Genomic DNA, 72,089 nt, shown 5'->3' with positions numbered 1-72,089 from the left:
GATTTGAGGACAGAAGGGAGACATTTTCTCATTTCTCAGGTGGTGCACAGAAGGTGAACAGTCTTCTGGAATTGAGTTTTATTGCTCTAACATGGTGCTTCCAGGAGAATAAACATGGTAGCTTGTGGTTTTGTTACAGAAAAGGTCTGATGCCAACAAAAAATGGATTTCAGTGACTCCCAAAGGCAGCTTTTCCTGATGCAGGGATGCTATATAAACCTGCTGCCCTCCTCAAATTCTACCCCTAGATGCCATCACAGGTAAAAGGAAGAGTAAAGGCCAGTTCTCTATTAACATATTTTAAAGTTGAAATTATTAGTAAACCTCAGAAGTTACTGAGTTTACTTGAAAATGTCTAGATTCAGTTTTTTGCAATTGCATGAAACAGGAGTTTGAAGTGAGACTAGTTTTAGTTTTAAGGATATTTTCAAAATAACATTTTTGTGTACATCAGTTTGTTATGAGAAAACATATCTGCTAAAAACTAAAATTTCAGTGACTAATTACTGAGATAAAAATACATAAAATGTAAAATGTTAATAATAAAATTCTAAATAATATACACAAAAAAACAAGAAGTGGCTATTAATTTCTTTGTAATTCCCAGTGAATCAGGATGCTTTTTCATCTTGATGATGATTTGAGAATTATAAGTCTAAATATAAATTTAATACCTTAACATCCTTGTAAAAGTAAAAATAGTATGTACATTATATAAATTATAAGAATGAGAATATCTAAGAAAATATTGTACACAGAATAAAATATATGTAATAAAGGAATAGCAAGAAAGTACAACAAAAAACAGCAAGTACAGCTTGTTTTACTTGTTTATACAGCAAAGAGTTTCTTAGAATGGGTTCCAAATCAAAATCCATCTATATGATGCTTGCAGAGCTACATTTAAGATGATACAGAAAGCTAAAATGCAAAGAATGCATAAAGCAAATCCAAAATGAAAAATGAAGAAAAAACTTAAAAAAATCAGATGTCAGTATATTCTTAGGAGACAAAGTAGAAATTAAAATAGAAAAAGTTAACTTGAAAAAAGACAGCCATTCATATTTATAAACAGTACAGTCCACAAATCAGCTATATCTCTCATGAAACTATGAACCACTATGCAACACATAATAGAATATAAAAATATATAAAGGGAAAGAGAAATAGTAGAGAAAGAGGTAGAAACTCTATTCTGCTAAGGAATGTTAGTCTTTTATGGCTGGCAGAGGTAAAATTAAAACAAAAATAACATTAAATGTCCTATATGCCATGCACTGTTTTGAGTGCTTCGCATACATTTATTTAATCCTTATAACAGCTCTCTCAGGTCATATTATCCCAGTTTTTCATATAAGAAAACTAAGACAGAGATAGTTTAAATAACACCCTTAAAGTCACACTGTTAATAGTCATGGAGCTTGAATTTGACCTAGGCAACTGAACTCCAGAATTTACACTCCTGTCTACTACATTATAAAAATTATAAGTAACATAGCTCAAATATGATCTTCAGACATTTAAATGTACCTTTTTAAAGTATCAATAGATATATTTAAAGATCATTTCATAAACAAATTTCAATAAGTTAAATAAATTAAAAACAAGATAGTGGTTACCAGTGGGGAGAGGGAAGGGGGAAGGGGTAATATAGGTATAGAGGAGTAAGAGGTACAAACTATTAGGTATAAAATTAGCTACAAGGATACATTGTACATCACAAGGAACATAGCCGATATTTTATAAATGGAGCATAACTTTTAAAATTGTGAATCACTCTATTGTACACCTGTAACTTATATTAAAAAGAGAAAAGAGTTCCTAGCTGAGAGAGGGAGGTACAGGTAAACATGCATGTGGAAAGAGCATGGAACAGAGGTACTCTGGCTCAGCCAGGAGTGATAAGCAAGGAATAAGATGAAAGAAGAGGTCAGGGAAGAATTCCTGGTGAAGTCAATGTCAGATCAGAGTTCCTTCTTCAGAACTACACACGTGGCTGGATCAAGTAAGAGGTTTATGAAAATTAAGTGAGAGGGAGCTCCTTCTGGTCCTCTAAAAAATTGACAGTATTAGACAGGAGATTGTATTAGTGACTATTGTAATAGTCCCAGTGACTATTAATCTTAGCTGTAATTGAAATCCACATAGCATTAACCTCTGGGTCTGCTGTTTTAGAGTTTTCCAGGTTCTTCTCTGCTGGAGGAAGTTGTTCATTTGTCCCATGACAATGAATTCCTTTGTGCCTGTCTTTCTAGTTGGCATCCAGTTCTTCTGAGCTAGTTATAAAGTGGTTCTCCTGCCAAAACCCCAAAAAATCACAGAATAAAAGCCAAGTAAGAATTGTGAAATCTCTTAGGATGCCACTTAATTCTCAAACAATATTTCCTCATAGAAATATCAGTTTTAAGATGACTCAACTGTTCGTAATTAATTGAAACTCTGGTGATTCCATTATTCGGTTAAACAATCAGTCAACCCAGTATTTATTGACTGCATGATGCCAAGCTCTATTTTAGGCATTGAGGATTCCATTGTAAGCTAGGAATCAAGGTCCCTTCACCCACAGCATCTCTAGCCTGGTAAAGAATATGAATAAATATGCAAACAAATTAATTTGTGGTGATGAGTGCTTTCATGAGACAAGTTCAAAGTTCAAGATCTCAAACCAGGTGTATCAGGGAAGACTTCTCAGAAGAAATGATATGTAAGCTTGGACATGAAGGAGTAGGATAATCAGGTAAATTCACAGACTCAAAGAGATGGAGGAGGGGAATGATGAAGATGTTCTTGTTGACTGAGCATGAGACTGTGGGAGGGGCAAGGGGAAATGTGACTTGCTTCAGAAGAGCTGAATGTTCAGTACCACTGAACTATAAAGTAGGAGAGAAGAATGTGAACAATGAGGCTGGAGGCGGGTAGCAGAGGACCAGGCAGAAAAGGTCTAATTAACCATGTTACAGACTTTATATCATTGAGCAGTGAGGACCAATTGAAGTATTAAAACTGTGATTATGTTATGGAAGTAACTTAATCAGATTGGTGTTTTTTTAAGCTCACTCAGGATACTTACTATGTGGGAGAATAGATTAGAGTGGAGCAAGAGATAGGCAGGGAAACCAGTTAGAGATTTTTGAGCTCTGTGAAGCTTCCTAGATTTGGGAATTGTCCTTTCCTTTGATATCCAAATCTAAATAAAATAGAATAAAATAAAACAAACCCCATCCCACATAACCCAGAATAATGTTACATTTTCCTCTTAATAGTCCATACTTCTAGCTCAGAATTCCTGCTTCTGAGTCAGTTCTTAATCCCTTTCCCCATCATCTCATGTAGCTGATTGTCTCTCTACAGTGCTTTGTCCCAACCATGTGGGGAAAAAAACAAACCAAAAAAACCCAACAGAAATTGCCATTTTCTGACAAAGGTGAAGAAACATGAATAAGTTAAATAATTCAACATAATGTGATAAATATTCCCATTGTGGCATGCACAGGACATGTAAGTTGGCAACTCCACTGCACAGTTTGCAGTTCAGGGGAAAGGAAATCTAAGCTGTGTCCAGCCCATGGAGCAGGATTCAGACAAATGAGAAGGTGCAGGGCAGAGGGAAGGTGAGTGTGCAGGGAAGGAAATGGCCCGGGAAAAGCCGCACAGGCACAGGAAGACAGGTTTTGGGAAACTGCATACAATTTAGTATTGTTGGGACATTGGTGCAAGATGTGAAGTTGGAAGAGTTAAGTTGGAAAAAATGATGAAAGTCAATCTTTTCTTTAATGGTTTAATTCTGAAGGACCTCTCAAAATTTAAGTATTATTTCCACCAAAATAATATATCAAGTTTAAAAAGTAAAATTCATACTATAAGAATTATAAAAAGAGCAGGCAGCTGTCTAATTCCATCTGGAAGCTTCCACTTTATGGTGTTTTTTTGACATCTATTCTAAATAGCATGAGTATATCAATGCTTTTTTCTTTCTTTTTAAAACTTATGTATTTAATTTTTTGGTCATGTTTTAAAAATACTTCCCCAAGTTTGAGTTGCATATTCCCCCACCTTGTCTTGCAGAAATAAAGACGTAAAAAATTTAAATCATTTGCCTAAAGTCATAACAAATCTCTTAAGTAAAGCCAGGTAATTTTCCACACAAAGAAAATAGGAGGTAATATGATAAGAACTAAGAGAACTATACCATCATTGAGTTTCTTGTTTTTTTGTGTGTGTTTGTTTGTTTTTCTGTAGGACAGTAGTGCCATTTGTGTTTCATGATGAATTCTATATAAACTTGCTAGTATGATATGTTGCACCTAATAAAGAATTCCTTCTTGAAAGAACAAAATACCAAACTATTTTGCACTGGAATTTATTTGAAATTACTTTTGCTTTTGTGGATTTATACAGTGTTCGGTCTCTGAGATTAGTTTTTTTTTTTTTTTTTTTTTTTTTTTTTGCGTTATGTGGGCCTCTCACCGTCGTGGCCTCTCTCGTTGCGGAGCACAAGCTCCGGATGTGCCGGCTCAGCGGCCATGGCTCACGGGCCCAGCCGCTCCACGGCATGCGGGACCCTCCCGGACCGGGGCACGAACCCGCGTCCCCTGCATCGGCAGGTGGACTCTCAACCACTGCGCCACCAGGGAAGCCCTGAGATTAGTTTTCAAATTGGATTTCAGGAGAGTTTGAAGCATGTGCTTATATGGTTCCCAATATTTGTTATAATTTTATTTATGATTTAAAAAAATTTTAGATATTAATATCCTATAAGAAAATAAATCATGTCTTTCATCCTCCCTCCCTCATGTATACAAATCTACTTCCTTCTATTGTTCCAATATACTTATACTACAATTTTTGGTTAAATAGTCATTAAAGTAACGGTGGATATTTTTTACAGCCAAGACGTACTATGTACTATGATCATTTTCCCTTTATTTTACGTTTCAATTTTTTAAAAAGTAGTCAATAATATATTTTCATTTGCTTAGCTTTCTGTCCACCCTATCAACAATTTACCCCTAAGTTATCTGATAGAATTGAAAATAACTCCTGGATATGTTAAAACACATCAGATATTCTACCCGTTTAATTTTCTTCTAGCAGACAGGACTCTCAGAACACTTTGTCCTCCTGCTTTAGCTTCACCTCTTTGCTCTGTAACTTGTTTCTTACACTATCATCTTGAAAATCCCTTTCTTTGACCAACATCTATTATTTTTTGAATTGTTGTTTCCTCTTTACTGATTTATTCCCTTAGTTTGGTGGACTACACTCACTATTGGCTTTCTGGGGAAAATTCCTGAGTTATCCATTGGTTAGCTTCTGTTCGACTTTATCTCTCTGGGGTTTAGGTTTCAGGTTTCTCTGAATTACTAAGTCATCTTAAGGGTTTAGGTTGTTGCTTTTTTTGAGCTATTAAATCATGTACTATTAGTCCAGTTATTTTCTTGGTTTCTTGTCTGCTGTTGTTACTTTTTCCATTCACTTTGTCCTGCTGGCTTAATTCCTGTTTTATCCTTTTATTATCTATCTAAAGGGTTTGGTAGGTAGTCTCTGAAATGGCCTCTGATAGTCACTGCCTCCTGGCATTCATGCACTTGTGTAACCTCCTCCCCTTAAATATGGGCCGGACCTAGTGACTCACTTATAAAGAATAGTATATGACAAATGTAATGTAATTTTACCTCTAAGATTAGGTTACAAAGAGACCTTGATTTTGGTCTTACTTTGTCTCTCTTGCTCTCACTCTCATTCTTGCTCTCTCACTAGCTCTGAGGGAAGCAAGTTTCCGACTGTGAGCTGCCCTATACGGAGCCCACATGGCAATGAGCAAAGGGAGGTCTCTAGTCAATAATCATCAAGGAATGTAGGCCCTCAGTGCAATAGGCTGGGAGGAAGTGAATTCTGCCACATGAATGAGCTTAGAAGCAGATGCTCCCCCATTCAAGTCTTCAAGTAAGAAGACTTGACACTTTGACACCTTGGTTTTTGGCTTGTGAGAAACCGTGAGGCAGAGGTACTCAGATAAGCTGCATCCAAGCTATCCTAACTCAAGGTGATAGTATTAGGAGTTGGGCCCTTGGGAGGTGATTAGATCATGAAGACAGAGCCCTCATGAATGGTATTAGTACTCTTATAAAAGAGACCCCAGAGAGATCCCTTGTCCCTTCCACCATGTGACGATACAGTGAAAAGGTGTCTGTGAATCAGGAAACAGGCCTTCACCAGACATTAAATCTGCTGGTGTCTTAAGCTTGGACTTATTGACCTCCAGAACTGTGATAAATAAATTTCTGTAGTTTTTAAGCTAACCAGTTTATGGTAGTTTGTTATAGCAGCCTGAGCAGACTAAGACACTGAGCCACAGAAACTGTGAGATAATAAATGTTTGTTGTTTTAAACTGTTAAATTGATATTATTTATTTTATAACCATAGGTAACAAATATAGAGAGATTTTTAAGAAGGAATAGAGAGTATCCCATGTGTTTGATTTGTCATGTCTGAACAAAAACCTGAAGACTTTTCATTAGAAGTCATGATATAATTTTTTAAAAGAAAGTAAAAAGGTAATTATTTTAAAGAGTTACTATATGGGAACCTTGTGGGGAACATACTGGAGGGAGCCAGACTACAAGAAAGGAGCTATTGCAATGATCAGATGAAAAATGATGAGGACCTGAATTAAGTCAGTATCAAAGGATATGGAGGAAAGAAGGCAAATTTGAGAGCTATTAGTCATTGATACAACGTGATTGCTGAGTAGATACTGTGATTCAATAATAAGCAGATTTCTCCTGGATTCCAGTCTTGAGGGAATGAAGTGGATTATGGTTCTGTTAATTAGGGTGGAGACTAGAGAAGAAAGAGTGAAAGTGGAGAGGATAAGAATAAGTTTAGTTTTGGACATTCTGAATTTGAGATGCCCTGGTACATCTGCATGAAAATAATGATATATGATATATATGATATATAAGGATAATAAGAAGCATGCATTAACTGTTTAATTATCAATAGGCCATCTTTGATGCAGCCTAGATGAATTATTTTGTATTATTCTCGTGACAACATTATCTAATAGTTGCTATCATTATTTCCATTAAACAATGAATAATTTGAGGAGGTCAAATTATTGAGGAGGTCTCGAGGTCAAATAACTTTCCCGAAGGGCATAGAGTGATTTTGATATAATAATTTAAACATAAACAGTCTGTTTCCAAAGCTCAAGCTTCCTGTCTCCCCTCCACACTGTTCTTATAGGACCAGCTCTCAAAAGGAAATAATTGGGCATTGTCTTCAGAAATTCTGAATTCCTTCTGGTTGCCCTAAACATTTTTGTAACCAGACAATTCTGGTTCTAATTACATGACTGGGCCTACAGCCTGGAGTATAATTATAGGCATTTAAAATTTTCTGGTGAATTATTGCATTTTGTGGATCAATTACATGTAAGATATGTTGTTGATAGATATGGAAAACGACAGGCCTGGTTTTTAGTGTTAAATTTAATAATCATTATAGAACAAGCCTCCTGGGTGATGTATCTCACATTCATTTAAGTAGGTTATGATAGTGACTGTTTAAATCCAGGATCTTCTGTAATCAGGGACTGTACAGGATAAAGGTCATTTTATCTTAATTATGCCATTGAGAAATTAGGACCCAAATAGTGTTATGTAAATATCATTAAATTTGGTTTATTTTGACTTTGCTTTACTTAAAAAGAAAAAAATATCTGCAGATCACTGCTTGGATGGAACAGAAAAGTTCATTATATTTTCTGAAATAATCATCAGTTTGGCAGAACATGTAAATTGCAAAGCTATATATAAAAGAAAAAAAAAGAGAGACGTACTCTGGGTATTCTCTTAGGACTGCTAGAAGATGATTTTTATTACTGAAATGAGTAAGTGAACTTTTGTGATGATTGCAGACACCTAAGGAGAGTGTAGGAAGATATTTAGACAACAAAGCTATAGAGATATGGAATGGTCAAGGCCAAGGGCATTAAGGGAATTAATTCAAAGAATATCAATTCACTCAGTGACCTCTTCTCTATACTGTTTGCATTCTGTCTTCTATTATTTTTATATCCATATCTTGAACTCATCTCCATGCTATCACCTTATGAAGCCTCTTTTAATCCAGCTTACTATTATAAAAATATACAACAAAAAATAATACAATAAACCCCTGACACTCTTCATCTAGATTTGGCAGTTGTTAATGTTTGCCATATTGGTGTGTGTGCATGTGTGTATGTATGTGTGTATTCTAATTCACCCTTGAGTATTTTAGTGTGTGTGTTTAGGAATAAGGGATTCTTTAGGGACTCTTCAATGCCTATTAGAAGAGAGTTTGATGTAATGATTAGGAGCAAAAGCATTAGAGAACTAAGTCTGGATCCTGACCCTACTACTTACTATCTATGTAAAACTGCTTTACCTCTTATAACCTCAGTTTTGTCATACATAAAATGGGGATGAAATACTTTTTAACCTGACACAATTACTATAAGATCAAATGAGAGAGTATAAGCAAAATGTTTCAGCCTAATCCCTCATAAAAAGTGAGTGCTCAGGAAAAAGTGAAATTTTTATTAGGTACTTGTCATCTCTTTCCATCCTTGCCTCACTGCTCCCTCTTTCTACTGTTCAGGCATTGCATACGCACAGTCAACATTAAATCAAATTAAGACTGAAAATGGAAATCTGAAGAAAAGTTTGGAGAAGGTCTAATTCTGTTGGTTAACATATTTTTACTTAATGCAATTTTAAACTGCTCTGAAAAGGAAAAAAAGAATTTAACAGAAAGGCTTTCTTGCCTATGTTGTCCTTTGCTGAGAATTAATGAATCTGAGTTTCCTTTGGCTCAGGTTAATTTTGCATTATTTAGGAAGACTTTCAAAGATAGGCAGGGCTTGAGAACTTTTAAGCAGACCTCATTCAAGTGAGTTTATAGCCAGTGATCAGTGTCTGTCATTAGAAAGAAACCTTTTGTTATTTGGCTGTTTTCACAGAGAATGAAATAAAATTAATTGGGAGGCAGCTGGTGCCCTTTGGCAGCTCTTAGAGAAACAAGGGAAGGGTTGTGGAAGGATTACTAGTAGTAATTATATTATAGTAGTACTATATTTAGGAGAAAAAGCACCTATCTTGGGATTGAGTCAGTGATACTGGCTTTGCGGTAGCCCAGAGTGGAGAGGTTGCTGCTTCTTTGTGAAGAAGCCAACTGAGCTGGAAAGAGCAGAGAAAAGGGGAAGAAAGAGAGGGAACATTTATAGAACACTTCTTTTAGTCAGATACTGGCCTAATGTTGTGTGTGTATGTTTCTAATTTTAAGTGAATCCCCACAGTGACCCTAAGTAGTGTTGATTGCCATCTTTCATATGTACAAACGAGGACTCTGAAGATTTAAGACATTGAGGCTTTTGCTCAATGTCACACAGCTAGCAAATAATGCAGTTGTAGTTCAGACTTCTAAATTTGATACTCCTTCCATTATAACAGTGGATCTCAAAGTGTGGTCCTCAGCCCAGCATCATTGATACCACTTCTAAGAAATACAGACTTTTCAGACCCTAACCTATATCTACTGAATCATAATCTCTGGGCATGGGGCCTGGCAATCTGTGTATTACAAATTCTCCAGGTGATTTTGAGGCACACTAAAGAGTGAGACCCCCTGCACTATATTATCTCTCTATCCCATTATATTATATTATTTCAGGTTTTGAGAAGGAAATAGGTATTAAGGGTATGCGGTTCCAACTTGGCACTTATTGTTATGATGACACTTCTCTGAAGGCATTGTAATCACAGGCTAGATCAGGCAGAAAACTAGGGGACTTCCCTGGATAATATCTATGAAACCTATAGAGAACTGGGATGGGGAGAATTCATCGAATTAGGACTCCAGCAGAGGAGCACATTGGTGGAGGGGAAAGATGGATCAGGCCAGTGGGGAGATCATAAGATTGTACGTTGTGAAGACCACTCAGCAGAGGATATTTTAGCTGACCCTCTGGGAATTATTGACTCTAACGCTTATTAGAAAAAGATTCTTCAGAGACTATTTTGGAAAATATTTGACTTATGAGGCACTGTGGTAGCTGTGATTTGCTGTGATTTGTTTCTTTACTTTGTCAACTTTTAATAGAATTTACTTTGAATCCACTGTGGCCAGCATCTTGCAAGTTGGGCTACAGATGGCAGCCTACTACACTGTAAATACTATTTGACAAATGCATATTGAAGGTCTATATTAGACTAGGTGGTAGGTAAACAGTATAAATGTCCTAGTTGGGGCTCTAAGCCAAAAGAAGAAAGTCACATACACATAAAAATATTAAGATTTTTTGTGGCCCTAGAATTTTAGACAAAAGCAGGAGGGTACAATTTTGTTTTCTGATTATACTTACTCCAAACTGTGAGCTAAAGGGTTAGGCATGAAGTTGTCATTTATCACACATCAATTAAAAATAAAGATGGTAAGCAGATGTGACATTATAACTAGAGGAAACAGAAGCAAAAAAAGACAATTTTACTTAAATGAACAGATGCGTGTAAGAAAACAAAACCAGTAAAACAAACAAACATTTGAAATCAGAATTTTTAAATTTTTAAAAAATGAATTAAAAAGGAACTATGTTCCTAAATTGAGATATCTAGTGTGGTGAAGTGTCTTCCATCAGCTTCCTTGGCAAATATCATTTTTTAGGCATCTGTGATCAGCATAAAGACTACTAGCTTCCAGCTCTGAGTTTCTCCTACATTTAGACCTCATGCAAGCCTGGGTGTGGGAGGAATATTGCCACCCATCCAAGGTTTCTGGACATTTACTATTCAAGATGGTGAGTGAATGTAGCAGAGCCTGGAATGTGGTCACTGTGGCCATGCCTTCCAGAGTCTTCGGACTGCCAGAATAAATTTGGCACTACCAAGGTGGGTTCTTCCAGTACTAGGATTAAGCCTTGTTTGGACCAATTTTCTGAATATCTGGTTGATTGAGAATTTCCTTCTTATCACTAGTGTACTAGGAAAATACAGAAATACATTTAAAATAACTAAACAAGATTAAAAAGAAAAGATGTAGAGAAGCTTTCTTATAGGTTTCACATAAGTAGAATTGTATAGCTACACTTTAACCTCTTTTTACCACCTTTGGTCAATCTGTGTATTAACAAGTTTTCCAGGTAATTTCAATACACATTTAAGTGTGAGAACCATGTGGACAGACTTACCTTATTCAAATATCTACTCTTTCTTCTATAATAGCATCTCTGCAATATTGAATTTTCAAACCTAGATTATAGTCCTCTAGCAAAGCATTATATTTGTAGAGAAATGTATAGTACACTATACATGAATACTATAAGGCTTTGCAATAGAGCAGAGAAAGTATGAGGTTTGTAGACAGAAGATCCAATTTTGAATCCTGGCTGGGTCATCGACTATTTCTGCTACATTGGAAAAGTCATTTATTATTTCTTACACTCAGTTTTCATGGTTGTAAAGTGGGATAGTAATTGCTTCTAACTCATAGAGTGGTTGTGTTACTAATGAAAAAATTAATTATTCAGCTGACATTTCTTGATCACCTACTGTGTCTGGAATGGTGCTAGGAGATAGAGTAAACAAGAAATAGTCTTTTCCCTTAAGAAACGATAGATGATACCAAATGTATTAGTACTTCCGGGGGGTAAGGTGAGAACATAACCCATTCTGTGTATATATGGTGGGAAAGAATCAGGAAGACTTCTCCAGGGGATGTTCTGTTCAGAGAAAGATGCAAGTAAAGTAGGAAGAAAAATTCTATAATGGAAGTGGGTGGTGGGTGCGGCATTCTGGGTAGAGGGAATAACATGGAAAAATTTGGAGATAACAGAGCATTGATCATTAATGGGACTGTAAGTAGTTGATGTGCTAATTGAGGCAAAGGTAAGAGTCTCGAGAGATGAACATGAACATGTAAACAGCAGCCAAATTAGTAAGGGCTTTACACACCATAATGTGTGGAATGTGAAGTCACCAGTGCGGAATTTTAAAAAGACATTGGCACAATGAGATGGATATTTTGTAAAGACTAATTGGCTATATTACATAAGATGGGGAAGGAGTCCATCTAGGTGGTCATTGTGATAATTCGGGCAAGAGGTTATGATGACCTAAACTTGGGATAAGGCAAGAAGTAGAGATTTGCGATGATAAAGTTATAGCCTAAATGGCATTTGGAAATGAATAGGATATGACTGAGAAAATGTATTAATATCAGTTTCCTAGACCTTGCAAGCCTATAGTTACAAAATTATTTTTAATGCCCAGATTAGCATGTGTTGAGCTCTCACTGGTTCTAATTGTTAGCAATCCATCCTCCTTAAAATGACTTTCACCCCAGAGGTGATTTCCAGGGTGCTGCCTCTTATGTGCTCAAGGACAAGCCCCTGAAGTCCTTCTGCTTTGTCCCTCTGTCATGCCGCCCTATGACTGCCTGTTTTGCAGGTCAACCTATAGTCTGTCTTTAGACACACAAATTTTCTAATGGATTGGTTGTTGCTTTCCCCATCCTAGCCCTGTGATCTATGGTTCAGACCTCTGTTACAGTAATAGATGCATAGCTCAGCATCTGATTTGGGGAGGCTAATTCTACAAAGTGCAGCTGAGACCAGTCCATAACTTTAAGGATATTTTCCCAAAGGTCTAAGGAACCAGATTCTAGGGAAATACAACACAGAAATTGATTTACAACAATATGTGGGTTCCAAGTCATTTTAGAATTCCTTATCCTGCCTCATTGCCCACCACTCTTCATGTGGTCAGGAGTACTGAACTCCTGCACTGAAATTTACCAAGATCTCCACACCTTGAATTCAGACCAAATCTACTTTCAACTCTAAAAAGAAAAATAAACTTTTTCCTCACACCTAATTAAGGCTTGCACCCTTGACTTGTGACTTATTTCTGGAGCCTGAATGATAACAAGTATGTCTATTTTTCTTCAGGAGAACCCTCATCTCCATTCACAGTTTTCTGTTCTGTTCCCAAGGCCTCAACAAAAAAAAACATAACGTAATAGTAAGACATCAGTATACTTCTCAGAGCCTAGATTATTTGGTTTTAAACATGAACAGTCTTATCCTGTGGGCTAATAAGACGTAGTTTAGTTTCCTTTTGTCTCATTTCACCAGTGATTTAATAACCTAGGGGTTAAAACTCATTCATAGTAACCTTATTACTTATATATAAGTGCTTTTTATTAACTGTTATACACTAAACAAATATAAATGTTATTATTTTTATGCAAAAGCAAAGTCTAAATTATTTAATACAATTCAGTGAATTGTATTAAAGAAACTGGTTGTTCCTTATCCAGAGTATGATGAGATAAAGCCTTATACTTTATTGAGTTTGACTTTATAAGATAGCAGGAATAACAATATCTGAAACAAAATCTGTTTACAATAGCTTGCCTCACTAAGTCATCAAAATCCTAAGCAGACATGATTTTCACTGGAATTTATCTGATAATTTTTCAGTAAGGTGAAATGAAAAGGAAATTATAATACCTTTGTCAGACTGATTCTTATTCTTTTTATTCTTCTTTTAGAGAATGAGCATCACTTTATTCCTGAAGCTAAAAGGAATTTTTACTTTGTGTGTTAATTTTTATCAAAATTAGCACCAAGAACAGCTATATATCCCTGGTCCTAGAATCTGGACAATATAAGTCATATGGCAAACATTTCAAGCTTCAAGAAACTGATAATTTAAGCTAAATAAGACTGATATAGGCAGATAAAACCATTTATTAAAGACAATCAGGAAAAAGAATAATATATCATTTAGTAAGTAAGGATAGACAACAATTGAAAATGAATCTTAGGCTCTGGAGTGGGAAAGGAAAAAAATTCCTTTATGTTGGGTGCAAATGGTAAAATATTATCCATAAAGTCCACAGAGTGTTGGAGATGGGGGAACAGTTTCTTACACCATAAAACAGTCCCACACCCACATCTCCACCAGGCTCATTTTCTCCGTAAAACTTAAGACATTAATACTCTACCTTCAAACCTACTTGGCCATACCTTCTTAGTAAGCAAAACTGCTTTTTTTTCTAGATTCCTTTCTCCTCTCTTGCCCTATTAACTCTCAGCCCCCTTAAATGATTTTCTGTCCCATTGAGAATCTTTTACTGGCTCTACTTTCTGCTTCAATATTCAGTCACTAGGGTCCCTCTACTTCCATTGCTGATTGGAGATGACAGGTGGAAGGGAGGCTGGAAATGGTTCTCTGATCATGAACTGGACTCAGAGTGGAACAGATAAAAGATGATCCAAGTTCTCAGTATCCAGAAAATTCCTGCTTTCATGTTGCCTCTATGATAGGAAAATGATGGCTTTCTCTGTCTGTGGCCAAGAAGACAGCAGGGAGGTGGACCAAAATCTGCTCTACCACCTGCTGCCCTGGTAGAATCCCTTCAGTCCTGAACACTCCCTCTCTTCATAGTAGATAAAAAAGAATTCACTTGAAACACTGCTTATCGCACAGCAAGGAGTTAATAGTTTCCCTGCCCACTTAGCTAGCTGGTTTACGTCCTATGGGAACTTGTCATTTATCGCTTTGCTTTGTAAACTGGCTACTTTATAAATTCACCTTTGTATATACTCATTCTTCTGCAGTGGTCCGGAATTCTTAATTTTTCTTCCCTGAGATACAATGGTGTTAAATGATTTCATTTAAAGCCTCCTACTTGCTTCTTTGAATGTATTCTACCAAAGAGGACTTGCCCTGGCACATGTTGAGACAGAAAACATTCCATTGCCATCCATGCTTGAGAGGATATAGGGCCTCTCACAGGTTTCTAGGTCCCTCATTCTCTTCCTTCTCAATATACACCCTTCACTATCTGTTATATATGCCACAGTTATTGGCAGATTGTGAGGTGGCATACATTCGCCTCTGAACTATTTTATGAAAATGTAGAAAGATATTTCTGTACACAGCCTTAGCATTCCCGGTTATGGCTTTAGAATTTACAAGGTATACTAGAAAGAATTCTAACTCTTCTAATACAAAATGTGGATCTATTTGCATTTGTCTGCTGAAATTCTTTTGTGAGACTCAAGGTCCTTTTGCAGCTTCTGACCCTGTATCTGCATATCATAGAATTTTTATCTGTTACACATATAACCAAAAGCAGATGTATTTGCTGGAGCATCTCCTATACATTTTTAGGTTAAAAGAGTATCTTTCTCTGCATTAGTCGATATTCTTAATGTTGTAAATGACAGAATCCCAACCAAAATTGGCTTAAGCAAAATTAAATTTATTGGGTCCCATAACTAGGAAGTCCAGTGGCTTCACAATGCAATGTCATTAGAACTCATTGTATCTTCCATCATTTCTTGCCTTGCTTTTACATTTTTGATTCCAAGTGGTAACAAGATGATTGCAGGATCTCCAGTTCCGATGTAATTTCAGGCCTCACAGGAAAGGGTAGGAATATCCTTTCCAGAGATTAGAGTAAAATCATCTTCCATCTCACAAGCTCAGTTTAGGTTATGTGTCTATTCCTTAACAATTGATGTGGCCAGGCAAATGCTGTACTCCAAATTTCCAGGTCTAAATCACACAGTATTGGGAGATGGATTCCAATCTAATAGAAGCAAATGGACTGAGAAGAAAATTAGAATGTGGTTATCAGAAAGTGCTGGGCAGCAAAAACAACAGATGTTCACTGTAGTCTCCCTCATCTTGGTATGTGGCAAGATCCAGGAAAGAAATGGGTTGAAAAACGTAATGACCCAAACAGAAAAAGATGGCATCATAGGGAATATTTAGTTTCGCAAGTATTTGAAAAAAAGATAACTTGGCATAGAATGATCTTCTGGACACTGAGACTTTGAGACAGACAAAGATGTAATAGGAAGTTTTTGGGTGTTCAATACATGATATAATATATTTTTAAAGCTCAGTAATTGTCCCAAGCAAAAAAGATTTCCAACATCAAGAAGGAAATATTTGAAAATGATGTAGCAATTACAATTCTTCCAGTAATTATCTACATTTAAATGCTCCAAATATTCTCCTTTGTATTACATAGATAACATTTTAAAATGCCATTGCCTATTAAATACAGTCTATGTATTCATTTAAAAATACCTTTGACATATACTCTAAAATACTGCTATAAAGAACAGATAAGTGTTCTGAAAAGAACAGATTGTTTATATTTAATTTTATTTTAAACAATATTAAAATAGTTCCAGAGGGAACAAGTAAAATATCAATAATAAGAAAATATATTTTATCCATTAATAAAACCTGTATTATATGAAACAATTTTGGCAAATAAAGATCTTCCAAAGCTCAGTGATTCACAGACAAAGAAGATGAACATTTTCCCTCCACATACATATTTTTTTAATAAATTATTTTCTAGCAGACAGGCAATTTTTCATGCAAAGTCTGTATTTCTAATTGTGAATTTGTAAACTGAGAAGAAAATTATGCCACATGAATATTGGTGAAATTCTAAATTAGGGTTACCTTTCTTGTTGGGAGAAACTCAAACCTTCATAATCAAGACGGCAAAGTTTGAATTTTGGGAAGTGTTATGATCAGGTTTGTTAGGGGTTGAATTGTAGCCTCTCAAATTCATAGTAAAGTCCTAAGCCCCAGTACCTTAGAATGTAACTGTCTTTGTTTTTTTTTTTAATTTTTATTGGAGTATAGTTGATTTACAATGTTGTGTTAGTTTCAGGTGTACAGCAAAGTGAATCAGTTATACATATACATATATCCACTCTTTTTTAGATTCTTTTCCCATATAGGCTATTATAGAGTATTGAGTAGAGTTCCCTGTGCTATGCAGCAAGTCCTTATTACTTATCTATTTTATAAATAGTAGTGCATATATGTTTATCCCACTCTCCTAATGTATCCCTCCCCATGCCTTACCCTCTGGTAACCATAAGTTTGCTTACTACATCTGTACCTCTATTTCTGTTTTGCAGATAAGTTCATTTGTACCCTTTTTTTAGATTCCATGTATAAGCGATATCATATGATATTTGTCTTTCTCTGTCTGACTTACTTCACTCAGTATGACAATCTCTAGGTCCATCCATGTTGCTGCAAATGGCATTATTTCATTCTTTTTATGGCTGAATTATATTCCATTGTGTATATGTACCACATCTTCTTTATCCATTCCTCTGTTGATGGACATTTAAGTTGCTTCCATGTCCTGACTATTGTAAATAGTGCTGCAATGAACACTGGGGTGTATGTATCTTTTTGAATTATGGTTTTCTCCTGATATATACCCAGGGGTGGGATTGCTGGATCATATGGTAGCTCTATTTTTAGTTTTTTAAGGAACCTCCGTACTGTTCCCCACAGTATCTGTACCAATTTACATTCCCACCAACAGTGTAGGAGGGTTCCCTTTCCTCCACACCCTCTCCAGCATTTATTGTTTGTAGATTTTGTGGTGATGGCCATTCTGACCAGTGTGAGGTGATACCTCATTGTAGTTTTGATTTGCATTTCTCTAATAATTAGTGATGCTGGGCATCTTTACGTGCTTTTCAGCCATCTGTATGTCTTCTTTGAAGAAATGTCTATTAGATCTTCCGACAATTTTTTGATTGGGTTTTGTTTTTGTTTTTTTAATATTGAGCTGAATGGGCTGTTTGTATATTTTGGAGGTTAATCCCTTTTTGGTTGCTTCATTTACAAATATTTTCTCCCATTCTGAGTGTTGTCTTTTCTTTTTGTTTATAGTTTCCCTTGCTGTGCAAAAGTTTTTAAGTTTAATTAGGTCCCATTTGTTTATTTTTGTATTTATTTTCATTACTCTAGGAGGTGGATTGAAAAAGATCTTGCTGTGATTTATGTCAAAAAGTGTTCTGTGTTTTCCTCTAAGAGTTTTATAGTATCTGGCCTTACATTTAGGTCTTCAATCCATTTTGAGTTTATTTTTGTGTATGGTGTTAGGGAGTGTTCTAATTTCATTTGTTTACATGTAGTTGTTCAGTTTTCCCAGCCCCACTTATTGAAGAGACTGTCTTTTTTCCATTGTAGAGTCTTGCCTCCTTTGTCATAGATTAGGTGACCATAGGTGCATGGGTTTATCTCTGGACTTTCTATCCTGTTGCATTGATCTATATTTCTGTTTTTGTGCCAGAACCATACTGTTTTGATGACCATAGCTTTGTAGTGTAGTCTGAAGTCAGGGAGACTGGTTCCTCCAGCTCCAGTTTTCTTTCTCAAGATTGTTTTGGCTATTCAGGGTCTTTTGTGTTTCATACAAATTGTAAATTTTTTTTGTTCTAATTCTGTGAAAAATGCCATTGGCAATTTGATAGGGATTGCATTGAATCTGTAGATTGCTTTGGGTGGTGTAGTCATTTTCACAATATTGATTCTTCTAATCCAAGGACATGGTATATCTCTCCATCTGTTTGTGTCATCTTTTATTTCTTTCATCAGTATCTTATAGTTTTCTGAGTACAAGTCTTTCATCCTTAAGTAAGTTTATTCCTAGGTATTTTCTTCTTTTTGATGCGATGGTAAATGGGATTGTTTCCTTGATTTCTCTTTCTGATTTTTCGTTGTTAGTGTATAGGAATGCAAGAGATTTCTGTGTATTAATTTTGTATCCTCCATTTTATCAATTTCATTGATGAGCTCTAGTAACTGTATCTGGAGATAAGGTTTTTATAAAGGGTGATTAAATTAAAATGAGGTCTTCAGAGTGGACCCTAATCTAATATGACTGGTGTTCTAAAAAGAAGAGGAAATTTGTACACATGAACCAACACCAGAAGACCATACGAAGACATCAGAAGAAGATGGCCATCTACAATTCATGGAAAGAGGTCTCAGAAGAACTAAACATGCTGTCATCTTGATCTCAGACTTCCAACCTTCAGAATTGTGAGGTAATAAATTTCTCTTTTTTAAGCTACCCAGAATGTGATAGTTTGTTGTGGCAACTCTAACACACTAATACAAGGTTTAAAAACACTGGAGTCCCTGATAGAATAATATAGTAATTAATTGATAAATAGTGCCCTGGTCTAGATAGTTCATCACCATTCATTGAGTAAGCATTGTGACTGCACCATAATAAACAAAAGGAATATTGTGTGAGATGAAACAGTAGAGTAAATTACATCTAGAACATGTAGAGCTTTGTTAGTTCTTGAACTTGATCCAAAAGATGTTATAAATTTACTGAAGAGAGTGACAAAATCAGACATGCCTTTTAGGAAGTTCAATCTGATGGTAGTAGGATGGATTAGATAGGATCAAAAGTAGATTCATGGAAACCTGAAAGAAACAGAGTTTAGGTAAGAAGTAAGGCTTCTCTCCACAGGAAGTAATGGGAATGGAAAGAAAGGGAGGATTATAAGTAATATGCAAGAGTGTGTTAGTAAGACTTGGTTAGAGGATATGAGTGATAAGGAACATTAGAAAGGGAGGGGACAAGAACAGTGATCAGGATTTAAGTTGAAAACTTGGTAGACAGTATGAACATGCAGTAAACAGGAAAAACTGGAATAGGAGCAAGTTTTAGGGGACAGTTATACATTTAGCCAAAGAATATTAATAACTGATAGAGTTGTTAAATGTCTTTGAGAGGAAACAGCCAGAAAGATAGGAAAAAAATTAAGAAAATAGCTTGTTATGAAAGCTAAGGTGAGGAAGTGTTGAAAGAATTAGCTAGTGGTGAACCATATCAAATGACACTGGGGGTGGGGTGGGGAGGGTCATATAAGATGTGGCCTGAAAGATGACCATTAGATGGACTGACATAAAAGTCTGAAGAAACAGAGTGAAAATTTTCTGGCAAGAATTGAGGAGTGGTAGAAGGAGAAGAAATGTAGACAAGAAAGAATTTAACCTTGTCGGTTGAATCTCTCTTTCCTTAATCTGCCTCTACACATCTCTTTACCATTTTCTCTCTCTCCACCCTCATGTAAAGAAGGGTCTTTAATTGGTTAGAGCGCAGGGCATTAATTGAGTTACATTTTACTAGGGGGATGGTTTAACTTTAAAACTGTATTTTAAAGTTTAGCATCTCTGTACAGAGCCTTGTTTTTCTAATGTCAGTCCTAGGCAGACTCTACATACTAGGGCAAATCATGCTCAATCTTTATTTGTTCTCTAAGTTCTGACGACATAAAATGGATATAAGGTAAGGACAGTGCCTGTTCTCCAGACCTGCTTTTTCTTACTGAGCAGAAAATACGAATGTGGCCTCACATAGAACTTTAGTAATAAAGTTGATTCTCCAAACCACTTTGGAGCTTGTGAGTTAACTAGGTTATCAGATTCTTGCTTACTCTTAATAAAGTAACATGCTGATTGTTTTTGCCATGGTTCCTAATATTTAGATCTTTCTGTTGATACCCTACTGAAGAGAGTTAACAGACAGATTAGGATTTAAGCAATCCTGGGTCCCTGTTCTGAATATTATGCAATCCCAACTACACTTTACATCTCAACTTTTAACAAAATGCAGGGAAATAGAAAAGACAGTAGCTGGGTGAGGAAATATGATCAAAGAATTTTTTTAAGGTGGATATAAAGAAGACATTAAACAGGGAGAGGTTAATAATATAGGAGAGAGAAGATAACTGAATATATTATTTTTCTAAAGGAAATAAGCTTAGGGCACGTGGGCGGGATTGCATATTTACTCCATTATAAAAAGACAAAGGTAACAAAGAACAGCAAATGTAGTTAAGAATTGTTCTGAGCTGGTAATTTCTAGCTTCTCTGTAGTAGAAAGGGTCATCTATTGAGAGTGAAAAATGAAGAAAGCTTGTCAGAGCGTTGAGGAGAGTAGAGAAGTTTTGAAATATCATTGCTGCAGAGGATTGGAGGATGAAAAGACTAGAAAAAGATGATTGCCCTGCCAGGGCTATTGAGGATCCAGCTGAGTTTGGAGAACAAGTATTAATATTCCTGGTTAGGCTTTTTACTCCAACAGTGCCAAGAGGCCCTGGGAGGTGATAATTAAATGAAATAGGGTTAGTATTTTGAACGAAGGGTGGGAAAAATGACAGAGGCAAATAAGTGAAGACAAGAAGGGGGATGATGTATAGAAAGCAGAGGCCAATGGAGTAAGTCCAAAATGAGCTGTGATATGATAAGTAATGAAGCATGTTAAAACAATAAGAGCTTGTGATTAGAAACTGGGATACATGAATTAATGATGGCACCATTTGAATTGTCTAAGTTGGAGATAGAAGACTTTTGGATATTTTCATCAAGAGGGGTTGTCTAAATAATCTAACCCTCCATTTTCAAATCCAGAGCCTTTTGTCTTCATAGTTATATTTCTAATTGGATTCTCCAGTTAGTAAAACAGGAGTCAAGTAATTCCTTTCAAAAGCTGTGACTTCAGTGTTATCTATATCATATTGATAAAGATAATTAACACTGCTATACACTATAAATGAAAGTTAAGAGAGTAAATCCTGAGTTCTCATCACAGGAAAAAATTTTTTTCTATTAATTCTGTATCTATATGAGGTGATGAATGTTCACTAAGCCTATTGTGATAATTATTTCATGATGTATATGTCAACTCATTATGTTGTACAACTTAAACTTATATAGTACTGTATGTCAATTATATGTCAGTAAAACTGGAAAAAGAAAAAAAGAATCCCAACCCACCAATCCCAACATAATACATGGTAAAATTTTTGTTTTAGTAACAAAGGCTATGTGATCCTAAGAAGTACTTTTGACTATTTTTTAAACTAAATTAATAAAATTTTTGGTGTCAAGTAAATGCAAAAAAAAAATAGTCATTAGACAGAAGAATCTCTTGTAACTTGAACGTTTTAAGAAGTTGTCACTCTGTTATATACTAGCACACCCTAGGATTTTTTAAAAAATTGAATATTTGGAATAATCTTTTAATTCTTAGTTGTTCTTAAATCTTATATAACCTCTTTTTGTTTTTCACTCAAGCTTTTCCTAAATGATTACAGAACTTCTGTATAATATATTGCCAATATTTTCCTATATGTGGATTTAATAAAAAACATAACTGAATATCCAAATATACCATATATGAATAAGATGGGCTTATATTTTCTTTTTTATTTAAAAAAAGGTTTCTCTACTAAATTAGGTTTTATAGTATGCTTTGCTGTTATACAGATATGAAAAAATACGTATTAAATGACAAATTTATTGTAACCTATAGGTTATAGAAAATTTAATGTAGGAGAATCTTACGAATGTGTTATGTTATTTTTTTCTGCTTTAGAAGAACAATTTTGAATATCCTTAGGGTTTGGGAGACTGTCTATTGCATTGTTTCATAGTAACTATGACTGATATCTACATATGTGTGTGTGAATATGTAAATATGTACATATGTATGTTAAATTTTGCCCGATATATACATATATATGCACACATGTATACAATTTAAATTTTAAATTTGAGTACTATTGCTAACAAGTTGATTAAAAAAAAAATCTGTCCTTCCTGAAGTTTGATCACAAAACATGCTATGTACATTTTCAGTCTTTTGAAATTTATTGAGATCCATTTTATGGCTCAGTATATTGTTTGTCTTGGTGAATGTTACATGTGCAGGTAAAAAGTGTGTAAATGTGTATCCTGTAGTTGTGGGATGTACTGTTCTAGAAATATCAATTAACTTATGTTGATTGATAATTCAAATCTTCTATATCCTTACAGAATTTTTTTGTCTAATTGATCTAACAATTATTAGAAAATGATAATGCCTCCAATAAAGATTTTAAATTTCTTTATTTCTCTCTAGTGCTGTCAGCTTTTCCTTCAGGTGTTTTGAAACTCTATTATTTAGGTCCATATGTTATTAAAAACTTATGTTTTTCTGATGATAGTTTCCTTTTATAGTTTGAAATATACTTAATTATCTCTGAAAATATTTGCTGTCTTGAACTGTGCTTTAGTATTAATTTAGCTAAACAAACTGGGTTTCTTTTCATATTTTTTCTTTCTATATTTCATCTCATATTTCGAATGCGTTTACTGACAACAGAATATAGTTAGGTCTTCTTTTCTTTTATCCAATCTGACGATCTCTGTCCTAAAATTGTAGTGTTTAGTAGATTTGTATTTAATACAATTATTCCTATGATTGAGGTTTAGAAAATATCATGTTGGTATTTATTTTCTATTTGTTCCATCTTTTTAAATTTTAATTTTGTTGATTCTTCCTTGCTTTCTGTATTCACTATTTCAAATTAACCAAAAAAAAAAAAACCCTTTTTAATTCCATTTTAACTCTTCTAAAACCTTTATAGCTATAACTCTTCAATTTCTTTTTTCTAGTAGTTGCTCTAGTTATTACAATGTACACCTTTAACATACTAAAGTCTACTTAGAGTTAACATTGTACCACTTCATGTGAAATGTAAGAGCCTTATAAAAGCATAATTCCATTTATACCTTTCAACCTTTTTGTTATTTTTATCATAAATTTCACTTCTCTGTGCAGTATAACCATATAAGAAAATGTTATCAGTTTTTCCTTGAAACAGTGTTAAATTAAAAGAAGAAAAACAATTTTTATATTATATACAAATTTATATTTCCTTTTTTTTTTTAGTTTAATTTGATAGACCTTTCTTTAGCATTTGCATTCATTTAGTTAAAGCATTTTGGCAATTTTTTTGTTTTGTTCATCTCAAATGTTTTAATTTTAGTATCATTTGTACTGGATGTATACTCCTGTGTTGGCACACTTTAAAGTAGTTTTTCCATTATTTTGGATAAAGAGTCAGTCGTATTTTGTATATAATGGTCTTTCTTTCCTGGTTGCTTTTATTCTGTCTGCTTTATTATAGGTCTTCAGCAATTTGCCTATGATACACCTAGGTGTGGTTTTCTTTTTATTTTTTATTTATCATGCTTAGGTTTTAGTATCTGTAGTATGAATTTTCTAAACAAATTTTGAAAAAAATTGACAATTCTTCGAAAATTTTTCACCCAATTTTTTTATTTCTCTCTTTTAGAAATACAAAGTAAGTATATGTTAGATCACTTGAGGTTATCCAACAAGTCACTTAGGACCTGTTTATTTTTTCTCTTTTTTCCTCTCCTTTAATAGAATAATTGCTATGGTTCTGTCTTCATGTTAACTGAGCATTCATTTTATTGTTTTCAATATGCTGTTAAACCCATATAGTGCAGTTTTTTATTTCAGATAATGCACTTACCATCTTTGAGATTTCCACTAGGTTCTTTTTTACATTTTCAATGTCTTTGCCGATGTCTTTTTTACATTTTCAATGTCTTTGCCAATGTCTTTGCTCATTTATTCATATGTTCTTCTGTTCATTTAATTTCTTACAGATAATGATAATTGCTATTCAAAATCCTTGTCTACCAGTTCTAATGTCTGGGCCTTCTGGTATGTTTCTATTGGCTGCTTCCTCCACTGCTGCCCCAATCATATGTCATATTTTCATTCTTCTTTGCTCTTCAGTGATTTTTTTGTTGTATTCTATATATTATCAGTAATGTTGTAGGGAATCTTGCTTATTTTGTCTTCTCTTAAGGGTATTAAACTTAGTTCTAGTAGGCAGTTATTTATAGGGGAACCTTTTGATGTCATCAGACATGACTTTATTCCTTGTGAATGATAATTTCAGTTTTGGCCTAGTACTAAAGCATGCCTGTTAAAGTAGGAAGCATTTCTCATTCTTGACGTGTGACCATTCTGGGGTTTCAGCTGAAAGCGTAGGTGCTCAGGGAGTTCTCTCTACTCTGGCTGGGCCAGAACTTAGTACCTCACAGCACTGCATTACCTTAGATCAGTTCTTACTTTGTTTCTTACTTAATGCTCTTAATGCTCACAGAATCTTACCCTGCTTATAGCTACACTCATGTCAAAAGACTTACAGTAAATCCCCAAACAGATTTTTGATGTTTTCTTCTGTATTGCATTTCTATTGCTGGGTAACCAATTACCACAAATTTAGCAGCTTAAAAAACACCCATTTATTAGTTCACAGTTCGGTAGTTCAGGAGACCAGGCACAAAGTGGCTGGGTTCTCTCCTCAGGGTCTTCTAAGGCTGAAGTCAAAAGGTTTTGACAGGGCTACATTTCTTTCTGGAAGCTCTGGAGAAGAATCCACTTCCAAGCACAATCATATCATTGGAAGAATTTAGTTTTTTGCAACTAAAACACTAGTTGCAGGACTAAGGTCCCTGTTTCCTTGTTGGCTCTGTCTCAGCCAGGGACACCTCCACTGCTAGAAGTTGCCCGTATTCCTTACCATGTACCCACAATAGGCATTTTACAACATGGCTGTGGCTTTTCTTTCCAACTGGAAAGATTGTCTCTCTGACTGCTTCTTCTGTGACCAGCTAGAGAAAACTAGGGGACTCAACTAAGCAGATCAGGCTCATCCCAGATCATCTCTTTTTTTCAAAGTTAAATGTGCCATATAACATAACCTAATCATGTGAGTAAAATCTATCATATTCACAGTCCTGGTGTCTGTAGAGATATGTACACTAAGGACAGGGATCTTGTTGCCATTGTAGGATTCTATCACACCCTCTATATATCTCCTTTCTCTCTGATACCCTACCCTTAAAATTCCACCCTATTCTGCTATCGCAGCTTCTTCACCCAATGAGAAACCCAGGCTGTGCTTCTACTCCATCTCTCTGCACCATGGTGTGCGAAGTACCACCAGGCAGAAAGCTGATGCAAATGTAGGGTTTACCTTATACGTTCTTCTTCCTTCAAAGATCACTTTGCTGTACTGCCTTTTGCAAAATGTTTGAAAACAGTTGACTCACGAATTTTGTTTAGTATTTCAGTTCTTTACCTCAGGAGGGCAAGTCTAATTCCAGTTATTCTATCATAACTTGAAGAACAATGGGAAGTACTTTTATAAAGTGATGAGCCATGCAAATATCTGAGAAAAAGAATACCAGGGATAGGTACCAACAAGTGCATACTTGTTTCACATTATCCAAACTGGATTAAACACACACACACATAAAAGAAGGGAAGACTTTCCTTTGGGAATATAATTTGTGTGAGGGTGTTGGATCACTTGAAAAGCTTTATTTTCCATATGCAATCTTAGTGGGTATCAACAAGAGGTATTTTTGAGTATATAGACTGTCAGAGCACAAATACCCTTCTCTTTGTTATTTGCATGCAGTGCCAAGGTAATCCATTCAGTCCTGTGGCTCAAACATTATCTTACGCTCAAATACTGATCATGTTCAAATACATCTCTTGAGCCTTGGTTTCTCTCCATGACTTTTTGGCTAATATATCTAATTCTCTACTCAGCATATTATCTTGCTTGACTAGGAGGCAAATCAAAATTAACATGTGCAAAATCAACTCTTGATAATCTTCCCTCACCCACCTGACAAAAGAATTTACCTTCCCTGAGTCTTTCCTATTGTAGTAAATAATCTGTGCTTTCTGTTGCTCAGGCTAAAAACTCAGAGAAATCCTTGACTTTTTCTTTTACAACTCATCACACTGATAAGCAAATCTTATTATCTTTGCTTTCAATCTTGAATCCCCTTAGGCAACAAGATTTGTTGGATCTAGTTCAAAATATATTTCAAATTTTACCACTTCTAATCCCCTCCAGAGCTACCACTCTGGAGCAAAATCACCAAAATCTCTCACCTTGATTACTACAATAGACTCCAAACAAGTCTACTGTTTATAGTCTACTCCCCAGCCCTAACAGTCTCTTCGTACAACAGTCAGATGATCCCTCAAAAATACAAATCATAACTCCCCTGCTCAAAACACTCCTATGTTTCCCTACTGTACCTAGGAAAAAAAAAATGCCAAACTTTAGTAAGATTAATAACCCAGGTGATTAGCTCCTATCTATTTTTCTAACCTTATTATCTATCACTCTCCCTCTTGCTTTCTCTATTATAGGCACACTGATCTCACCGATTTATTCCATTAACAAATCAAATGTACTCCTACCATAGGGCCTTTATATTTGATAGTCACTTTCTTTGGAAAGTTCTTCCCGGAAATTCATAAGGTTCTCTCCCTCATATCACTGTTTTCTGCTCTGCAAATAGGCTTATCCCAACCATCCTACCTAAAGTAGCAATCCTTCCACTCTATTTTATCTTTCTCTTACTATTTGTCACTTTCTGACATCCTATTATACCTCAATTGATTGTTTATTAATTGTATTCCTTCGCCACTGCCACATAAGGTCATTGAAGGCAGAGACCTTATCTGTTTTGCTTTGTGTTGCTTTCCCAGAAACTTTACCAATGTGTTGTTGATAGTATGCAGTCAATAAATAAGTGCATGAATGACTAAATATTTTCCTGCTCTGGAAACTTTATCTTCTCAATTCTGTGACCATTGAGACACTGATAAATTGGTATTACTTCCTAGATCAAAGAGCAAGTAATCAAGCCTGAAGTTTAAATAAAGGGGCTTAAAAAAAAAAAAAGAATGTGTAAGCATTGCATTTTTCTCCCCTTCATTGCAGATATGCAACCTATCACTTGGAAAGAGCACACATAAGCTGTTATATTTTGTTTAACACACTAGATACAGACTATTAATGTCATATGTTTCATGAGAATGATGGTGTCAGGATTTTTAAGACCTGTGTAAAGAATTTTATAGAGGGTTTCCCAACAGTTATTCCCTATCAGAGAATGGCTGCTCTCCAATATCTACTCTCTTTTCTTTTTTATTAATAAACTTTAACAGTTATTATTACTGTCAAACACAGATTTGTATATCTGGTGTGTTCTTAAATAACAAACTGCTGACTCCCATGGTAGTTCATGAGATATAAGACAGATTTGGAATCACCATAGGTTAAACTCTCACTTAAAAGGAGCTTCCTATTTATAAGATCAAGCCCTAGGTGTTTAGGTGAACACAATTTAAATTCTTTATTATTCTTTCCTTTTGTTGGCATTATTGCATTTTTCTCTTTTCCCTGATGAAACACTTCACTGTTTATTGCATTTGCTAATTAGATTAGCAATTACCAATTAAGTTAAATTTCAAAGTACCAATCAAACTTTATATCTTAATTTGTTATACCAATACTAATTAGAATAGCAGTTTTTACTTAATGGATTACATGTGAATTAAGATGATTCAGTCAATTTTTCAAAGCCTACATATATTTTACTAATTGGCATAGTAATCATTAGCTTATATTTAAATTTAATATGTCAAGTTAGTAAAAAGTCATGTGACAGTTCAATTCAAGTCTGTGAAATATAGGAAAAATACTAGGATAAACAAGAGGCAATTGAATTCAGAATTGTCCAAAGTTTGAGTTGAGATGAGTAAGCTTTGGAAGACATGTATAATCATGCTTTTGAAGACAGATAATCTAAGTCCTCTAATAAGAAGAACAAACAGAGATTAAAATATATTAGTAATATTCAAAGAACACTGTAGAAATATGGTCCTTTCATCTGGCAGTTAGTGATTTACATACCTTTTGGTGGGTAGTAGCTGAGGGTGCACTGGTTCTGCCAGAGGCATGTAAATGAAATTATAATTTTTAAAGTTTTCATTGGGTTTTTACATCTGGACTTTGAAAATTGTTCAAATACTGATTTCCTTTTACTGACTTTTAACAAATACTGTGAACAATTCTACTGCCAGATGTTTTCTTACTATATTGGAGATACATCAAAGAAAACATATAAAATCTTAGTGTAATAGATATATATTTGTAGTAAAGAAAATATTCTATAAAATGACTATAAAATGCTTAATTATATTAACAACTTACTACACTTACATCAGCTACATTAGCTAGGTTAATATGCTTTCACCTGACTATACTTACCACATTTAAAGATTATTTTAGCCAAGCACAAAAGTTTATATTGTTTAGCATAGTTCTCTAGCCCTGGGCCAAACAGGAGAGAATAGAAAGAAATATAGCTTTACTCAATTATAAACTTGTATAAATTGTGAAATTGCAATCTGGCTCACAAGACTGTTATTACTTAATGCACTCCAGCTCTTTGGTCTTAGTTATAACCCTAGTATACTGAAAGATGATGCAAATTTACAAATTAGCAAATACATATATTTTAAGACACTAATAATTAAAAAGGAGGTCTACTAACTGATTTGGGTAAAAATTAGTTATTGTGAATACCTATTTCTGAGTTGTTGATGTTTGCATATCTGTCTTTTTGCAAAGGGGTCTTTTATGGAATCCATCTAGCAATCTGGTGTACAAATGGTTAAGCAGTAGGTCTGCAATCAACTCTCTCCTTTTAGGGAGAAATTCTGGTCAGGAAAGAAGCTGACCCAGTCTAATCTCCCTTTAAACAGGTTAATGACAAAAATTTTGGCAAACAAACCAATGATACTTGCTAGTGGAATAGTTCATATCTATGGATGCTTTTAGCAGGTTGGACCAGGATTACTATAATATGTTATGGTAGAAGAAAAATTCAAAGCTTTCAACTTATGGGGCAATTCTCTGGAAGAAAAATGTCTTATAAGCTATTTAACTATCTGATTAGAAGGTGCAGATGTCTTATGATCCAGACAGTTCTCTACTGTGTAAGGTATGTAGTTGCATGCATTATCCTAGATCTCTCCTTGCTGGCCTGTACCTTGAGATTATTCATGTCATCAAAACTATTAGTAAAACTGTGTTACTGGCTCAGAGCTCTGATTCATGTGAGTGAGATTTGACAATCTGGTCTTTTGTGTTATCATAGTATACATCTAATATTTTAGGTTAACTATGTGGCAGACTAAATATTTTAAAAATTATATGGTTGGATGAAAAATACAAAGTTATAACCACTTAAAGTGGCTATAATATAAGCATATGGGAAAGTGATAGGATCCTGGTCTTAGGCACAAATGTCATTAAAATTCACCCTTTATTTAAGAATCCAATAGTTAATGCACTCTAAAAATTATTTGTCTATTAAACTTAAGTATAAATTAATTCAATTTTTACTAGAATTTGTGGAAGATGGATTACAATAAAAAAGCCATTAGCTTTTTTTTTTCATTTTGTTTGGACAAAGTGTAAAGAAGTAGGAAAGGAAAAACTCAAAGTATTAATTTTCACTCATCTATTTCAATACTATTACAACTTCCTCCCATTTACTTTAGGTTTTGATCTCTTTAATAACTGTTAAAGTTTACTTATTTTACTTCCTTCTAGTTTTTTCTCTTATCTTTAGTCATAGACTCTGTTTTCTCTTAACCATATTCATCTCCTGCATATTTCTCTCCCTACAAATAGCTTCTGTTATATTTCTGTATGTGTCTTTCTGGATATATTTATGTCTGTATGCATACATAAACATTTACATTTCTTTCTCTATTTCCTCTGTTTTTTTCTAAAGTCAAAAATGTGTCATTCTATTAAGTATATTGCTTTTTCTTTTATCGAACTGTATTTACTCTCATTAAATATGAGCTCTTTAAAAAAGGAAAAAACTTCATATTCAGGAAGATTCCACAATATTGATTTTGATGAGAAATTTTCCCTAAAATCATCTGACTGTTTTCCAATCTCCTTCTGCATTTCTCCCACTCCTGCCCAGTTCTCCCCAATAGAAGAAGGGCCCGATACAGGTAAAACTGGGAAAAACTCATCTGGTTCCAGAGAATGTGAGTTAGTTTCTACTTCTTCATGCTCTAAGTCTTCCCAGGTCATCTGTTAAGCCGTCAGGGGGAAGTTTGCCTGAGATTAGTTATCTAAGAGTAGACTAATATGTCTATCTAACTCTGGGATTCACTGTTGGATTGAATATTTCACTCTCAAATTAGGCTATGTGTCCTAACTTACCCCTTATTGATGTTAATGATAACAATATTGCTCTCGAATATCCATCTGTTCAGGAATACAGTGAGGGAAAGGGTAAGGAACCTAACTAATTATTAGGTTCCTTTAAAGACCTCAATGAATCATCATTTGTTTAAACTATCAGTGGACAATTAGGTTGTTTTTAAATTTCTGTGTTTACAACAAATTAGTAATGAAAATATTTATAGCCATATTTTTGCATATTTGTGTGATTTTTATCTTTAGGCTAAATTTCTAAAATTTAAATCACTGAGCCAAATATTTTTGCACATTAAAATTTTTATAGATATTTCCAAGGATTATCTAAAATTTCACTAATTTATACTCACAACAATAATGTGTTAAGTGATTTTTTTCTGCTATGACATCTGATAAGTTGATTATTCATTCTATTTTTATAGGGTTGAGCAAAGTATCACATATTTACTGTCATCTGTCTATTCTTCTGTAAATTTCATATTTATATCCTATAACATGTTTTTCTATTTTTCTTTTTAAAACTTTATTTGTAAAGACTTCTTTTATATTGAAGAATTTTATTCCTTCTCAGCATATGTATGTAAATAGTATTTTTTAAGTTGTCCTTTATTTTTAACATTCTTTATGTATCTTTAACATGCATTTGTTCTTGGATTTTATGTATTTAAATTGCTTACTGTTTTTCTTTATGGCTTCAGAACATCAGGTTTAGAAAATTCTTTTTTTCTATCCACTTCAAAATTATACAATAGCTATCATTTTCTTTACTCCCACAATTTTCTCTGCATTGAATGGGGAAGTGGGGTGATGTATTAAGCCTGACTGTTTTCAAATTTTCCTTCCTATAAAAATTGAATAATGTTTGAAGATGGATCAGAGACAGCAGAAAGTGAAGTAAGTTGAGTCAACTTAAGCTGCTAAAAAAGCCAAAAACAAATGCAGAAAAGAGAGTGCATAAACAAAGAACTCTTGGAAGAACATAGGGGTCAGAAGTATCTGTGATAGGGAGGAGTTGATAAGCTTCTCTAAAAAAGGATGATTCAAAAGATTGAGAGATTCCTTCTGTGTAATGTAGAAGGAAAGGCAGATAATAGGTTGTGTTTTCCTTAACACTGAGTGGTGGGAAGATTGTATCTATTTTTGTTTCAATTTGCTCTGATTTCCAAAACAGCTTTAAACATAATGCTCTACTTTATTTGTAGCTCACTTACCAATAATTCTGACTTATTCAAGCATAAGGAATTCCTTAACATCCCAAAAGTACTTATTCCCTTATTACCTGCTAGTAAATTATGCAATAAATGTTATTGTCAAATATGGAATACTAAAGTGTGACTTGTAATCTATTATTGTAACTTTAAATTGGAATTAGCTCTAGAGTCAAAATAGATTATAATTTTTTAAAATTTTAATCAATTTAATACTTTTTGTTAATAAGATGACTTAACATTACCTTTATAATTTTAAAATCAAATGTTTCACATTAATTGGATTAAAGATTTAAATATATTAAATATCTTTAAGCACTAGAAGCATTAGTGGAAAATTTGTATGATTTTGGTAAGTGACAAGAGTTAATATGGAAAAATCAAAAGCAATTTAGGGAAGGTAGACACAATTAACAAACTATATAGAACTAATTTTATTATTTTATTTTGGTATCAGAAATATCTACCATAAAATGTTATATAGCAAGTAATAGAGTAAATATTTAAAATGTATATGACGTTAGATGATTAATATACCTAGTACAAAGAATATCTCAAAGTGATCAGAAAAAGACCAAGCCCTTCCCAAATTGACAAAATATTTCAGTAATCAATTTAAATTAGAGGGAAACCTAACAGCCAAAAAAATTGTGACAGGAATCTAAACCATTTTTGATTAATGCCTGCATTAATGAGATTTATTTTATACATCATTTTGAAAGACAAAATAGAACTACAGCCTCTAATTTTGGTGAGAATGTGAGGAATGGACACTCATACATTGTTAATAGACTGTTAATAGACTGTTAATAGATTGTTATAGCAACAATCGTTGCTATAGCTTTTATGAAATGTAAATTGCCTCTACCTTTAACATTAAAAGAATAAGCCCACGACCTACCATTTTTCCAGAAATCCTACTTTTGGGGATCTATTACATAGAAGGAGTATCCATATATGGATACAAATTAGAGAGCTGTAGATATAAATATATGTATACATATATACAGATAGATATATAGAAATATATTGCAGCATTGGTTTACTGAAAAGATATTGGCAAAAAATTGAATGTCTATCAATATTTACCATGAAGAAATCATTAGTGTCATGTAAAGATATTGCATAATGCTACAAAACTATTATTAAAAAAAGAGGTAGCTCTATAGTTATTGACTTGATATACTATAAATTAAAAAAACCCCAAAATATGGGAAAAATTTGAAAAGTATGATTACATTTTGGTAAAATAGCAATAAAATGCCTTAAGTGTGAGTGTGTGTATTAATGTTATGGAAGGAAATATTTATATCAATCTGTTAGTGGATGGAGAGGGAATTTAAGGTTAGGAATTCTAGAACAACTACTTACTTTATGCATTGTTTAAATGTTTGCAGAGAATAGATTTCTACTGTTGTAAATATTAAATACAAATTTAATATAAGAAATGTGCAAATAAAAGACAATTGGAATCAAAGTAAATAAGTATGAAAAAACAAAAAGGATTTTTTAAAAATTATCATTATTATAAACACATGGTTTTGGGTCCCTAAATTTGTACATTTTATTTAAAAAAAAATTCTCACAAAGTAGGAAGTTAACAATTCTATCATGAATTGGCCATTTCCATTGAACTATTTGAGTGTCAACATTTAAACACATATGCTGCTATTGTAAATTACATGACAAAAGGATGTTTAACTTACATAGGATTTTTTTTTCCAATCTATGCTGGAATGCATTCATTCTTACATTAGTTTTCAAATTAAATTTAAAATATATATATAATTAAAGGGTTACCAATGTGCTGTTTGCTAAGGTCAATTCAGACAAATTAGGGAATAGCTGAGCATTTAAATAGATTATCATTTTGAACTATGTTTTCATCCAATTAGGATGATTTTAAATGAAACTTGGAATTTTCTAAAATAAAAAATATATGTCTAAACATTATTGATCTTCTAGTTTAGTAGTATAAAATAGTATTAAAGCAAATGGAATCCTTCCTTTCCTGGGATATCATTAGTCACAGTCTCAATACAGGTAGGTCTAAAGCTGGTTCAGTTGAGGACCCTACCTAGAGATATTGTGGCTTCTACCACTACCACCTCCTGCTCCCACACCCTCGTCATGTACTATGATGCTAAATGGACAGGGGAAAGGGGAAATATGGAAAAACATAGATTTTTACAACAAAATTTTATCCCAGTCACATCCAGCCTGAATGACAGATAAAAGCAGAACTGATTTGCTCTTCTCCTGAGTGCCTTTCCCCAAAGTGCCACATATCAACACTTTCAAAAGTAATATGTTGACAGGATAGTTATTAAAACTGTAAAAGTAGAGGAAGTGTGTAAAAGTAAAACCTGGAAGCTGTCAGAGGATTGTGCTATTCGTACCAGCTTCTTCCCAACCAAACAACTGGACAGGCCCTGCAGAGACTTGCCCCTTGGCTTGGTTCCTTTGATGATGAAACCCTGACTTTCCTAAATCCTCCCACCTCTCTCCGACACAAATACCACAAAGGAATCTGGGCCGCTATGGAGCTCAGTTAAAAGCAAAGCACAAAACTCACTGTTTAATTTTTAGGCCCAGCAAATAATAGTTTAAAAATTTTTTTGAATTGGAGAAATCTGAAATTGCAAGTGGAGTTCGGAGAAATATGAAATTATAAATGTTTACATGGTATATCCCCTTTTATTATTAACCATTTTCAACTCACATTCTCCATAACTTATTAGATTGATAACTGACTTATTCACTCATTTGTTTATTCATCTGGTAGATCAAAATTTACTGTATGTATTATTCAGAGTTCTCCAGAGAAACAGAATAGGATGCACACACACACACACATTTATGTGTATATATATATCTATATTTATATATCTGTCTATCTATCCATCCATCCATCCATCCATCCATCCATCCATATACCTATCTATTGAGAGAGATTTTAAGGAAGTAATTCATGAAATTGTGGATGCTAGCAAGTTCAAAATCTTTATGGCATCCTGACAGGCTGGAGACCCAGGGAAGAGTTGATGTTTCAGCATCAGTCTGAAGACAGTCTGAATGTAGGCTCCCTTCCTGTGTGAGGGCCCTCAGTCTTTTTTTCTTAAGCCCTTCAACTGATTGGATGAGGCTCACCCACATTATGGAGGGTAATCTGCTTTATTCAAAGTCTACTGATTTAAATGTTAATCACATCTAAAAATTACCTTTCACAGAAACATCAAGACTTGCATTTGATGAAACAGCTGGGTACTGCAGCCTAGCCAAGTTAACACACACATTTAATCATCACTGATTTTCAAATACAAAAAGCCTAAAAATCTGTTCAGTACATAACCTCATGGTAGAGATGGAAAGGGAGGGAAGAGAAGGTGAGGGACAGGCACAGGGTTAACTAACTGGATTGCAATAGAAGAAGCAAAGTAACAGATACTTACAAAATGTCAAGGGAGCTGAGAGTAGGAAGTGAAGAATTTTTCATGAGTAAAAAAAAAAGATGCATTGATGCTCAAGATGCCTTCCTCTTGTCCATATATTTGGCCCAGAAGAGCAGTTGCTCTAGTCAGAGAGAAATTTAAAGAGATGTGTGATCTCTACCTTGGGGCTAATGTGGAACTTGTTCTAGGCTCAGTTCCAAAATATTTGCAAACTTAAGCTGGGATTCGATTTTATAGTGAAATTTAATATGCATTGGGATCTTTCTTAGTTTGAGGCATTGTCTTTAAAAATCTCATTCCCCCAGATAGATTTTATTTTATAAGCATTGTATATGACTATTTGTTTGAATAAATGTGCAGAGTTTTTAGAAGACTGTTTTTAACTGCTTTAGACTGTGAGCTATGCAGTTTTTCCATATGAAATTTTCATAGTAGAATCTTTGCTTCAGCAAATTGCAAAGTGTTTTTTTTTTTTCTTTTGTTTCAGAGTTTTGGCAGCTAAATTCACTCTGAGCACAGTGGGCTGTCTTTCTCCAGCACACTGCATTAGAAAAAGAGTTTTACACCCTAAGGGTTTTAGAGTATCTTTGTTCAGCAAAGAATTGAATCATATTCCTGAAAGTGGATCTGTTTCTTTCAATGCTTAATTTAAATGATCATTGACAAATCAAGCTAGACATTAATTAGCTCTCCTATTGAAATTAATGTATTTTATACATATTAATGTGAATATCACAGGAGGCACACTGTCAAACTAGATTTCGTAAAGGAATGTTACATACCTTCCAAATAATTTGTACTGGTAGAAGTTTCTAGAATTCTATCTCATCCTGTACTATTCTCCCTGCTATTTGTGTTTTGGTCACACTGGCCTCCAAGTTCCTTGATTTTTCAAGATTTTTCTCATTTTAGGGTCTTCATATTTCCAGTTCCAACTGGGCCTGGAAAATTAATTTCCTGTTTCTCCCATGACTTGCCTTTCCTTATCCTTTGAGTCTTAACTTCTGTTTCACCTCCTAAGAGAAGCTGTCTTTGGCCATCCTGCTGTAGTAAGCCTCCTCACCACCCATTTCTCATCTGTGGTCCTCCTCTCTCTATTGCAGTACACTCTTTATTTCCATCAGATTATTTATTGTAATCTTAAATTATTTTGCTTATTTATTTACTCAAATAGAGTCTGTTTTCCCCACTAGGAAGTATGTTTCATTAGAACAAAGAACTTGTCTTTTTTTTTCACAGCTGCATCCTCAGCAGAAAATGTGAACATATTTATATTTCTTGACAAAACACTGGAAACAAAACAATGTATTCATGACAAGCAAAATGTTCTTGAAAGTAAGTTTCTTAGAAAAAGTTGAGTATATAATAAAATCATACTTTCTGCTTTATTTTAAATGAGATGTCAATAATGATACACATCATACACCTAAGTATATGTGAAATAAAAGGCCATACACAGAATTTACAAAACGAAATGGTCTACAACTTTGGACCCTCTGTCCATGACAAGGATACAAAAGAAAGGGTCATTTTTTTTTTTTTTTTTTTTTTTTTTTTGCGGTACGCGGGCCTCTCACTGTTGTGGCCTCTCCCGTTGCGGAGCACAAGCTCCGGACGCACAGGCTCAGCGGCCATGGCTCATGGGCCCAGCCGCTCCGCGGCATGTGGGATCTTCCCGGACCGGGGCACGAACCCATGTCCCCTGCATCAGCAGGTGGACTCTCAACCACTGTGCCACCAGGGAAGCCCCAAGGGTCATATTTTATGGAGGCAAGAAAACTTTGTGAAGATATTGCTTTGGGGAAAGTTGTGCTGTTGGTCACCTGGCCTCCCACTTCATTCAACCTTCTCAAACATACAGAGGTGATAGAAATAAGATCAGAATGAGACTTGGAGAATATATAAATCTGGAGCTCTGGAGCTGACTCAGCCAAAGAAATCCAAAGGCTCCTGGGCAGTAGGATAAAAATGATAGTTTTGTGAGCGACTTACATTCTCAGAAATTTTCATTGCTGGAGGTGAACACATATTCCTTGGGGCTTAGAAAGGAGCCACAAACAATCATCCAGAATTAGAATAGAGATACCTGTACCCAGGTCAAAGAATTAGCAGGAGAAGAGTACCTACCTAAACATGGAACTCTCTGAAGGACCTAAGAAACTCCACAAGAGAAGGTGTAAGATTTAAACATCTACCATGTCCAAAGAGCATAAAGCCACTCATACAAGTAAAATGATGAGGATGAAGTAAGAATTGGTTTTCCATCCTTTACCTTTTCTTACCATCTCTCCCTACCTCCCACTTCCCTTCCATGCTTCCTTCAACCTTAGCCAAAGTCCATAACACTGACTAAGAAAAGATAGAACATTAGAGCAGGGAGAGAGTGTAGATGCTGACCTCACCCCAAACCCCAAAGACAGGCAGTATCTATTATAAATCTTAGTTCAGAAGTTGTTGAAAAGTTCTAATTTTGAATGGAGATTAAAGCATTTGAGTCATAGCTGAGTAGTACCACAACTGGAGAAATGCCTCTTGACTAAGATGAAACAGAAAATTCATGGAATCTGACTAAGTATGCATCCCTCCACGGGAGGAGAAGATTACCCCCACTGAGTAAGTTTTAAAGGGTCAGAGAGAAAAAAAAAACACGGTGTGTTGATTTCATCTCATGAATCAGGTATTCCAACACATCAGTTACAGGAAATTTTGTTACCCTAATTATTCTTTTAAAATTTATGGCTGAAATTTGTCTCTCTTTCAATCTATTCTCCATTCGGCAGTCATATTTTAAAAGCTCAAATTAGATGATGACAATCCTCTCTCAAAACTCTCCAAGTGCCCTTTAATGCCTTTAGAATAAAATTTAATCTCCTGGACCATAGTGTATAGGGGCTGTCTGTTTTGCTTGTTGCCCAATTCGCTGACACATTTCCTTCAATCCCTGTTCCTTAAGCACGTTGCCTTACTTTTCATTCTTACACATGCCAGGCTCATTCCTGCTGAGAGTACTGTTTCTCCAGCCTGATATATTTTGGTCCTGGATTTCATGGCTGTTTCCTTAGACACACAGGTCTTAACCACAATTCTTCCCTCTTCAGTTAGAACCTCTCTGATCTCATAAAGACTCTTTATCCCTGGCCCACTGTGGACTCGCTCTACCACTCTCTACTTCATCAACTAGTTTTATTTTCTTCATATGATTTATCATGTGAGATTACTTATTTTTTATAATGCTTGCTTTCTGTTGTTTGTGACTTGCATCAGATTATAAACTGCATGAGAGTAGTGAATAAATTGGTTGTTTACCACTGAATTCTTTGGGACATAGTTATGTGCTCAGTACATTTGGCTGGATTGAGAATTAAGACCAAAATCTTTAATTAAACATGAAATTATCATAGAGCTGAATTTATTTTTCTTTCAAAACAAATTGATTGTGACCTTAAAAATTCCATTACATGTAACTCAGTACTTTATTTTTATGCCACAGTAGCTTTAAATTTGTGTCTTTATTTTGCAGATAGTTCAATTAGACATATATAGGTTATGTCAAACATATCGGTAAAATATCAAACATTATTTTTTTATATGGAGTCAAACATTTAAGTATTTTTAGACAGGGTAGACTTATGTTTATACAGAACAGTTGGCCAATAGGACAGTCCAGTTTATAGAATAGTTTAAGTTATCAAATAGAACAGGCATTGATAAATAACTTCTCTGGAATCAGATTAAAGAAATCAATTTAAAACTGAAGGTCGGTTTTTCTGTTGTTTCGATGACTGAATACACTCCAGAATTTTGCTGGACATTATTAGGAATACTGTAGAATCACAGGTATTAGTGCTGGGTAGGGTCTTAGGATCTTCTGCATCTCTAAGGGTCCACTTGTTCCTACTTCTCAACTTCCAATAAGTAAAATGCTATTCACAGGGGTAGGAGTGGGAGTGTAAGTAGAACTGAATTCCACGTTTTTTTTCTTCACATAGAACTGCCACACGATCTTAACAAAACTGTCTAGGAATAGACAGAATTTATTCCTCATAATCAAATCTTATTTCCTTCTCTCAATATCTTGATAGAAATTACTTAATTTTAGGGTTGTTTTTTTTTTCTCCAAGTCTGCAAACTTCCAAAACTGAATTAGACTACTGTGTAATAGGAAGGATGAGATATGAGTGTGCCTAGCAAGCGTCTAAGTGGAAATGCTACTAGAGTTCTAACTTGCTCATCATTAGTTAAATGTTCATCTCATAAATCATTGTATGTTTATAACCGTCCTCTTAATATGACTCAAATAATGTGGCAGAAAACATCATAATATGGTACAGTGGCTCTTTATGTACCACTTTATAGTTTTTTAAAATTAACTAAAACTTGATCTCATTTGATCATCTGTAAAAACAGGGAAAAGAAAGCACCAAATCTCCAAGGTAATTTTGCATGAGGATCAAGTGAGATACAATGTGTGTAACAGTGTTTTGTTCCTATAAGATGTTGTGTTTTCATTTAACATGCCTTGTACTACATTGCATTCCAATTAATTTTTAAATTTAAGTTTGTTATAGTGGTGAGTGTTAGGTTATTAGGTAAAGCAAAAGTTTTAATTGATTAATAAAAGGTTTTATTTTATGTATCTACCTCATTTTAAACAACAGTCTTGGCCTGATATTTGAGAGAAGAGAGAGAGGAGAGAGAGAGATGAAAGGGGAATGAGAACAGATCCAAAGTAGTCTTTGAAGGAAAAAAAAATTACTTATGGGTGATAAAATATAAGTAATTCAATACTTTGAAAATATTTTTTGAAAATGTAATTCATTTTCTTTTCTTAGGAAGTTGGACTGTGGAAAGCAGTTCTCTCTGTAACAGGCTGTAATGTCCCCAACAGAAGTGTACGTATATGCCACCATGAGAAGGAAGGGCAGGACTTAGAAGAAATCTTGGCCTGAGGGAAAGAGCAGAAAACTGGCACTGTTTGATCTTCTTATAATTGTGGGAAGAACTGGATACAGAGGAGAAGCACCCAGTGAGACATTTTTGTCATGATCCTTCAGATCTGGACAAAATTTTATTTTCCATATGTGGCTCTGTGAAGAGACCAGCTCTCTGTTCCCTCACAGCCTGGGGCACTTAGGAGTCAGTCAGCTCACACACAGATACAGCACTCCCAAACATCCCTTGGATGCCATGTAGTGTGAAGGACCTGGAAATTCCTCTACTCCCCGAGGAGAGTTGAGGCAATTGCTGAATCTGAGTGGGTAGATGGCCAAAGGGAATCCCTGAGAGGTGGGGAGTAATCTTACTCTTGAGATCTTTATGGATGACCAGTTTTCCTGGGGAAAAATGAAAATTATAGCCAGTACTCAAATTGTGCCAACAAGTACTGGATCAAGGGGTACTGGGGGGTGCCAGTGATCACATGTTCTAATCTACCTAAGATTCATCCCACCTGTTAACCAGACTCAGATTTCAACATTAAAAGCCAGCATTACACCTAATGTCCAGGTGACAGGAGGCATCATCATGGAAATCAGAGGAGCCAGAAGATAGCACAAGGTCTCACTCATATAGATTGGATGCATGTGCTCCAACATAGGAAGTTATTTAAGGTCCCACTTTCTACATATACTGCAGATACCATCTGGTAGTAATATGGAAATGGAAAGGAAGCCTCAAAGATTAAAAACTTATCAGTTATAAAGCAGAAAGTAGCACACCACTGTAAAGCAATTATACTCCAATAAAGACGTTAAAAAAAAAAATTGTCGCACAAAGCTTGTTTTCTATGGCCCCAAAGTGTTCATCTTAGTATATTTATCTTTCAAATAATATAAGAAAGCCTTATTGTAACTATTCCAGTTAGTTGAATTATGATACTAATAAACACCCGTTGGAATAAAGTCAGTCAATAAAGAGTCTAAACACATACACACGCACAAAAAGATTTATCAAGAAAATAAAAAGACTGAGTTATCCATAGTGACTCTTTACGGTATTGGATAGGATTAAGTTTATCAAATTGGAATATCCCTATCCTCTATATGTCTGTCTGTCTATCTACCTACTACCTATCTATCTATTTTTTTCCACACTACTCCCTAGTGCCCAGTATGGTAGATTAATAAAAGCAAGAAAAAATATGATGAAAGATTATCTTTGATTATCTGAATGCATCCCTGATAAATGCACTATAATAAATAGATTCATATTAGTGTTATCTTACAAACACAAAAAAAGGAAATACTTCTGTTTATATTATTGACAGTTTCTTCAGATAAACTTTAAAGTTAAAATTAGAATTGGTTTGAAGGAAAAATTTTAAGACATGGCTTTTAAAGAGAACACTTAAAATTGAACATAATCTAACCATTTATAAAATCCTTCATCATCTCTTCCGCTTATTTTATTTTTTTAATTAGTATTTTTATTGTCATGTATTTTATATTATTTTTTGATAATTTTATACATTGCAAAATGATCACACAGTAAGTCTAGTTAACATCTGTCACCATACATAGCTACAAAAGAATTATTTTTCTTGTGATGAGGACTTTTAAGATTTATTCTTAGCAACTTTCAAATGTACAATACAGTAGTACAGTACTAACAATATTTAATTTTTAAATACTAGTTACTTTTTCAAAAATTTGCAGCAGAGTAGGAAGTTATATTTGCAGTATGCTTTTATCATTGTCCAATTATGATTACAAGTAGAAATTAGTCTTTTTTTCAGCAGTCCACTTGCCTCTATTGTCAGAAAACATAGAATTATTTATTAAAAGATGTCTTCCAGAATTGGACTCTATGTGGATTTGGGGGATTATTGGTAAATACAGCAAATTAATGGCTTGTCATTTTGTTTTTTTTTACCCTTTCCTTGCTCGGACAATTCCTGTCTGGACAATATGCTGCAGTATTTGTGATTCTTTCCTGAGCAGTTGAGCAAAATCCTATCTAGTTAATCTGAATATCCCCTCACCTTACATCTCAGATTGTTCATTTGATACTCTCAATTCAACTTGCTGTGGAAACTGGGATAGCGGTATGCATATTGGAAATCCACAGATGAATTAATATATTTATTCAATAATTCAGTATCTCTGATTAAGTTATTTGCTAGAGATACTAACAGAGTAACGTTGAATTTTGTCCCTAAGCACCTGGTATAGGTGCTAATATGTAAATAAGCAAAAGAGCAGTTCCCAAAGGAGAGCAGCAGCAACCGCTGACCGGAAGAGGCATCCATGCATAATAAAGAGCTAGATGCATCTCACTTTAGCTGTAGGACAGAAAAGCATGTCATAGGTCTGTGACGACGAGGCAAAGGAAAGGTTAATTCTAATAAACTCATCTTTCTCCACCCTAACTGATTAACAATAAGATTCATTAGAAGTATTTAGCTTATAGATATATGAAATTTCAATTTTGTATTTCTCCTATAATTTGAGAATAATCCTATAGATGACACAGGGAGACCTATTCTATATAAAAATAAGTAATTAATTAATTAATTTTACATCTTTATTGGAGTATAATTGTTTTACAATGGTGTGTTAGTTTCTGCTTTATAACAAAGTGAATCAGTTATACATATACATATGTTCCCATATTTCTTCCCTCCTGCGCCTTCCTCCCTCCCACCATCCCTATCCCACCCCTCTAGGTGGTCACAAAGCACGGAGCTGATCTCCCTGTACTATAAGGCTGCTTCCCACTACCTATCTATTTTACGTTTAGTAGTGTATATATGTCCATGCCACTCTCTCACTTTGTCACAGCTTACCCTTCCCCCTCCCCATATCCTCAAGTCCATTCTCTAGTAGGTCTGTGTCCTTATGCCCGTCTTACCCCTAGGTTCTTCATGACATTTTTTCCCTCCTGATATTCCATATATATGTGTTAGCATACGGTATTTGTCTTTCTCTTTCTGACTTACTTCGCTCTGTATGACAGACTCTAGGTCCATCCACCTCACTACAAATAACTTAATTTCGTTTCTTTTTATGGCTGAGTAATATTCCATTGTATATATGTGCCACATCTTTATCCATTCATCCGATGATGGACACTTAGGTTGCTTCCATCTACTGTCTATTGTAACTAGAGCTGCAATGAACATCTTGGTACATGACTCTTTTTGAATTATGGTTTTCTCAGGGTATATGCCCAGTAGTGGGATTGCTGGGTCATATGGTAGTTCTATTTGTAGTTTTTTAAGTGAACCTCCATACTGTTCTCCATAGTGGCTGTACCAATTCACATTCCCATCAGCAGTGCAAGAGTGTTCCCTTTTCTCCACACCCTCTCCAGCATTTATTGTTTCTAGATTTTTTGATGATGGCCATACAGACCAGTGTGAGATGATATCTCATTGTAGTTTGGATTTGCATTTCTCTAACAATTAGTGATGCTGAGCATTCTTTCATGTGTTTGTTGGCAATCTGTATATCTTCTTTGGAGAAATGTCTATTTAGGTCTTCTGCCCATTTTCGGATTGGGTTGTTTGTTGTTTTGTTATTGAGTTGCATGAGCTGCTTATAAATTTTGGAGATTATTCCTTTGTCAGTTGCTTCATTTGCAAATATTTTCTCCCATTCTGAGGGTTGTCTTTTGGTCTTGTTTATGGTTTCCTTTGCTGTGCAAAAGCTTTGAAGTTTCATTAGGTCCCATTTGTTTATTTTTATTGTTTTATTTCTCTAGGAGGTGGGTCAAAAAGGATCTTGCTGTGATTTATGTCATAGAGTGTCCTGCCTATGTTTTCCTCTAAGACTTTGAAAGTTTCTGGCCTTACATTTAGGTCTTTAATCCATTTTGAGCTTATTTTTGTGTATGGTGTTAGGGAGTGTTCTAATCTCATACTTTTACATGTACCTGTCCAGTTTTCCCAGCACCATTTATTGAATAGGCTGTCCTTTCTCCACTGTACATTCCTGCCTCCTTTATCAAAGATAAGGTGACCATATGTGTGTGGATTTATCTCTGGGATTTCTATCCTGTTCCATTGATCTATCTTTCTATTTTCGTGCCAGTACCATACTGTCTTGATTACTGTAGCTTTGTAGTAGAGTCTGAAGTCAGGGAGCCTGATTCCTCCAGCTCCATTTTACATTCTCAAGATTGCTTTGGCTATTCGGGGTCTTTTGTGTTTCCATACAAATTGTGAATATTTTTGTTCTAGTTCTGTGAAAAATGCCAGTGGTATTTTGATAGGGATTGCATTGAATCTGTAGATTGCTTTGGGTAGTAGAGTCATTTTCACAATGTTGATTCTTCCAATGCAAGAACATGGTATATCTCTCCATCTATTTGTATCATCTTTAATTTCTTTCATCAGTTTCTTACAATTTTCTGCATACAGGTCTTTTGTCTCCTTAGGTAGGTTTATTCCTAGATATTTTATTCTTTTTGTTGCAATGGTAAATGGGAGTGTTTTCTTAATTTCAGTTTCAGATTTTTCATCATTAGTATATAGGAATGCAAGAGATTTCTGTGCATTAATTTTGTATCCTGCTACTTTACCAAATTCACTGATTAGCTCTGGTAGTTTTCTGGTAGCATCTTTAGGATTCTCTATGTATAGTATCAAGTCATCTGCAAACAGTGACAGCTTTACTTCTTCTTTTCCAATTTGGATTCCTTTCATTTCCTTTTCTTCTCTGATTGCTGTGGCTAAAACTTCCAAAACTATGTTGAATAAGAGTGGTGAGAGTGGGCAACCTTGTCTTGTTCCTGATCTTAGTGGAAATGGTTTCAGTTTTTCACCATTGAGGATGATGTTGGCTATGGGTTTTTCATATATGGCCTTTCTTATGTTGAGGAAAGTTCCCTCTATGCCTACTTTCTGAAGGGTTTTTATCATAAATTGGTGTTGAATTTTGTTGAAAGCTTTCTCTGCATCTATTGAGATGATCATATGGTTTTTTACCTTCAATATGTTAATATGCTGTATCACGTTGATTGATTTGCATATATTGAAGAATCCTTGCATCCTGGAATAAACCCCACTTGATCATGGTGTATGATCCTTTTAATGTGCTGTTGGATTCTGTTTGCTAGTATTTTGTTGAGGATTTTTGCATCTATGTTTATCAGTGATATTGGCCTGTAGTTTTCTTTCTTTGTGATATCCTTGTCTGGTTTTGGTATCAGGGTGATGGTGGCCTCATAGAATGAGTTTGGGAGTGTTCCTCCCTCTGCTATATTTTGGAAGAGTTTGAGAAGGACAGGTGTTAGCTCTTCTCTAAATGTTTGATAGAATGCGCCTGTGAAGCCATCTGGTCCTGGGCTTTTGTTTGTTGGAAGATTTTTAATCACAGTTTCAATTTCAGTGCTTGTGATTGGTCTGTTCATATTTTCTATTTCTTCCTGATTCAGTCTTGGTAGGTTGTGCATTTCTAAGAATTTGTCCATTTCTTCCAGGTTATCCATTTTATTGGCATAGAGTTGCTTGTAGTAATCTCTCATGATCTTTTGTATTTCTGCACTGTCAGTTGTTACTTCTCCTTTTTCATTTATAATTCTGTTGATTTGAGTCTTCTGCCTTTTTTTGTTGATGAGTCTGGCTAATGGTTTATCAATTTTGTTTATCTTCTCAAAGAACCAGCTTTTAGTTTATTGATCTTTGCTATCATTTCCTTCATTTCTTTTTCATTTATTTCTGATCTGACTGTATGATTTCTTTCCTTCTGCTAACTTTGGGGTTATTTTGTTCTCCTTTCTCTAATTGCTTTAGGTGCAAGGTTAGGTTTTTTATTCCAGATGTTTCCTGTTTCTTAAGGTAGGATTGTATTGCTATAAACTTCCCTCTTAGAACTGCTTTTGCTGCATCCCATGGGTTTTGGGTCGTCGTGTCTCCATTGTCATTTGTTTCTAGGTAGTTTTTGATTTCCTCTTTGATTTCTTCAGTGATCACTTAGTTATTAAGTAGTGTATTGTTTAGCCTCCATGTGTTTGTATTTTTTACAGATCCTTTCCTGTAATTGATATCTAGTCTCATAGCATTGTGGTTGGAAAAGATACTTGATACAATTTCAATTTTCTTAAGTTTACCAAGGCTTGATTTGTGACCCAAGATGTGATCTATCCTGGAGAATGTTCCATGAGCACTTGAGAAAAATGTGTATTCTGTTGTTTTTGGATGGAATGTCCTATAAATGTCAATGAAGTCCAACTTATTTAATGTATCATTTAAAGCTTGTGTTTCCTTATTTATTTTCATTTTGGATGATCTGTCCATTGGTGAAAGTGGGGTGTTAAAGTCCCCTACTATGAATGTGTTACTGTCGATTTCCCGTTTTATGGCTGTTAGTATTTGCCTTATGTATAGAGGTGCTCCTATGTTGGGTGCATAAATATTTACAATTGTTACATCTTCTTCTTGGATCGACCCATTGATCATTATATAGTGTCCTTCTTTGTCTCTTGTAGTAGTCTTTATTTTAAAGTCTATTTTGTCTGATATGAGAATTGCTACCCCAGCTTTCTTTTGGTTTCCATTTGCATGGAATATGTTTTTCCATCCCCTCACTTTCAGTTTGTATGTGTCCCTAGGTCTGAAGTGGGTCTCTTGTAGACAGCATATATATGGGTCTTGCTTTTGTATCCATTCAGCTAGTCTGTGTCTTTTGGTGGGAGCATTTAATCCATTTACATTTAAGGTAATTATTGATATGTATGTTCCTATTCCCATTTTCTTAATTGTTTTGGGTTCATTATTGTAGGTCTTTTCCTTCTCTTTTGTTTCTTGCCTAGAGAAGTTCCTTTAGCATTTGTTGTAAACCTGGTTTGGTGGTGTTGAATTCTCTCAGCTTTTGCTTGTCTGTAAAGGTTTTAATCTCTCCATCAAATCTGAATGAGATCCTTGCTGGGTAGAGTAACCTTGGTTGTAGGTTTTTCTCCTTGATCATTTTAAATATGTCCTGCCACTCCCTTCTGGCTTGCAGAGCTTCTGCTGAAAGATTAGCTGTTAACCTTATGGGGATTCCCTTGTGTGTTATTTGTTGTTTTTCCCTTGCTGCTTTTAATATGCTTTCTTTGTATTTAATTTTTGATAGTTTGATTAATATGTGTCTTGGTGTATTTCTTGGATTTATCCTGTATGGGACTCTCTGTGCTTCCTGGACTTGATTAACTATTTCCTTTCCCATATTAGGGAAGTTTTCAACTATAATTTCTTCAAATATTTTCTCAGTCCCTTTCTTTTTCTCTTCTTCTTCTGGAACCCCTATAATTCAAATGTTGGTGCGTTTAATGTTGTCCCAGAGGTCTCTGAGACTGTCCTCAGTTCTTTTCATTCTTTTTTCTTTATTCTGCTCTGCAGTAGTTATTTCCACTATTTTATCTTCCAGGTCACTTATCCGTTCTTCTGCCTCAGTTATTCTGCTATTGATCCCATCTAGAGTATTTTGCATTTCATTTATTGTGTTGTTCATCATTGTTTGTTTCATCTTTAGTTCTTCTAGGTCCTTGTTAAATGTTTCTTGCATTTTGTCTATTCTATTTCCAAGATTTTGGATCATCTTTACTATCATTATTCTGAATTCTTTTTCAGGTAGACTGCCTATTTCCTCTTCATTTGTTAGGTCTGGTGGGTTTTTATCTTGCTCCTTTATCTGCTGTGTGTTTTTCTGTCTTCTCATTTTGCTTATCTTACTGTGTTTGGGGTCTCCTTTTTGCAGGCTGCAGGTTCGTAGTTTCTGTTGTGTTTGGTGTCTGTCCCCAGTGGCTAAGGATGGTTCAGTGGGTTGTGTAGTCTTCCTGCTGGAGGGGACTAGTGCCTGTGTTCTGGTGGATGAGGCTGGATCTTGTCTTTCTGATGGGCAGGTCCACGTCTGGTGGTGTGTTTTGGGGTGTCTGTGGCCTTATTATGATTTTAGGCAGCCTCTCTGCTAATGGGTGGGGTTGTGTTCCTGTCTTGCTAGTTGTCTGGCATAGGGTGTCCAGCACTGTAGCTTGCTGGTCGTTGAGTGAAGCTGGGTGTTGGTGTTGAGATGGAGATCTCTGGGAGATTTTCGCCATTTGATATTACGTGGAGCTGGGAGGTCTGTTGTGGACCAGTGTCCTGAAGTTGGCTCTCCCACCTCAGAGGCACAGCACTGACTCCTGGCTGCAGCACCAAGAGCCTTTCATGCACACGGCTCAGAATAAAAGGGAGAAAAAGTAGAAAGAAAGAGGATAAAATAAAATAAAGTAAGATAAAATAAAATAAAGTTATTAAAATAACAATTATTAAGAAAAAACATTTTTAAAAAAGTAAAAACAAAAAACGGACGGACAGAACCCTAGGACAAATGGTGAAAAAAATGCTATACAGACAAAAATCTCACACAGAAGCATACACCTACACACTCACAAAAAGAGAAAAAGGGGAAAAAATAATAAATCTTGCTCTCAAAGTCCACCTCCTCAATTTGGGATGATTTGTTGTGTATTCAGGTATTCCACCGATGAAGGGTACATCAAGTTGATTGTGGAGATTTAATCCGCTGCTCCTGAGGCTGCTGGGAGAAATTTCCCTTTTTCTTCTTTGTTCGCACAGCTCCCGGGGTTCAGCTTTGGATTTGTCCCTGCCTCTGCGTGTAGGTCGCCTGAGGGCATCTGTTCTTCGCTCAGACAGGACGGGGTTAAAGAAGCCGCTGATTCGGGAGCTCTGGCTCACTCAGGCCTGCGGGAGGGAGGGGCATGGAGTGCGGGGCGGGCCTGCGGCGCAGAGGCCGTCGTGACGTTGCACGAGCCTGAGGCGCGCCGTGTGTTCTCCTGGGGAAGTTGTCCGTGGATCCCGGCACCCTCTCAGTGGCGGGCTTCACAGGCTACCTGGAAGAGGGGTGTGGAGAGTGACCTGTGCTCGCACACAGGCTTCTTGGTGGCGGCAGCAGCAGCCTTTAGCGTCTCCTGCCGGTCTCTGGGGTCCGCGCTTTTAGCCGCGGCTCGCGCCCGTCTCTGGAGCTCCTTTAAGCAGCGCTCTTAATCCCCTCTTGCGCACCAGGAAACAAAGGGAAGAAAAAGTCTCTTCGGCAGTTCCAGACCTTTTCCCGGACTCCCTCCCGGCTAGCCGTGGCGCACTAGCCCCTTTAGGCAGTGTTCACGCCGCCAACCTCAGCCCTCACCCACGGAAGCCGGAGCCTCAGCTCCCAGCCCCGTCCGTCCCCGTGGGTGAGCAGACAAGCCTCCTGGGCTGGTGAGTGCTGGTCGGCACCGATCCTCTGTGCGGGAATCTCTCCGCTTTGCCCTCCGCATCCCTGTTGCTGCGCTCTCCTCCGCGGCCCCGAAGCTTCCCGCCTCCGCCACCCGCAGTCTCCGCCCGTGAGGGGGCTTCCTAGTGTGTGTGTAAACCTTTCCTCCTTCACGGCTCCATCCCGCTGGTGCAGGTACTGTCCCTATTCTTTTGTTTCTGTTTATTCTTTTTTCTTTTGCCCTATCCAGGTATGTGGGGAGTTTCTTACCTTTTGGGAGGTCTGAGGTCTTCTGCCAGCGTTCAGTAGGGGTTTTGTAGGAGTTGTTCCATGTGTAGATGTATTTCTGATGTATCTGTGGGGAGGAAGGTGATCTCCTCGTCTTACTCTTCCGCCATCTTCCCCCTCTCTCAAAAACAGTTAATTTAAATTAAGGTATTTAAATTAAGATTAAATCAGTTCTTTTAATGGCTTTTCTCTAATGTAGATCAGTATTTTAAATGCTTGAGGGTAGAGACCAGTGAAGAAAAAGAAGATGGGGGAAGGGATAAGGGATTACAAAAAACATACTTGTATGTTTGCTGCAGTGAATTCATAATACTTATTATGAAGCCAGAGCATCAATATAAACTGAACACAAACCAAAGATGAACTTGATAAGACTTTCAATTTTATGGAGGTATTAGATTTATCAATGAAGCAAACATTTATTTAGGACCCACTATGTGTCAAACACTATAAAAAGGTGTTGGAAATAGAAGGTGAACTACAGAAGAGGAGGGGGAGAAAGACTCATAGTAATGCTTACTCAGCATCAGGTATTTTCTTACAGATTTACCTGAATTATTTGATTTGATTCTCATACTTATTTTATGAGATATTTTACTCCAGTTTTACATAAGGAAACTGTGAAACTAATCACTGAGGTTAAATTGTCCAGGGCTATTTGGTTACTCTATTAGTCAGGAAAGTTGAGGCTATGGTACATGTCAAAGAAATACCAGAATCGTTAGAGGTTAACAGAATAAAGGTCTATCAGGTCTATTTCTTGACCATGTTCTAGTCTTATATGGTTCAGGAAGCCCTCCTCAAAGTGGTGGCCCCGGGATCCAAGTTGCTTCCATGTTGCAGCTACAACACTACAGTCACAACATCAGAAATACCTACCTCTCAAAGTCATCATAGAGGGATTAAGGGGTGTAAGGATTGCACAAGGGGGATAATGACCAACCCTCAAAATGGCCACATTGCTTCCCTCATATCCATTGACCATACCAGTCATGTGGGTCCAGCTTAGTATAAAGAAACCTGGATAATATAGTTATCTTATGTGCTCGCAGAAGGAAATGGTTTGGTGCACATCTAACTAGTCTATACCGTGGTTACTAAGTAGCACAGTCAAGATTTCAACTTAGACTTATAGGGCACACCCTCTTAAATCACTAAGTGTTCCTTATGAAGAAATGTTTATACTGCAATGTGGTAAATAGAGCTAAGCAGAAAAAATCCAAACCAACATGGGAGAGTAAAAGAGGGCACTTAGTAGTTTGCAAGTCCTCATCAAACTCATACCAAAATCACATGTAACATTGAAGGTTGGTATTTGTCCTTCTGAATGAACAAGATGGCATGTCAGTGCTGCACTTTGTTCTGACACAGTGTTTCTTTGTAAAGGAAAGAATATTCTTAGGGCTTACCAGTTTTATTGTGTAGTTTTATTATAATGTTTTTTATATATCTAACCTAAAAAGGGGGATAAACTCTTCATGCTTTTCTCTTATTCAACTTTAAAATAAAATTTACACATGAAATATAAACATATCTGCAAAACGAATACAATTCAAATAACATGAAGATGACATATAAGATTGTTTTGTTGAATCTAAATTGCAGTTCCCATTGTGTCTATGATTTTGATTGCTCTGTTGCTGTTCCTTTGATTTTGGCACATCTCAAGTGCTGGTTACCCTCTGTGGCCTCACATTTCCTACCATTTTTTCCTGTTTGAATAAGTGGGAAACATTTTTTCATGCAGCACTTTCTAGTATCATTTGGCCTTCATGTGGCTTTGGTGCAAACACAGCATTTACACGTTAAGTTGGGCTCTGTCTTGTCTCTATTCCCTGTGACTTCTAAAGTAGCATTGACTGCAGGCAGCTTAATTATAAATATAACTGCAATCATGGGCACTGAAACTGTCTAACAGAACTCAAAATGTCAGGAATATCTTTTTAGTGTAGAACTTACAGATTTCTACAAATACCTGGGGATATATAGGGTCCTGTCCACAAACTGATAAGCAATGTCTTAGGGGGTGGGCTCTTTAAAACAGGAGAAAAACAGACATACCTTGTTTTTATAGTGCTTTTGCTTTATTACACTTTGCAGATATTGCATTTGTTTTTACAAATTGATTGACTGTGGCAACCCTGTGTCAAGCAAGTCTGTTGGTGCCGTTTTTCCAACAGCATTTGCTCACTTTGTGTTTCAGTGTTTCTTTGGTAATTCTCACAATATTTCAAACTTTTTCATTCTTATATTTGTTATGGTGATCTGTGATCAGTGATCTTTGATGTTCCTATTGCAAAAAGGTTACAATTTACTGAAGGTTCAGTTATGGTTAGCATTTTTACCAATAAAGTATTTTTTTAATTAAGATATGTACCTTGTTTAGACATAATGCCGTTGCATGCTTAATAGACTACAGTAAAATATAAACATACCTTTTATATGCACTGGGAAACCCCAAAATTTATGTGACTCACTTTATTGTGATATTCACTTTATTGTTATATTTATTTTATTGTGGTGGTCTGGAACTGAACCCACAATGTCTCTGAGGTATGCCTGTAGCTAACTTGTTTTTTTTTTTAAAGAAATATGAGTAAATGTCTCTACAGAAGACATGGAACAGGGCTCTATTTCTTGATCCATAGAGGCTATGTGTAATCTAAGCCAGCTTGGAATTCAGTTCTTCATTTCCATGTCCTGGCACTTTATTGCACCTGATTTGTAATCTTTATGCATATTTGACATGAAATATTTTCTGAAATACACATGAAAACATGAAAAGTATGTTTGTTGAGCAGGCATTGTTAAGTTTAGAAGTTACAGACAATGGTAAAACCTGAAACTCTGGTGGACGCCTACAGTAATAGAATTTTTTATTCTAACAGAAGTTCAGAGTCTTTTATTTTTAGAGATCTGAATTACCTGTGAACACAATAATATATTATTCAATGAAACAGGAATTGAAGCCCAAATGAGAACTTAAAGCAAAAACTTCCATTTTATTCTTTCTTTCCTCATTTTTTCCTACTTCTCTACTTTTTTGTTTTTATATCTAAAGCTGTCCCCCCTTCCTACTCCCCTCTTGTCTTCATTTGCTTCATCAGTGAACAAGGATTATGGAACGCATACCATTTGTCAGGTATTATGCTAAGTACAGGTGATTCACAGATAACTAGGAAACGGTCTTGAATTTCAAGGAGATTGCAGTCTTTTAGGAGAAGTAGACTGAAAAAGCAATCACTAACTTACTGAGGTAATGGGCTGAGTGCTGTAATTGCCTAGGGAAGGAAACAGCTAAATTTAAATAGAGGGGGTTAAATGAGAGTCAGGGAAAGTCCTGAGGCTAGATGAGGGTCAAAAGGGCTGCTAAGAGCTCTCTTTTAGGTTGAGTCTGTAAGGATGTATAGACTGCTCAGGTGGACATGGAGACCTTGGGGAGAATGGCTTTACAGCACACAATACAAATGAAAAAATTATTTGCACAAATGAGGATTTTCTTTCAGATAGATAGCCTGTTAGTTCTGTCCAGCCTATTATTGATGGTATTACACTGTTGTGTCCATTAAAAACATCTGCAGTGTTTAATAAGCAAGGAGGTATCTAAGTCCTCTCCCCAAAGATTTGTATCAGGATGGAGGAATCAGCATTTTAAACAACCCTGGTTGTTTCTTAAGCAGCTGGTCTAGGGACCATAGTTTTATAAGCTCTCTACATTTGCTTTGCAAATATGATACAGCTGCGGTTGTTTTTGGGGTGTAGGGGTCAGTACAGTTAAACAAGTTTTCATATGAGAGTGAGAAGGATTGTTCAGGGTGCAGTGGTTAGGGGCTATGAAAGTACGTTTAAGGTAATGTAACCGGGATAAAGAGAAATCTCTGAGAATACAAGAAGGGGGAGTGCCTCCTGAGGTGAAATGAAAGGAAAAAAAAAAAAACTGTGAAAGTCACAGTAGTGCAGAGGATGAAGAATTTCTGAAAACAAAATATATGATGGTTGACTTGAAGTTCTTGTGTTTTAATAAAATTCCTTCAATCTCCACCAGCTCTTTAGTGGAGACCACTGAACAAGCACAGTCTGCTTTGTGTGAGCATTTTTTTTTTTTTTTTTTTTTAAGAAAATGAGAAAGGTGCTCTGTCAGTGATGTGCTGGAGGCAGACTGTAGCAGCTTGGAAAAGCCAATTTTTAAAATTTCAGTGATTTTGTGAGATGGTTGTTAAACAGGGCCATTATTAAAAATTATCTTATGTAAACTTATAAGCAAATAAATCACATTAAAAACAAAGTTAATAAATACTGAAAACATACCACTTTCTAATTATTTTACTACGTAGTACTATTGGGTTTTTGAGGTTATTGATGTTGATTGTATCTGTGTGTGTGTATGTGTATATAGATATATTACTGTGCATCTTTACCAAACTCTGCATTTAGTGACCGGATATCTTGAAATCATCATGGTGGGAGAATTTGCAGTATAAAAATTGTCAGACACTACAGAGAAAGTCTTGTATTTTGTTTTGTTTGCTTATTTATTTTTTTGAAAGCTGATTGTTAAATATTTACCTATACACCACTGTCTTAGTGGACTATTTTCTATCATTTTTCCTTCCTTCCTCCTTCCATCTCTCCTTTCCTCTTTGTAATTTTGCCTTCCTCTTCCCTCCCTCCCTTCCTTCCTTTTTTTTCTCTCTGTTCTTCAGTTCCCTCTTTCTTTCCTTTTTTCCCATCCAGCATTCATTTTCCTTTCTTATGGCTACAATATGTTCATTTCGCTTTTGGGAACCACCTGCTGGTACTAACAACCTGTCTACTTTGGATGACATGATTCAGTGGAGCATAGGATTTTAGGGTAAACCAATCCAGACATCCACAAGTTCCACCCTCAGCCATAGCTGATTCAGGGAAATGTACTTGACTGAAGTCAGGCTAGACACAGTTGAAATTTCTGCTTGAAATTCCAGGATTTCTTTTTTAAAGGCCTAGGAAATAGTCAGTTTCTTTTCCTCTGGATGTGACTCCCCAGGTAATAGCTTAGGGTTTGCTGGAAGTAATTTAGTGGCTAAAAGAAAAGATGGCTTGAGAAGAAAGCCGAAACTGAAAAAGGAACTAAGAACACAAGAAAGTAAAGTGGGTCCTGATTGTATCACTGAGCCCTAGGTTAAGCTACATCTGGACTATTCACCTTCTTGAGTCAAAAAATTGCTTTTTTTCATTAAGTACATTTGGGAGGGCTTTTATGCATAGTTATATAAAACTTTCTAACTGAAACAGATTGAGACTTGTGTCTTGGTCAAAATAGTATAAAGCAGAGATCATTTCTATGATGAGATAATTTACAAACTGGAGAAGAAAGAGTCCAGAAAGAGTGTGTGGTGACAGCAAGGACACACATGTGGAAAAGAGAAACTGAGCTCTCAGACTTGGCACTGGTGATGATCACATTACTTACTATGTTTAACTTTACTATTGATTAGTACTTGGCCTTCTAATAGTAGTTACTTTTCATTCGATTGTTACACAGTTATAGAATCTGTATTCTTGGTTTGTTTTATGTATTTTGTCTATAGAGTTAGTTTAAATAGAAATTTCTTGAAATTAAAGACTATATTTTTGTTAGGTTTTTAACCTCACATCACCTGTCTTACTTTGAAATACTGTGTTCGTTAAATATTTTTGACTAACTATGTCTTATTGCATCTTAGAAATATTTTAACTTCAAAAATTGCCTGTATTTCCACTATTTATTATGACTCTTTTGAAAATTATGTATTACCCTAAAGTGCTTCAGTGAAAAATGGATAATAAATTGGGCAAATTAGATCAATAACCTCTATGATAACTTATAAAGAAGAAGATTAGGGAAAATGATAGAAAATAAAATTTCCTGTTAAGGAGTCCATGCATTAAGTGGGACTTAAAATAGTTTATTCCTAGGGTGACCATACATTCTAGTTTGCCTCTCATTCTGGTAAAGTTATTAATAGCTCTCTCTTTAATTCTCAACAGTGTCCCAGTTTGGATGATAAATTACATTGTTCAGTCATTATTCCAATAGTTCCCAACCATGGATGGTGATCTGTATTACCTGGGGACAGAATTTTTAAAAAATATAAAATATCCTAAGTATATAAAAAAATAACAAAATAACAGTAACCTGTATACCCACAGTCAAAACTTGACAGTTAACATTTTGCCATTATTTTCTTTGTTTATTCCTTAAAAAGAAAAAGTTAATATCACAGAATTAAAGAATTCTCTTTCCCAGTCCCATTTTCTTCCCTCCCTCCCCAGAGGTAAACATTAAGAAGTTGGCACATGTCCTGCCTATGTATGCATTTATATTTTTATGTGTATATTAAAAAGTTAGACTGTAGCAATTTGCATATAGTTTAATACTATTTCTGTAAACATTACTAAAACAAACAAAAAAACAATATATATTCTTATGGGAGCATTTAAAAAGTATGGATTTCTGAGCACCTTTTCCAGTCTGTTAACTCAGAATGTTTTGAGATTGGGGCCAGGAATATATATACCCTAAATGATTCTGATATTCCAACAGACTTGGGAAATTTGATTAACGTCAGATCCCAAACTAATATACAATGTTTATTTACATTTAAAATATCTGGTTTGTTGGGCTAGAGGTTCAATATTGAATATGAGCAGTAAACATCTCAGGATCAAATCTGACAACCTAAGCAAGTCAGTTTTTTAGTAACCTTTTAAAATATAGCCTTAATGGTATATTTTCCCTTTTAATACTGGGATCTTAATTTCACATTGGTTTTCAGGGTTGAGAGAACTACGAACTTTACATCTATTATTTCAATTCACAAATGAAAAGGGGCCAATTAAATGGTGATGGCTGCATAAGATAACATATTAAAAATTAAATTTAAGGAACACTTACGTGAATAAAACACAATGCTGATACATAATAGGACGTCAGGAATGGCCAGAAACATTTTGGAAACCATTAATCAGTTCAGAGACTAAATGTAGAGAATATGATCTTAATGCGCTGTATAAAGAGAGTGTAATATGGAAAGCACCATCGATGGGATTTCAGAGTAGAAATAATTCAAGTAGAATATAAAAGTATAAATCTAAGTAAATTAATGATTCTTGGAAAGTGCTGAAAGGTATCTAATTTCAGAGAGTTCACTAAACTTATTGAAATCTTTACTGTATTGTATATTTAACTTCCTTAATCATTGAATGTTTGGTCTCTCTTTAACCAAAACCAACTGGTTCAGTGTACTTTGATTATATGAGTGTTTATACAGTTGTCCTTGAGTCCTAAAGCAAAATGTGGATTCATTTCATACAGTGGTACTAATGATAGAAAACAATTTAGAAGATAAACTTTGCGACTCTGCCAGAAAATTTCAAGTGATGTATCTTAAACACTTACATGTGTATTTACATGAGACTTCATTGACATTGACACAACATTCTCACCACCATCCTTCATCAATTAGGCATCAATCAGAGTTAATTGGAAAGACAGAGATACATTCCCAAAATTTCATCAAAAACCAATGTCACTCTTTGTTTCTAAAAGTTACAGTGAATTTGGCACGTCATCTTTTTACTTAGTCTTTTGGAGTCTCAAGATAATAGAAGGGGAATAATGGAATGGATAGGATAATTTGGGAAGAAATTGTGTTTGCAACTGAGCTATCAAATAAATCACCCTCTAAGGGAGACAACAATAGAAAAGATTTTGGCTCTAGCAATTGCATAAAGATAAGCATTCAAAATGAGACAACTGGGGCTAGGATAGATAATAGCTTGTCCATCAGGGGCAATGTTGCCAATTAATGCTAATAGAAGGATACAGAATTTCGCAACATTGCTGCTAGCCATGCTTAGAATATTGTAACATTAGTATGTGTATCCTTTATTAAGCACCTAGAATGAAAAAGTGAGGGAAAATAGAGTCAAATCTTCTTTACTGAACGTAAGGGAGATTTTAATTCAGAATCACTTTTTCAAGAAGTGTTCTGGAAGAAAAATAAGGTGATTACACATTTTCTTTTATTATACAGACGGTTCTCAATTGTGGACTGACAAAAGTTGTGACCTCATTAATCTACTGATTAAATATTACAAGTGTCTGGATCTGTATGAAGCACTGGAGATAGAGAGGTGAATAAGACAGTTGAGGCCACTGCCAATTATAGTATTCCATGGTAAGGATAATGAAGGGGAATTATTGGTGCTATGGGAACATATAAGAAAGTTACTTAACTCAGGCTTGAGGGTCAGGAAATGTTTGCCAGTCAGTGAGAGATAACTAGATGAAGAATTGAAAGAAAGCTGGGAGTTAAGCTAAAAGAGAGGGGACGAGGAGTTAAAGTTCCTGGTAAAATTAACGGCACGTGCAAAGACCTGTAATAAGGATAATATGTGTATTAACTAAAAGAAGTCTGATTTGATAGAGTTCAAAGGGGAATGGTTAGAAACATAGCTGATATATCATGCAATGATAGATATTTGAATTTTATTATAGAAAATGTGGATAGTTAATTGAAGACCAGGCATGATCAGACTTGGGATTTAGAGAGATAGCTTTGATTCGTTGTGGAGAATGGATTAGGTGAAGGTGCAAATGAAGATGGGGTGGGTGTGCTTTCAGTGGTCCAGGTAAATCTAGACAAGAGTAGTGACTCATTAGTGCGGTAGGCAGCTTTGACAGATTTCAGGGATAGTTGAGACAGATCTTGGTCATTAATTGGATGAGGCTGATAGGGAGTAAGAAGAATTAAGAATAATGTCCAAGTTGATTAAGTAAGTGGGAATACAGTACTGTGATGCCCTTGAATGAGGTAAAAATCACTGGAGCAGAAGATTATGGGAGAAGATAAAAACTGAGTAGAAGGCAAATGTTTGTGATAGGAGCTAAGCATTTGCATGTAAGATCTGATGTTTATTGGCGTTTCTTGGTCCAGGATTATGTTTTTGAGAGACAATAACCTTCAAGTATGAACTGGAATTGTAGGAATGAGTGAGATTTCTTAGTATGCAGAAAGAAAAGACGAAGGCTCAGCATAAACTTTCTTTGAGAAAACATCTAACTTAGAAAAGTGTATCTCCAAAAGGAAAAGCCAGAATGTGGAATGAAAAATAGAAGATGGAAAACTCCAGAAGAATTAGGACGTGTAGAGAAATCTGTTTGTTATGGGGTGGGACTTCTACAGAATGCAACAAATGGGATAGACAGGGAGGGATCAGTTAGAGATAGGGAGAAACAGAATTGCATAAGCTAAATCAGTTTATGTCTATGATGTAAGATCAGAACAGAAAGCATGTTGTGATGAACTGAACTCATGGTTTAAAAGGAATAATCCTAATGGTTCCCTGGCAGATGAGTTTGATGTCCTCCTCTCCCACAGGTACTATATTTTCAGAAACTATGTAGAACTTTTATAAATACTGAATCTGGAATTCTCATATAACAAAATCAATTTCATACCTCTGTTGATGTGGTTTCAGTACTCCAGTAGTTAATGTCTAAAGAGTTTGTGCCTTTTTTTTTAATGATAGAACATGATAGCAAAGCCATCAGGCATCAGATTTCAGAGATTTGGTCAGTCCTATATAAGGAGTTGAATGATTTTCTTAAAAGTTATGACCACCAAGATTTTCATCTTTTCTCCCTTATCTGACCATAATATTGTAAAACAGAAATTGGAATTTTTGCTCTTTACTCTTATCATTGTTGCTAAAATTTCATAAAATATGTGAATTCTAAAATCATCATTCTTCAGTGACATATATATTTTTTAAAATAATAATAATCATAATCCAAGAATCATTTAAAAAATTTTTTAATTGAAGTATAGTTGATTTACAATGTTGTGTTAGTTTCAGGTGTACAGCAAAATTATTCAGTTATATATATACATATATGTATAATATATATATTCTTTTTCAGATTCTTTTCCATTATAGGTTATTATAAGATATTGAATATCTTGTAATAGTTATGTTATTGAATATTCCCTGTGGTATACTGTAGATCCTTGTTGTTTATCCATTTTATACATAATAGTGTGTATATGCTAATCCCACACTCCTGATTTATCCCTCCCCTCTCCTTTCCCCTTTGGTAACAATAAGTTTGTTTTCTATGTCGTGAGTCTATCTGTTATGTAAATAAGTTCATTTGTGTCATGTTTTTTAGATTCCATGTATCAGTGGTATCATATATTTGTCTTTGTCTGACTTATTTAATATGATAATCTCTAGGCCCATCCACGTTGCTGCAAATAGCATTATTTCATTTTTTATGGCTGAGTAATATTCCATTATATATATATATACATATATATATATATACACATATATATACCACATCTTCTTTTTCCAGTCATCTGTCAATGGACATTTAGGTTGTTTCTATGACTTGGCTACTGTAAATAGTGCTGCAATGAACATTGGGGTGCATGTGCATGTATCTTTTCGAATTAGTTTTCTCCAGATATATGCCCGGGAGTGGCATTGCTGTATCATATGGTAACTGTATCTTTAGATATTTAAGGAACCTCCATACTTTTTCCATAGTGGCTACACCAATTTACACTCCCACCAACAGTGTAGGAGGGTTCCTTTTTCTCCACATCCTCTCCAGCATTTATTATTTGTAGAATCATTTTTGTTGTGCCATTTTTTGAGAATAGTGCTGTTAGGAAATATATAGAAACTTAAGTTTTCTGATGAAAGTCCTAGTTCCCAAAATATGTTACACTTCAAGATGAGACCTGCTTTAACATATGAAAGAAGAAAAGCGAAGTCTTCGAAATAGTTTTTAAATTTTAATTTACACTTTGATCTTACATTTCCAGTTTACCTTTTGAAATGTGCTTTGTGGATGACAACAAACTGTACTATCATAGCTTAAATCAAAGGAATTATTATTTCTTTTATCTGAGAATTAGGCATGAATTTTTCATTTCTCATAAATGTATAATAGATGAAGACACTTGTATTTTCAGATTAGTTGGCACAGCAACAAGATCAACTAGAACTAATCTGTGAAAGTAATGAGATTCTGACAAGTATTTTCACTGAAAATTAATATTTTGTTTCGCTATTTAGAATAGCTAATATTTTTATTTCCTTCAATATATTACAAAAAAACCTCTCTCCTCTTTCTTGCAGGAAGCATTAAGGGACTACATAAAATAAGATTATATACTCATATTTAGACCCAAAAAATTTATTATACTTTTTTTTTGGCATATAAATTAGGGCAGATATCCACTCTGGCTAACCATAGTAAAACTTAAACTGCAAAACCCCAGTTGTTTCTTTTCTTCTTATGAAAAGTTAGATACAAGTTGAGCAGCCTTCTTTCATCTTAGACTACACCATGTGGAACACTTGGTTGCTGTAGAAAGAAAGAAGAGGAATACCAGTGGTGAACTGCCTTGGGCAGGAAAGAATATTCATTATGCTGCTTGTGGTCCATGGATCAGAACAGGTTAAATAGCTGCAACTTAAACACACAAAAAAAGGCTGGGGAGAGCAAACGAACACACGAAATACTGGGCACTAACTGTCTCTGCCCATTATAGAGTTTATAGAGCTAGAGTATTAGTTAAAGAATCCAGACTCCAGAAAGCCTGGAACCAGAGGATCTAGGGGATCAGGGACCTTAGAGGAAGGGACTCAGTTCTCAGAGAGTGTGCACCTTTCTGCTTTTTGTTTCTTGATTCTTCCTTGTTTGGGTCATTCCCTCATGTGGTTTGTAACTATTTATTTATGTGTGTTTTTCTAATTGATTTCTAGGAGCTCTTTATGTATTCTGAATGTGAGCCCTTTTAAAATTTTGTGTTGTCTATATACACTTGCATTCTATGGCTTGATATTCCATTACCTTAATTATTTTTTAATAAATAAATTAATTAGTTTGATGAACTGATGTTCTTATTTTTAACATGACCCATTTATCATTTTCCCCCTTATGGTTAGTGCTTTCTGTAAATTATTTAAATATTTCCTACACAAGAATATGAAGTTTTTTTGTTTTGTTTTGTTTTGTTTTTGCGGTACGTGAGCCTCTTACTGTCGTGGCCTCTCCCGTTGCAGAGCACAGGCTCCGGATGCACAGGCTCAGCGGCCATGGCTCACGGGCCTAGCTGCTCCGTGGCATGTGGGATCTTCCCGGACCGGGGCACGAACCCGTGTCCCCTGCATCGGCAGGCGGACTCTCAACCACTCCGCCACCAGGGAAGCCCTGAAGATATTTTTATATTATTTTTCAGAAGGCTTTTATTTGTCTCATTCATATTTATGCCTATAGTCTCCATGAAACCTTGTTTTTTTTGTAGAGGTAAAGGTCACATTTATTTTTTTCCTATTTAAGAATATCCAGTTTCCCAGCATCACACATTAAAAAGACTATCATTTCTCCATTACTCTGCAGTGCTGCTGTTATAAAAACTCAAGTGATCATTTAAAAATTCATAGGGCTCTTTTTCTAGGCTCTATTCTGTTCTGTTCCGTTCCATTCCATTCTTCTATCCTTGTGCCAATAGCACACTCAGTTGTACAGCTTTATAAGTCTTAAAATCTGGAAATATAATTTTTACTATTCATTTGTGTTTTTCAAGGTTTTCCTGGCTGGTTTTGGCCCTTACACTTTCTATTTAAATGTCAGATTCAGTTTGTCCTATTCTACAAATGCACACACAAACATGCATTATGTTATTTTTGGGAATGTATTAAATCTGTAAAACCTAGGGGGGAATAGACAGCTTTACAAAATTAAATCTAGTAGTACACGAACATAGTGTGTCTTGCTGTTTTAGGCTCTTCTTTTATTTCTATCAGTAGAGGTTTGTAGTTGTCTTAATATAGGTTTTGTGCATTTTTGTTACATTTATTCCCAGATACTTGACTTTTTATGCTATTTAAATCTTTTAAAGATAATACTGTATTTTGTGCTGGTATATAGAAATACAGTTGATTTTATATTGTATTTAAATATGTCCTGCAGATTTGCTAAATCCTCTTAATAATACTAATAGTTTATCTGAGTGTTTTTCTAGGTTTCCAATGTACACAATCATTTTATCTGTGAATAGATACTTTTCCTCCTCTTCCAAGCTCAATAACTTTTATTTTTCTCATTTATTTTACTGCTTTGAACCCTCAAAACTAAGTTAAGTAGAAGTGGTAATAAAGATTAGCCTTGCCTTTTTCCAGATCTCAAGAGGAACACTAAGTTTTTATGATTTTCTATGATATTTTCTGCAGGATTTTACTTTTATAGACATTTTATCAGATTAAGTTTCCTTCTATTTCAGTGCTAAGATTAGAATTTTACCAAATATTTCTACATGTATTGAGATGGTCATATGATTTCTCTCTTTAATCTGTTAATGGGGGAAATGGATTATTGATCCAACTTCACATTCCTGGAATTATATGAGCTTGGTTGTGATGTATTATCAGTTTTTATATTACTTTTTTCAATTTGATAATTTTTTTTTGTTTAGAAATTTTGCCTTGGGATGATTTCCTCATTATCTTTTAATGTCTGTGAGATCTGTAGTGATGACTTTCCAAGCCCAATACTATACTGAATACTTGTATACCTTTTCTCTTTTTCTTGTCCTGTAGTCTCACTAGAGGTTATCAATTTTGTATTTAGTGGCTTTTCTTCTTTTTCAAATAAGCTACTTTGGCTTTGTGGATCCTATAATAATTTTTTTTATAATTTTTACTCTATTCTTCCTCTTTTCTATTTGTTTCAGTCTATTTTGTTCTTCATTTTTAAATTTTGAGTTGGACACCTAATTCATATTTCTCAGTCTTTCCTTTTCCTCATGTGTGCTTTTAAAACTATGAGTTTTCTTCTATGTACTGTTTTGATTCATCTTACAGTTTTGATATGTAGTATTTTTATTTTCAATAATTTCAGAGTATGTTTTAATTTTTCTATTATGACATCCAAACATTTGGGCACTTTTTAGTTATTATTTTTGTTATTGATTTCTAGCAAAAGTTTGTTATAGTCAGAAAATAAACTCTATATTTCAATCCTTCGAAATACTGAAACTTGATTTATAGCTCAGTATATAGTCAATTTTAAAAAAAGATTTCATGTGTGCTTGCACAGCAGATATATTCTGCATTTGTTCCATTATCATGTTGTTCAAATAATGTGCTTTCTCCAGTTCTTTGGTTATGTACCTAGAGAGGAACTTTAAAATCTTCTACTATGATTATAGATTTTTTCCATTTATTCTTGTAGTCATGTCAATATTTGATTTTTAATATTCAAGGACAGTTATTAGATTAAAAAATTAAACTGTTTATATAGTCTTGGTGAATTAAACTATTATCATTGTGAAGTGGTCCTCTTGATTTCTAATAATTCCTTTGCCTTAATGTAGATGTGTACTGATATTAATATATCTATGTTGGCTTTCTGTTTTTTGTTCTTTGTATAAAAATATATTTTTCTAGCATTTATCGTATGACTCTCTATCCCTTATGTTTATATTACTTTAATATTTAAATATTCTACAAACAATAAAGATTTTAAGAAATTAATATAGCTGACAATCTTAAAAAATTGGAACACTAAATTCTTATATAAAATGTAATTTTTCGTAGTAGACTTTATAGTTTTTGTTACAATATGATTCCATTTGTTCTGCCTATTGTAGCTTATTTATTTCCCTTCTTTTTCTTCTTCCTCTTCTTCTTCTCCTCCCCCACCTGTCCCCTCCCCCACTCCTCCCCTCCCCTTCCCCCTCCCCCTCCCCCCCTTCTCCTTCTCCTTCTACTATTATTTTTTCCCTACTGGAGTAAAGTTATATGATCATTTTCTCTTTAGTTATTGTCACACATATTATCCTGTACTCTTTTGAATCATCAAAACTTGGGCTAATCAATTATTTTACTCTCCTCCCAGATAATAGAAAAACTTTAGAATACTTTAACTTCCATTAAAACCCTCCACATGATTGTACTATATACTATCCTCCCTCCCTCCCTCCCTCCCTCCCTCCCTCTCTCTCTCTCTCTCTCTCTCTCTCTCTCTCTCTCTCTCTCTTCTTTCTCTCAGGTTGTTTTCCTGTCTGTAAAACTTCCTTTGATATTTTGTGATGCTTGGGTCTGCTGGTGGTAAATTCACCAAGTCCTTTTTTAAATTTTTAAATGGTTTTTTTTAATGTCTTCATCCTGTCCTCATCCTTGAAAAGTATCTTCCCCAGATACAGAAGTTTATGTTGGTAGTTATTTTATTTCATTCTCTTGAATGTATCATTTTACTACCTTTGATTCCCAGTGTTGCTTTTTAGAAGTAATCTACAAGTCTGTTTTATTTTGGAGGTAATTTTTTTCTCTCATTGTTTTTAACATTATTGTCTTTGTCTCTTTTTTTCTTGTAGTATTACTATGATGTGATCGGTATAGATTTTGTTTCATTTACCTTTTTGGGATGCAGTAGATTTCTCATCCGTAATCTCATCATAAATTGCATACCAAATTTTATTCTGATATTCTAGTTAAATCCCTGTAATAGCTCTCCTTTTTATCCTATGTGTTTCTCTGTCTTATATATTTCCTAGCCTTATTTTTGGTCTCTTTGTGCTTCATTTTAGTTAATTTCTTATTTTTCCTCCTAAATTCACTGTGTATTCTCAGTTGTTTCCATCTCAGTTCTAGAAATTCTATTTGATTCTTTTGTTTTTCAGATCTGTCCAATGACTTTATTTATTTATTGCATTATAGTTAAAATATAATACAATATTATGTAGTTTCAGGTGTACAACATGGTGATTAAATATTTTTATGTATTATGAAATGATCACCACAATAAGACTAGTTACTATCTTTCACCATACAAAGTTGTTACAATATTATTGACTATATTCCCTAGGCTATGCATTATAACCCTGTGACTTACTTATTTTATAGTTGGAAGTTTTACCTCTTAATTGCTTTTACCTATTTCATCTGTCCCTCTGCCCAACTCTCCTCTGGTAACTACTAGTTTGTTCTCTGTATCTATGGTCTGTTTCTGTTTTGTTTTTTTAGATTCCACATATAAGTGAAATCATGCATATGTATGTATAACTGAGTCACTTTGCTGTGCACCTGAAACATTCTAAATCAACTGTACTTCAATAAAAAAATTGTTAAACTAAAAAAAACTTGCTTTTGTCCAAGATCCCTCTGGAATAATGCTCCACTGCTTGCAGGCATTGTGCTTCTCTAATCCATGGATTGTTTCCCTTAAATAAAGTATGTCAAACTCTTAAAAAAAAAAAAAAGAAATCATACAATATTTGTCTTTTTCTGTCTGACTTATTTCACTTTACCTAATACCCTTCAGGTGCATCCATGTTGCTGCAAATGGCTGGCTTTATTCTTTTTTATGACTAACATTCCATTATATATATATATGGAATATATATTCCATTAATATGTGTATGTATATATACACACCACATCTTTATCCATTAATCAGTTGATGGACACAGGTTGCTTCCACATCTTGGCTATTTTAAATAGTGCTGTAATGAACAGAGAAGTACATATATCTTTTTGAATTAGTGTTTTCATTTTCTTCAGATAAATATTCAGAAGTGCAATTACTGCATTATATGTTAGTTCTATTTTCAGTTTTTTGAGGCCATCCATAATATTTTTCATAGTGATTGCACTGATTTACATTCCTCAAAACAATACCTGAGGGTTCTGTTTTCTCCATATCCTCACCAAAACTTGCTGTTTTCTGTGTTTTTGATAATAGCCATTCTGAGAGATGTGAAGTGGTATTTCATTTTGGTTTTGATTTGCATCTCACTGATGATTAGTGATGTTGAGCATATTTTCATGTACCTGTTGGCCATCTGTATGTTTTCATTAGAAAAATGTCTATTCGGGTCCTCTGCCCATTCCTTAATTGGGTTGTTTTTTTTTTTAAATTGAGTTGTATGAGTCCTCTATATGTTTTAGATATCAACTCTTTATTATATATATCATTTACAGATATCTTCTCTAATTTAATACATTGCCTTTTCATTTTGTTGGTGGCTTCTTTCACTGTGCAAAAACTTTTTAGTTTGCTGTAGTCCCATTTGCTTATTTTTGCTTCTGTTGCCCTTGCCTGACAAAATACATCCAAAAAAATATTGCTAAGACTGCTATTAAAGAACATACAGATTATGTTTTATTTTAAGAATGCTATGGGTCCAGTTATTACATTCAAGTCTTTAATCCATTTTAAGTTTATTTTTATATATAGAGTGAGAATGTAGTCAGTTTGATTTTTTTTTTTTTTTTTTTGCATGCAGCTGTCCAGTTATCCCAACACCAATTATTGAAGAGGATGTTTTTTTCCCCCACTTTATATTCTTGGCTCCTTTGTCATAGATTAACTGACCACAAGTGTGTGGGTTTACTTCTGGCCTATCTATGCTGTTCCATTGATCTGTTTGTCTGTTTTTTGTGCCATTACCATACCATTTTTATATTACTGTCACTTTATAGTATAGTTTGAAATCAGGGAGCGTGATAACCCCAACTTTGTTCTTATTTCTCAAGATTGCTTTGGCTATTCGATGTCTTTTGTAGTTCCATACAAATTTTAGGATTATTTGTTCTAGTTCTGTGAACTAGTTTTTTGATAGAGATTGCATGAAATGTACATTGCTTTGGCTAGTATAGACATTTTAATGGTATTGATTTTTCCAATCCAAGAGCACAGGATTTCTTTCCATTTCTTTGTTTCACCTTTAATTTCCTTTATCAGTGTTTTATAGTTTTCAGAGTATAGGGTTAACCCATACTTAACCCAAATCCTGGGCTATGTTTATTCAGAGGTATTTTATTCTTTTTGATGAAATTGTAAATGGGATTGTTTCCTTCATTTCTTTTCCTGATACTTTGTTATTAGTGTATAGAAATGCAATTTTGTATTCTGCAACTTTAAATAAGTGAAATATTTATTTAATAAAATATTTAAATAAAATTTATTAGTTCTAATACATTTTGATGGAATCTTTACGGTTTTCTATATATAGTATCATATCATCTGAAAAGAGTGACAGTTTTACTTCTTCATTTTAATATTGGATGCCTTTTATTATTCCTTTTCTTACATAATTGCTGTGGCTAGGACTTCCAATACAATACTGAATAAAAATGGTGAGAGTGGCATCCTTGTCTTGTTTTTGATCTTAGAAGAAAAGTTTTCAGCTTTACACCACTGAATATGATGTTAGCTATAGAGTTTTCATATATGGCCTTTATTATGTTGAGGTGTGTTCCCTCTATTCCCACTTCATTGAGAATTTTTGTCATAAATGGATGTTGAATTTTGTCAAATGCTTTTTCAGCATCTATGGAGATGATCATTTGATTTTAATCCTTTGTTTTATTAATGTAGTGTTTCACATTGACTAATTTACAGATGTCACACCATCCATGTATCTCTGGAATGAATCACACTTGATCGTGGTGTATGATCCTTTTAATGTATTATTGAATATGGTCTGCTAATATTTTGTTAAGGATATCTGTAACTATGTTCATCAGGGATAATAGCCTGCAATTTTCTCTTTTTATGGTGTCTTTGTATGATTTTGACATCAGAGTAACACTGGCCTTATAAAATGAGTTTGGAAGTATTCCTTCCTCTTCAGTTTTTTGGAATAACTTGAGAAGGATAGATATCAGCTCTTCTTTAAATGTTTGGTAGAATTCACCTGTGAAGCCATTTGGACCTGGACTTTTGTGTGTTGGATATTTTTTCATTACTGGTTTAATTTCACTATTTGTAATTGATCTATTTAAATTTTCTATTTTTTTCATTACTCAGTCTTGGAAGGTTTTCGGTTTCTAGGAATTTATCCATTTCTTTTAGGTTGTCTAATTTGTTGGCATATAATTGTTCACAGTATTCTCTTACCATCCTTTGTATTTCTGTGGTGTCGGTTTTAATTTCTCTTCTTTCATTTTTGATTTACTTACTTGGCCTCCCTCTCTTTTTTTCTTGATGAGTCTGGCTAAAGGTTTGTCAATTTTATTTACCTTTTCAAAGAACCTACTCTTAATTTCATTGATTTTTTTTTCTATTTTTCTTTAGTCTCTATTTTATTTATTTCTGTTCTGATCTCTATTATTTTCTTCCTTATACTCCTTTTGGGCTTTGATTGTTCTTTCTTTTTCTAGCTCTGTTCAATGCAATTTAGACTTTTTTCCTTGTTTCTTGAAGTAGGCTTGTATTGCTATGAACTTCCCTGTTAAAATTGCTTTTGCTTCATCCCATAAATTTTGAAAAGTTGTGTTTCCATTTCCATTTGTCTCAACATATTTTAAAATTTTCTCTTTGATCTCTTTACTACCTATTGTTTAGTAGAATGCTGTTTAGTATGCAAGTGCTTGTGTTTTTTTCCAGTTTTCTTCTTGTAATTGATTTCTAGTTCCATACCTCTGTGGTCAGAAAAAAATGCTTGATATGATTTCAGTCTTCTTAAATTTATTGAGACATTTTGTGGCCTAACATGTGATCTATTCTGGAGAATGTTTCATGTGCACTGGAAAAGGATGTATACTTTGCTGCTTTGGCCTAAAATGTTCTGTATATATCTGTTAACTTTATCTGCTCTAATGTCACTTAAGACCAGTGTTTCCTCACTGAATTTTTGTGAGTGATCTATCCATTGTTGTAAGGGTACTAAAGTCCCCTATGATTATTGTATTGCTGTCTATTTCTTCCTTTATGTCTGTTAATATTTGCTTTACATATTTAGGTACTCCTATATTGGGTGCATAAATGTTTACAAGTATTACATCCTTTCATTGGATTGACCGCTTTATCATTATGTAATGGTCTTTGTCTTTTATTACTGTCTTGTTTTAAAAATCTATTTTGTCTGATATGAATATTGCTACTCCAGCTTTTTGTTCTTTTCCATTTGCATGGAATATCTTTTTTCATTCTTTCAATTTCAGTCTATGTGTGTCTTTAGATCTGAAGTGTGTCTCTTATAGGCAGCATATAGATGGGTCTTTTTAAGAAACCATTCAGCCATCCTTTGTCTTTTGATTGGAGCATTTAGCCCATTTACATTTCAAGTAATTATTGATAGGTGTGTACTTATTGCTATCTTATTGTTTTCTGGTTGTTTTTATAGTTATTCTCTGTTCTTGTCTTCTTTTCTTGATTTATTCCCTTGTGATTTTTGGATTCCTGTAGTGTTATGTATGAATTTCTTTTTTTTTATATTTCGTGTATCCATTGTAGGTTTTTGATTTGTGGTTACCATGAGGTCATATATCAACCTATATATATATAGCAGTCTAGTTTAAGCTGATGGCCACTTAAGTTAGAATGCATTCTAAAAGTACTACATTTTTACCCCACCCCCTCCACATTGTATGTTTTTGACATCATATTTTACATCTGTAGTTTGTGTATCCCTTAGCTACTTAGTTAGTTAGACCATTATTTTAGTTATAGTCAATTGTGCTACTTTGTCTTTTAACCTTCATACTAGTTTTTTAAGGAGGTGATCCACTGCCTTTGTTATATATTTATCTTTATCAGTAAGATTTTTTTGTTCATATATTTTCTTATCTCTAGTTGTGGCCTTTCCTTTTCCCCTTAATGAAGACCTTTAACATTTCTTGTAAGGTCAGTTTAGTGGTGATGAATTCCTTTAGTTTTTGCTTGTCTGGGAAATTCTTTACCTCTTCTTCAATTCTGAATGATAACCTTGCTGGACAGAGTTTTCTGCATTGTAAGTTTTTTTTCCTTCTAGCACTTTAAAGATGTCTTGCCCTCCTTTCTGTCCCATGAAGTTTCTGCTGAAAAATCATCTGATAAGCTTAGGGGGATTCCTTTTTATGTGACTCATTGTTTTTTCCTTGCTGCCTTTACAATCTCTCTTTATCTTTAACTATTGCCATTCTAATTATAATATGTCTTAGTATGGATCTCTTTGGGTTTGTCTTGTTTAGGGCTCTCCGTGCTTCCTGGATCTGTGTGGTATTTTCTAACATAGGTTAGGAACTTTTCAGCCATTATTTTATCAGTTTTTTGTCATTTTCTCTCTCTCTCTTCTCTTTCTGTGACTCCTATAGTGTAAATGGTAGTATGCTTGATATTATTTCAGAGGTTTCTTAAACCGTCCTCATTAACTTTTTTTTTCTTCTTTGCTGTTCTGATTTGGATGATTTTTCTGTCCTCTTTCAAGTTGATTTTCCAGTCTTCTGGATCATATAATCTGCTGTTGACTCAGTAGTGTACTTTTTAATTTCAGTTATTATATTCTTCAGCTCTATATTTTCTAACACTTTGATGAAGTTCTCACTGATTTCACACATTCTTCTCCCAAATTTAGTTAGTTAGACCATTAAAAAAAATTCTTTATCAGGAAATTTACTTATCTCCATCTTATTAAGGTTTTTGTTGTTGTTGTTTTTCCCCTTGGGTTTTATCTTGTTCTTCTGTTTGGAACATATTTCTCTGTCTTTTCATTTTGTTTGCCTTTCTGTTTTTGTTTGTTTGTTTGTTTTCCCCCTATGAATTAAGTAAAGAGCTACCTCTCCCAGTCTTGAAGGAATGGTCTGGTACAGGGAAGTATCCATGTACCTGTTTGTGCTGGGTATTTTTCTTAGGCTGCCTGGAGCTGGAGTGGGTATGGGCTGTGGGAGTCCCAGGGTACTCCTGGCAGAAGTCACCTTTATGATATGGCTGGAGCTGGAGCAGGCATGGGCAGGGAGGTATCTTGGGGCATGCTGTGCTGTGGTTGTCTTGGTGAGATGGCTAGACCAAGACCAGATGTGGGTCAGGAGCTGTCCCAGGGGGCACTGCACTGTGGCTGCTTCTGTAGGATGGTTAGGAGCTGTAGTTGGTGTGGGCTGAAGGCTGTTCCAAGGGTACTCTAACACTGGTGCTCACTAGTGCCTCTTACTCCAGACAGAGTTGCAGCAGTTCCTCTCTCATTTGGCAGATGCTCTAAAGTTAGTATTTGGATATCGTTCTGTATAGTTTAAGTGCTATTTAAACTTTGTTTTTTTGCTGTGTTTCAGGGTGGGTGAGTCTGTGCTTGGGCTCCTCAATGATATCCCTCTCTACTGCAGGTCACTATGTAGTGG

This window comes from Orcinus orca, chromosome 4 (genome assembly GCF_937001465.1).
Source record: "Orcinus orca chromosome 4, mOrcOrc1.1, whole genome shotgun sequence".
Taxonomy (NCBI): Eukaryota; Metazoa; Chordata; class Mammalia; order Artiodactyla; family Delphinidae; genus Orcinus; species Orcinus orca.
Note: the sequence above shows the minus strand (reverse complement) of the source record.